The 72,089-nt window shown below is 44.0% G+C and overlaps 1 protein-coding gene across 1 annotated transcript; it reads right to left on the bottom strand.

Moving 5' to 3' along the window:
* Positions 1-33,454: 33,454 nt before the first annotated feature.
* Positions 33,455-48,226, bottom strand: LOC140113041 (protein S100-P-like). The gene is made up of 2 exons (XM_072132623.1): positions 48,023-48,226; positions 33,455-33,653 (listed from the first exon to the last, which is right to left on the bottom strand). The coding sequence occupies exons 1-2, from the start codon at positions 48,158-48,160 to the stop codon at positions 33,504-33,506; spliced, it is 288 nt and encodes a 95-aa protein (XP_071988724.1). The 5' UTR covers positions 48,161-48,226; the 3' UTR covers positions 33,455-33,503.
* Positions 48,227-72,089: the final 23,863 nt, after the last annotated feature.

Below are 72,089 nucleotides of genomic sequence, written 5' to 3'. Positions count from 1 at the left end.
TTTTAGTCTGCTTTGTGTATGTGAGTCATTTGTATCTCCGCCTGCAGGTATTGCTGTTTCCTCATCTATGTTTTTGGTTTATATGTTTGTACATTTTTAACCCATTATCACGGACGCTTGTTTTCAATTTAATGACCAAACCTTATATCTAGAATCTGACATGTCACGATAATTGGTTATAACTTCGAAACACCTTAACATATCCTGGTGATTTTGAGATTTAGATTTTCTCTTGACACATTGGGGGGGGGGGGGGGGGGGGGAAGTATCAATGTGTCCCAGGTTCCGTCAGTGTACTGGAGGAAAACCCTAGTCATTTTCTGTGCCAGATTTATCACTGTGTTAATGAATCTGGTGCAGGATAAGACTGTCGGTTTCCAGTTTAGACCTACTGTAAAGTGGTCTAAACTCTGCGCCACAATTTTTGGCGCACGGAACATGCAAATAGGCCACACCCCTTTTCCTAAGGCCACTCCCCCTCAATCGGACAAGTCGGAAAATGGCTAAAAACAGGTCTAAAATCCTTGATAAATGTGGCGCAAGGCATTTTAGACAGTGTTTTAGGCGCAAAACCACCAGAATTGTGGCGCAAGTGCGTTAATACATTCCCCCCATTGCACTTCATGTTAGTTGAGAAATTTTTTGATACATTTTTTTTTTCAAAGTTTGACATGTTCTGTTTTTCAGGCAGATAGTCAGACCCAAATAGCTAATAACTAATATTTCTGGAATGTCTGCTTTATGATGACACAGTTTTTTATGTGTCCTCTTATTTTCTGAGGATGTTATGAGGCTTAGAACTTTAGGTGCAATTTTTCTAATTTTCATGAAAATTGCTAAAACTCACGTGTGTGGAGAGACAACTTAGTTTTCAAGTGACTATGAGAGACCTAACTAAACGACTTTACGAAGACTGATAAACCTTTAAATGTTTCACAAGGGACAATAGAAGTGTGATTTAAAAAACATAATGGGGGTCATTTACTAAGGGCCCAATTCGCGTTTTCCCGAATATTTCCGATTTGCGCCGATTTTCCCTGAATTGGCCCAGGATTTTGGCGCACGCAATCGGATTGTGGCGCATTGGCGTCGGCATGCACGCAACGGAAATCGGGGGGCGTGGCCGAATGAAAACCCGACGGATTCGGAAAAAACGCTGCATTTAAAAAAAAAAGTGTTGCGGGTCTTGGTGAAGATCAGAGCATTCCGGGGAACTTCAGCACAGCAGCGCCACCTGGTGGACGTCAGAGGAACTACTTTAGTGAATCCCGGCCGGACCCGAATCCACCACAGAGAACGCACCGCTGGATCGCGAATGGACCGGGTAAGTAAATCTGCCCCAATGTTTTGGGTGGGGGTGAGTATAGGGTAGGTAAGAGGGAAGGGGCCGTGGACCCTGGAGTGTCAGAACCCCATCAGTGGATGGATGTTTCTTGCATATTTGCCCCCACAAGTGTCACGGGTGGTCCCATATCGTGGGTCGCAACTTACCTGTCCCGGCTCTAGTCTCCCCTGCATCCACCGTGCGTGCACGTTCCCGACTCCTGGGACACTCGAGCACCGGCTTCTCTGGATTTAAAGGGCCAGCGCACCGTTAATTGGCTCTGCCCAATTTCTGAAAACCATATAGCCTCTGCCTCTTCCTGAACACCATACCGGATCTTTGAGCCTATGCCATTGTGAAAGCTCCCCTGCGATATTCCTGTTATCCTATGTGTTCCTGCTCCTTAGTTCCCGTGTTCCTGTGTTCCCATCTGCCTGGACTTCCCGTTGATGACCCCAAATTGGACTTGACCTTGCATTTCTGATGTCTACCAGGACCCTGTGCCTGAACCTGACCACGAGACTGTCTCCTGCTATGGTACCTCGACCTTGGCTGCCACCGCGGGTTAGTCGCACCTGTGGAGCGACCTGGTGGCACCCTGCTGCAGCAAGACCATCCCGCTTTGCGGCGGGCTCTGGTGAAGACCAGATGCCACTTAGATTCCAGTCCCAGGTGTCGGCTAGTACCACCTCCCGCGGTGGTCCAGAAGATCCACTGATCCGTTATCCATGACAACGAGAGGTTTATGGGGGGGTCCTGGGATACTTGACGTTTTATAACATGATGTACTGTAAACATGTGAAGTTTTGTTTTGATTACTCGTGGGAGAATGTTGTTAAAGGGTTTCCAAAGAGTAAATAATGTTGGTACCTTTCTTTCTTTATCCCCTTCGTGTCTAAGCCATTTTAGACCTTTAGGACGAGGCCTGATTTTTAAAATTTGCCCCGTGTTATTATAGGAGGTTATAACTTTTTGACACTTTAACATATCCAGGGGATTTTGAGATTGTTTTACCGTCACACATTGTACTTCAAAGTAATATTAAAATTGTGATATCTTTTGTGTATTATGAAAAAAATTTAAATTTGCCAAAAATTTCAAAAAATTCTTCATTTTCATAGTTCAAAATGTTCTGCTTTTCAGGCAGATAGTCATAGCACCCAAGTAACTTTATAACTAACATTTCCAGAATGTCTGCTTTATATCGGCATAGGGTTTTATGCATCTTCTCTCTTTTCTAGGTTGTTAGGAGGTTCCGAATTTTGGGAGCAATTTTTCTCATTTTTATGAAAAACGCCAAAACCCTTATTTAGAGGCACCTGCTCAGCTTTAACTGACTTTGAGAGGCCTAAACAGCAGTAAACCCCCATAAATTATGCCATTTTAGAAACTAAACCCCTCAATGTGTAAAAAATCAACTTTAAGAAGTTTTTTAACCCTTTAGATGCTTCACAGTGGTTAAAACAAAAAGGAGGTATAATTTACAAGCTGTCCTTTTTTTTTTAGACAATATATTAATTTTGGCCAAAAATTAAACCGTCACAAAGTATTAAATGACAAAAAACTCCACAAAGTCTGATTTCTCCCGAGTCAGAGGATGCCCCATATATGGTGGTGACTGCTGTACGGGCGCACGGCCGGGCATAGAAGGGAAGCTGCGCCATTCAGAGCAGATCTGCAATGTCACATTTTACAGGCTATAAAATGTTTATTTTTTGTAATTTGGGCATATGGGAGATTATTTTTTTTGTGGATGAGATCCACTTTTCAGGTACATCTGTTACAGGGGGTCTCAATAGCTAATAATCAGATTTTATTAACTCTTTCTCGGACTTCACCATACCATAAAAATAATGTGTTATCGTTATTCTATGGGTCATCACGATTACGGTGATACCCCATTTATATGGCTTTTTTATGGTTAACTTGTTTTGCAGAATATAGAACTCATTTTGTGAGAAATTTGCTTGTTTTTGTATCGCCATGTAACAATGGGCAGAACATTTTTATTTTTTTGTTTACAGCGCTGGTTTAGAGCTTATTTTTTGCGGGACAAGCTGTACTTTTTCTTGGTATCATGTTGGGGTACATTTTACTTTTTGATCACTTTTTATGCGGTCAGATGTGAAAATGTAATAATTTTTGTGAGGTTTTTTGTGTTTTTTTTACGGCGTTCACCGTACGGGTTCAGTGACCATTTTATTTTATTTGACGGGTTGTTACGGACATTGTGATACCCAATATGTTGTGGTTTTTTTGGTGATTTTCACTATTTTTATGTTTTATATGATTACTGCATGGGACGGGACTTAAGGGGGCTTTTATTCTTTTTAAATAATTTTTTTTTAGTTGCACCTTTTTTTTTAACCTTTTTTTTACTGTTTTATTTTGTCCCAGGGTGGGACATGAACAAGTGATCATTTGATCACTTGTTCATTGTGATATGCTGCAATACTAATGTATTGCAGCATATTACATAGTCAGCCTGTGCATTCTGCATAGGCTGACAGCTGCACTGTTAGATCGTGCACAGTGCATGATCCTAACAGGCAGCTACTATAGGCAGCCCTGGGGTCCTGATCAGAACTCAGGGATGCCATGGTAACGATCGGCACCTCCGTGCCCTGCACGGAGGGTGCCAATCGTCGCGCCGATGCACCATAGACGCCGCGGTCACTATGACCGCGGCGTCTATAGGGTTAAACAATCTGTTACTGCGGGATCCCAGCTACCGCGTACCGGTGGGATCCCGCGGCAATCGCAAGGGCTCAGCTTCTGAGCCCGGGCGATCGCCATGACGTGATCCTAGGTCAAGGTGTGGGAACTAGCCGCGTCCTATGACGTAGAATCACGTCAAGGTGCGGAAAGGGGTTAAAGGACACCTGTCATCAGGTCTGTGTCACTAGTCCTGTCACCACTACCTGTTGGAGCAGCTCACAAGGATCCCATCCCAGCCTTTATCTAGTCAATTCATACATTAATCGTTATAAAATCATCTTTTCTTAATTATGTAAATGAGGCTGGTCACATGGTCAGAGGCAGTGATGTAACCCCTGTCCCCCCTCCCCTCTCCTCCCCCTGCTCATTTCTGTGTGTAATGTATAGTAAAGCATTGGTGGTATCTGTGCTTTATCTGCTGACATGCTGCATCTTCCTAATACACAGAGACACAGACATCAGCTACACAAGTACCTGACATGTTCTGCTATAACATGGCTGCCTGGAGCTGCTGTATCTCTCCTATACACACACAGGCTGCAGGGGGCGCCAGCACCAGGAAGCACATGGAGGAGCCATTACACCATTATATCTCACATCATTATACAGGTTGTCATCATGTGCCTCCCACTCATGAATAAGCTTGAATATGGTAATGACTCATCTCACAGGTCATATTACAGGTCATTTGCATACAGCTTTAGGACCTCATTGCTTAGGTTTACAGGCATGTAGAGGGACAATGAAGGGATAGAGGCAATGCTCTCTAATGGCAGTTTATGAAAATATATTTAGTTTACGGGATTAATTTGCCTGACGGGTTCTCTATAATAATAATAATAATAATAATAATACTGTATATACTCGAGTATAAGCCGACCCGAATATAATTTTACCACCAACTGGGAAAACCTATTGACTCATGTATAAGCCGAGGGTGGGAAATGCATTGGTCACAGACCCCCCCAGTATATAGCCAACCAGCCCCCTATAGTATACAGCCTGCCCCCAGTAGTATACAGCCAGCCCAGCCTGCCCCCTGTAGTATACAGCCACCCCAGTAGTATACAGCCTGCCCCCAGTAGTATATTGCCACCCCAGCCTGCCCCCTGTAGCACACAGCCACCCTAGTAGTATACAGCCTGCCCCCAGTAAAAAAAAAACAAAAAACATATACTCACCCTTTGGTGGGCCCAGTGCGCAGCGCTGCTCCCCTAATGTTCACGCAGCTCCTCTTCTGGCTTCCGCGCCCGTTTTCTTTCTTCTGCAGGGCGCCACCCATGGTTCTCCCACAGCCGGCAGGCGCATAGGGAGAACCGCGCCTCTGCTGACGTCATACTAGGCGCCGTCCGGGGGAAAAACATGGCAGTGCCCAGCACGATCTTACAGAAGAAAGAAGACAGGCGCGGAAGCCAGAAGAGGAGCCGCGCGGACATCGGGGGAGAAGCGCTGCGCATATTATTTTTTAAGTATTTTTTACTCGTGTATTGACTCGTGTATAAGCCGAGGGGAGGTTTTTCAGCACATTTTTTGTGCTGAAAAACTCGGCTTATACACGAGTATATACGGTAATAATTCTTAATTTATATAGCGCACACAGATTACGCAGCGCTGCCCAGAGTTTGCCAAATCAGTCCCTGTCCCCATGGGACTCACAATCTACTCAACCTACCAGGATAGCCTTCCCTGCAGCTGCAAGAGGTAACAAAGTAGTATGGTAAGGTGGTTAGGGAAACCTTTATATGGTGGGAGGATGCAGAAAATGGACAATATGAGAGTTATTTGTAGTTACATGTTTATGTTGTGATAAAAGTACCAATTTCTGTCCAGAAGCTTGGGATTTTGGAGCATATCCAAAGGCAGCAGAAGACCTGACTGAAGTTGGCATCCCCCTTGTTCAAATAAAACAAAATTGGTGTCAAACGTTTGTGCAGCAGAAATTTTAGTTTGTGCCACTATCGTTTTTAAGATATTAATAAAATATCCAGAGGTCATCAGAGGTCAACCAGCCCCCGCACATTGCCCAAATCAAATAAAACTGCTTTTTAAAAAGTGAAGAAACAAGGCGGCACTTACCGCTTAAAAGAATCTTCTTTTTTTCATCACAAAGTAAAATAGGTTCTGGAGAGAAACGGCTGTAGCCTTTTCCTTTTCCCCTGCTCCTGTCTCTATCCTGACTCGGCTTCTATGTCAGAACCTATTTTACTTTGTGATGAGAGTAGAGGGATGAAGCGGCACTGTGAATCCGGATTAAATCCAAGGGTAGGGTGCAGGCTTGTAGAGGTCCAACTCAGGGATCCCAAGTATCCAATAGGCAGTGGAGATTACAACGTTTCAGCTATCTCAATGTAGCCATTTTCAAGTAATAACATCAGTGTTACAAGGCGGGCTTATATCCCCCGCAGGATGTGACATCATCAGTGAACATGCATAGATAAGTAATTCCTAATGTGACGTCGTAGTCTGAATATAATATACAATAAATGTTAGTGAACATACAATTCATAATAGATCAATAATAAATAGATAAATCAATGTTGCCACTAGGCATTCATCCCTTCACGCCGTCTTGTCTATTGTTTGTAAACAATGAAACAGCGCATGTCCACGGCAACCACCGACGCAACTCGTTCCAGGCAGAAGAATAGAGATGGTAAGTATGTCCTGTTTACAACTTCACGGGACGGCAATGGGGGCCAATATGGCCCCAACATATGCCAATATTTTTATGACGGATCTTGAGGAGACATTGATATACACGTCACCACTCTTTGTTCATGTACTCAGGTGGTAGCGTTATATCGATGATATCTTCCTGATCTGGATGGATACATTGGATAATATTTTCAATTTTTTTGACTTCCTGAATAATATGGACCTGGATATTAAATTTACTAAATATCTTTTTCCATATCTACTATTCAGTTTCTTGACACCAGTGTATATATTGAAGGAGGAAGATTATTGACTGATTTGTTTACTAAGAGTACTGACCGTAACAACTTACTCAGATATGACCGCGCACACCCTAAAAGGACTGTGGATTCCCTTCCCTTTAGCCAGATGATCAGAGTCAGGCAGATTGTTGATGAGCCAGGCCAGGCAGAGATAAGAATCAATGAGATGTCTGATAAATTCCTGGCTAGGGGTTACCCTAAGAAACTGATCACTAGACATAGGGATAGGGTCAAAAAACTCAATAAAACCTCTTTACTTTACCCAAAAATTAGGGATGGGAGTAAAACAGAGAGGATACCGTTAGTTACGTCATTCGGACCACACAGTCAGTTTGTAGCCAGGTCAATCCGTAAACACTGGCCCGCACTGTCAGGATACCATAGCAGTATTAGAGAATTGCAAACACCTCCATTATTCTCTTACAACAGACCAAGAAATCTGAGAGATAGTCTGATCAAGAGTGATTTTGGTGCCATCAAGAAGGGACCAAATCTTGCATCTAAATTAAAACCACGCTCCTATCCATGCATGAGCTGCGAAAATTGCAGCTACATGCTCAAAGGTGACATTTTTACCAATCCATCTACGGGTAAAAAATACAATCTTAAACATCACATGACCTGTAGGTCCCACCATGTAATCTATGTCCTGATGTGCCCCTGTCCTAAAATCTACGTTGGGGAGACACAACCATCGGTCATCGATCAATGCATCTAAACTTGATCTACCAGTCCCTCGCCATTTTTCTGAATATGGTCCCAAAATACAAGATTTAAAATTTTCTATTATTGATCATGTACCTCCATGAAGGAGAGGTGGGGACAGACAGAAGGTCCTTTTGAGACGTGAAACCGAATGGATTCATAGGTTGAATTCTCTGCACCCGTATGGGTCGAATATGGACCTGAATTTGAACACCCTGAATTAGTGTTAGATCGATGCCCCTATCAGATATGCTGGATGCATAAGAGACGGTGTTAGGAAGTTCCTCATTTTATGATTTCATCTTTAAGTAATTTTTTCTCTCTTTTTCTTCACAGAGCACATTATTTGTAATGCCACATATATGCCAATGACCAGTGAGTACTCCGCACTCTTACCTCTAATTCTTACCCGTTTACTGGCCTGATGTCCGCTCTCCCATATCCAAGATGGCCGCTGACCGACGTGTGTGGATCTCGCAAGAGCAGCAATGATTCCTGGGAGAGTGTTGACGCGATGTGACTGGGAGGTCTTGGCTGTGCTGGGAACAGTGCAGCAACGAGATCGCGACGTCACAGCGACACAAACCGGAGTCCTGCCTCTGCCACCCGTAGGTAAGGCCATGGATTACTTCGGGAGATTGACGTACTTTAGCCGCGATCGGGTGATGTATACTTACCATCTCTATTCTTCTGCCTGGAACGAGTTGCGTCGGTGGTTGCCACGCAACCACCGTGGACGTGCGCTGTTTCATTGTTTACAAACAATAGACAAGACGGCGTGAAGGGATGAATGCCTAGTGGCAGCATTGATTTATCTATTTATTATTGATCTATTATGAATTGTATGTTCACTAACATTTATTGTATATTATATTCAGACTACGACGTCACATTATGAATTACTTATCTATGCATGTTCACTGATGATGTCACATCCTGCGGGGGATATAAGCCCGCCTTGTAACACTGATGTTATTACTTGAAAATGGCTATATTGAGATAGCTGAAACGTTGTAATCTCCACTGGTGAAATAAACACCCATTTGACACGGAGTGCTGCTTTTCTATTTTTTACTTTGTGATGAAATGAAGAAGATTCTTTTAAGTGGTGAGTGCCGTGTTGTTTATTCACTTTTTACATGCCAATAGTACTTTTGCTACAAGCACTGAGCACCACCTGAAGGTTCCTATATACTATTTTTGTGCCGTCTCGGGACCTATATACCTGCACTTTAGACATATAGGAGTTTAAATAGTGCCCCTTTTTCCTATGCCTCTTTTGCCGTATCAAATAAAACTAGTGCCATTCAATTGTGCTACGTTTGTGTTGCTTTTGTTTTGGAGATATTAAAAATTTTTTAAAGGTCAACTAGCTGTCCCCCCCACCTCCATTAACCGAATCAAACAAAACTGGTGTCAAACGTTAGTGCTACATTTGTGCTGGTTTGTGCAGCAAAAATTTTCGTTTGTGCCGCTATCATTTTTAAGGTATGATTAGGTGTTTACATAGGTTCAGGTGTTTAGGATGAACTGGTAAAAAAACAAACCTTGTGAGACTTCCCTGGTTTGATCACCAGGGGGAGCAAGCAAACACATTGTACTTTGGAAGGAATGAACTCTGATGACCACTGGAAAAAAATAATTAATTAATATAATAAAAATGATGTCGGAAAGGTGAGTTCACTGTTTATTATTTTTCTGTGGCAGTATTATAGTAGTTATATTCCTGTACATAGGGGGGCAGTATTATAGTAGTTATATTCCTGTACATAGGGGGCAGTATTATAGTAGTTATATTCTTGTACATAGGGGGCAGTATTATAGTAGTTATATTCCTGTACATAGGGGGGCAGTATTATAGTAGTTATATTCCTGTACATAGGGGGCAGTATTATAGTAGTTATATTCTTGTACATAGGGGGCAGTATTATAGTAGTTATATTCTTGTACATAGGGGGCAGTATTATAGTAGTTATATTCCTGTACATAGGGGGGCAGTATTATAGTAGTTATATTCCTGTACATAGGGGGCAGTATTATAGTAGTTATATTCTTGTACATAGGGGCAGTATTATAGTAGTTATATTCCTGTACATAGGGGCGCGGTATTATCGTAGTTATATACCTGTACATAGGGGGCAGTATTATAGTAGTTATATTCCTGTACATAGGGGGGCGGTATTATAGTAGTTATATTCCTGTACATAGGGGGCAGTATTATAGTAGCTATATTCTTGTACATAGGGGGCAGCATTATAGTAGTTATATTCTTGTACATAGGGGGCAGTATTATAGTAGTTATATTCCTGTACATAGGGGGCAGTATTATAGTAGTTATATTCTTGTACATAGGGGGCAGTATTATAGTAGTTATATTCTTGTACATAGGTGGCAGTATTATAGTAGTTATATTCTTGTACATAGAGGGCAGTATTATAGTAGTTATAATCTTGTACATAGGGGGCAGTATTATAGTAGTTTTATTCTTGTACATAGGGGGCAATATTATAGTAGTTATATTCTTGTACATACGGAGCAGTATTATAGTAGTTATATTCTTGTACATAGGGGGCAGTATTATAGTAGTTATATTCTTGTACATAGGGGGCAGTATTATAGTAGTTATAGTCTTGTACATAGGGAGCAGTACTATAGTAGTTATATTCTTGTACATAGGGGGCAGTATTATAGTAGTTTTATTCTTGTACATAGGGGGCAATATTATAGTAGTTATATTCTTGTACATAGGGAGCAGTATTATAGTAGTTATATTCTTGTACATAGGGGGCAGTATTATAGTAGTTATATTCTTGTACATAGGGGGCAGTATTATAGTAGTTATAGTCTTGTACATAGGGGGCAGTATTATAGTAGTTATAGTCTTGTATATAGGGGGCAGTATTATAGTAGTTATATTCTTGTACATAGGGGGCAGTAGTATAGCAGTTATATTCTTGTACACAGCGGCAGTATTATAGTAGTTATATTCTTGTACATAGCGGCAGTATTATAGTAGTTATATTCTTGTACATAGGGGGTAGTATTATAGTAGTTATATTCTTGTACATAGGGGGCAGTATAACCACATCACATGGTCACACCTATGTGTTTTGACCCTGTCCACAGAATGGGGGCAGTATTATAGTAGTTATATTCTTGTACATAGGGGGCAGTATTATAGTAGTTATATTCCTGTACATAGGGGGGCGGTATTATAGTAGTTATATTCCTGTACATAGGGGGCAGTATTATAGTAGCTATATTCTTGTACGTAGGGGGCAGTATTATAGTAGTTATATTCCTGTACATAGGGGGGCAGTATTATAGTAGAAAGGTAGATTTGGATCCAGCACTCTTATGCCAAACACGGAGACGGTCCAATGCAGAAAAAAATGATCCTTTATTGAAGATAAAATCATGCGGACACACAAAAGCTGATTGTAAGGGATCAACGCGTTTCGGCAGGAGCTGCCTTAGTCATGATCTGATATATACAATAGAACATGGTGCTTTTAAAATACCCGCTTCATGACCTCACGAGTCAGGTGACCAATGTGGGAGGGGTTACACACGTGAGGATGATGGACAATATGTCAATCATGAAATCATGTGATGCGGTGTCAACCCTCATGAACCTGAAATCGTGGGGCAGAAGAAATCCGGCAATAAAACAATGTAAACTTTACAAAAATAACAAATGGAACTCCAATCATGGCACGACACACAACGCACTGAAAGAATGCAAATGGCATCCACGAAAAGATGAGGTACTGCAATACATAAACTTCTACATTAATCGCTGAAGTAGGAAATGCACAAATAAGTAAACACAGGTCATTATTCACATTGTTGGATTATAAATGACACAACATGTGGAAAAACGCAATGGCATAAAGTGCGTCGAATAACATCTATGGGGAAACGGAACCACAGGTACGTCTCTATGTTAACCATTAAATAAGATATATGTAAAGTGCTCTGGTAACATGTCATGTACAAAGAGACTACGTAAACATAACACTCGTAAACATAACACTCGTATAGTGCCTGGGTGTAAACCTAAGATGAGTTACCGTGGTAATTGGAGGGTGGAACCACATATGAAAGCAAATATAGAGGCACATAAATGATGTTGGAGTGACATAAGTTGTTCTAGAGAGACATGCAATATGTAAACAATGCGTAAACAATATGTAAACAATATGTAAACAATGTGTAAACAATGTGTAAACAATATGTAAACAATGGCATAAACAAAACAAGGAAAGGGAGATGTAAGTAAACCAATGCAGGAGGGAAAGACACATATCTAGGAGGAGAGAGGATGATGTTAATATGTTAATATGATATCAGATCTTTTATTTAAACCCTCTGGTTGCCGACTGGCTAGGGTAAGCATCCAAAAAGTCTCTCGATTGAGAAGCTTACGTTTAATGTCTCCCCCTCTAATGGGTTACGATAGGTAGAGAAAAAGGGAAAACAACACCGGACGGCGCCTCGGGTAATAACGTCAGGAATCAGCGGGTAGATGCAAAGATTAAAGATGCTCACCTTCGTTCTTCTTGGTGTCAAGGCATATAGTGAAAGTCCACGTCCACGTTGGGTAGGTGCAAGGCTCCTGGATTAATGTGGGTTGAGTGGAAGGGCAGGCAACTGATCAGCAGCTCACACAAACTCCAAAATAACCCGGATTCCCACAGGGGCCGGTAACAATATAGAAGAGGAAAAAGGAGACCGGAGTGCACGCGGAGCGCTTGTAGTGCCAGTGCCCAAAGAAATCCACAAACCCAATGTAGTATGAGTTTTTAGAAATAGCAATCTTTTAATGCTTGAAGAAGAATTAAAATAATTAAAAAATGTCCAATATGACGCGTTTCGGGTTCAACACCCTTTCTCAAATAGCGGACAGAATGGTAAAATAACAATACAGTACAGTACATTTGTCATATAAATAGGAAAATGATAAGGACTTACATGTGAGCAGGTGTGTTGCCTCTCTGTTGGGCGCGCGCCTTCTCAGCGTTTCGGAAGAGTCGCAAGTGCCGGAGAGGTCATGCGCATGCGCAATGGCTTCAGTGGTATTACGCGCATGCGCAGAAGGCACATAGTTCGTCCGAGATTTTTCGCGCATGCGCTGTAGTCCCGACGGGCCGTACGGAACTGGCGCATGCGTGATGGACACTAGACAGTGAACAGATACGATCCTAGAGATGGTATACCTGTGTATCGTTATGAAATACCTGGATCGCAACTATGCGCGCTTTGTTACGGGGAACATTAGTCTGGGACTGGCACAGTACGCCCTGATCATATCATAGATTTTAAAATACAGGCTACTGGATAAGAATTCATTAGGAAAATAATAAAATATAAATATAAATATAAATATAAATATAAATGGATGTAAATATGACAATAAATAGATATAATACTGGAGGCACATAAGAACAATAACACTTGGTTAAAACGTTAAATAATAAATGATAGATAATAGTGCAATAGAATAAAACAGAATAAATGGGGGCTTATAAAACGGGAGAGGGGGAAGGGGGGGGGGGGGGGGGGAAAGAGACATCAGAACACATTTTCTAAACTTTCATTCAAACCTAGAGGAGTCAGGCATTGCAGTTTAAAAATCCAAAACATTTCTCTTCTTTTTAAATGAGCAAATCTTTGCGGTGTTGATGGAGGGATACATTCTATCGGTATGATATTAAAATCTTTCATGTTGCAGTTGTGATGAGTCGCCGCATGACGAGAGACACTATGCAGGGCATAACCATTTTCTATATTGTGCCTATGTTTGTTTAATCTCTCTCGGAGTGGTAAAATTGTGCGACCAATGTACTGTAACATACACTTACACTCCATCAGATAGATAATATACTTAGAGCTACAATTCATAAAACTTTTTATTTGGAAGGTCTCTCTAGTTGTATGAGACATGAATGTGCTCTGTCTATGCCTGATGGAGTCACAACATTTGCAACGATGGTGCCCACATTTAAAGCTTCCTATCATTTTAGGGAAAAATGAAGAAGAGGGTTGGTTGTTTTTCATTTTGATTGAACGTAATCTGCTAGGCGCTAAGATGTTTTTAAGTGTTTGGGACCTTCGGAATGTAAGTCTTGGATTTTTGGGAATGATCTCCCTTAGGTAAGGATCATGTAATAATACCTCCCAATGTTTTTTCAGGATGCTCCGTATTTGTGGATTATCCGAGGAGAAGGTAGTTATGAAGTTGACATCAAACTCCTCTTTATTAGTTTCTCTTATACTGGGTTGGAGACATGCTTCTTGTGACAGAGCCCCTGCTCTTTTAGCTGCCTCCTGAATAAGATTAGAGGGGTATTTTTTAGCTTTGAATCTTTTGGTTAGGATGTCACTTTGTTGTAAGTATTCTGAGTCATCGGTGCAATTTCTCCGAATCCTTTTGTATTGCCCGTATGGCACATTTGTTAGCCATTTCTTATAGTGGCTACTACCAAAATCTAGATAGCTATTGCTATCGACCGGTTTGAAGTATGTTTTTGTCTTGATGGTGCCGTCTAAGGTATGGTAGATTATTACATCCAAGAATTCAGCATGATTTTTAGTGATATTACACGTGAATGTAAGGCCCCATTCGTTTTCGTTAATGTCTTTCACAAATCTATTGGCTTCAAGTTCGCTACCTTCCCAAATTATGAAAATATCATCTATAAACCTCTTGTAAAAGTGACATTGCTTGAATCCCTCATGTTTATAGATAATCTGTTCCTCAAAGAGGCCCACAAATAAGTTCGCAAAGCTGGGTGCAAATTTGCTACCCATAGCGGTACCTCTTTTTTGCAAGAAAATGTTATTTAGAAATGAGAAATAATTGTGTTGTAGGATGAATTTTATTGCTCTTAGGAGGAAATTGGTTTGGTGATCACCAATATTGGGGTCTTTATTGAGGAAATGTGACACAGCATGTATTCCAAGGTCATGTGGGATGTTAGTGTATAATGCGGTGATGTCCATAGTAATGAACATAAAAGATTCCTCCCACTTATGTGTAATGACCTGTCTAATTAAATCCGCAGTATCTAGAAGGAAGGCGTCTAAAGATCTCACGTATTTCTGGAGGAATACGTCCACATAATGGGATAAATTAGATGTCAGGGAGTTTATCCCGGAAATAATGGGTCTACCCGGTGGGTTGGTTGAGCTTTTATGGATTTTCGGTAGGTGGTAGTATAATGCTGTTGCTGGTTCCTCGATTTTTAAATACAAGTACTCTTTTTTGTTAAGTACTCCCAACCTGAGTCCCTCTTCCAACAGCGTATATAGTTCCGTCTTAAACTTGTTGGTTGGGTCAGAGTCTAATTTTAAATAGAATTCTGTGTCTGATAATAGGCGGTTCGCTTCTAGGATATAGTCAGCCCTATTTTGAATGACTATACCCCCCCCCTTGTCGGCTGATTTGATAATTATATCTTCTTTAGTAGTCAAGTTTTTTAGTGCTATTCTCTCCTTCATATTGAGGTTATTTTTCTTAGCCGTATTAAGCTTAGTATGATTTTGTGAGAACATATTATGAAATTCAGTTGACACTAAGGTGTAGAACGTTTCTACAAAATTTCCTTTGTGGTGTGATGGATAAAATGTTGATTTTGGCTTTAAATGGGTATGCGTCTGAACCAGCTCTGGCTTGTCTTGGCCCAGGTCTAGAGTAACATCATTAGGAGTAACATCATTATGAGCCCCTAAGTTTTTAGATCCAGTCGTGTCTAAAAGGTTGAAATGTCTTTTAAGAGTTATTTTCCTGATGAATTTATTTAAATCTATAAATAAATCAAACTCATTGGAACGTTTCGTCGGACAATAAGATAGTCCTTTTTCAAGGAGCTTGATTTCATAAGGGGAAAGGGTATGGGATGATAAATTAAAAATTTTCACCAGGTTATTGTTATTAGATTCTGTTTCTACTCTAGATGCCTTGGTGGATATTCTCGCTGGATTATCTTGGGTGCTCTTTATTTGGTTCTCTTGTTCCTCGGTGTTTCTATTAGAGAGTCCTCCTGTGAGGATGGTGTGTCTGAATCTTTTTCTACCACTTCTTTTTCCTCTCTTGTGATGTTTTTTCTTTTTAAGCTTAAGGGGGGAGCTGAAAACACTGTCTCTTTCAGAACTGGGTTGAAGGTGTATTGTTGTATAGGATGATTTGATATCTCCCCGGGTAACCCTAAAAAAGACACAGAGTCGTTGAAGGATGGTGCCTCTGGATTGCGTGTATATTCAATGGGGGCTTCCTTTGGTATGTTATTATGCGTGTTTAATGGTGTAAAGAATTGGAGGATTGTTTCTTCATAAGGACTTGAGGATGTGTGACTGGTATTGTGTACTGTAAAGATAGATGTATTTGGGTCTGAATCAACAAATTTGCCTGAGGGGAGTGGTGGTGGGGGTCCAACCGCCCCTCGCAGCTCCAGTTCCACCTCCAAAGGTGGGGGTGATTTTGGAGGAGCAGAGCGAAATGAGCTAGAAGCATTCGCCCCAGTTTTCCCAGTGGCTGCTGGGTTGTTATTTATAGAGGGTTTAAAGGTTCTAGCTTGTGTGTAGTAATTCCCCTTTTGGTGTTTTGGGGGGTTGTAAGTGTTAGTAGATGACTTCTTATTAATAGGATAATTTTCATTTTTCTCTATATTATTATTGTTTTTATTTTTGTTATTGGTGCGCCCTTTATGCCATTTGTTGGTTCTTATAGTGTCAGTACTTGGTGTATCTGTACTGTGTGTATCTTTATGGACGTTTTTGTCCTCTCTCTTTTTTGTCCAATATTTAATGGATCCTGTTCTATAGTCATTTCTATCTCTGTCTAGTTTGCCCACCTTTCTTTCCAAGATATCTTTCTCAAATAATTCTATGGCGAGTTTGAGTTTCTTATTGTATCTATTGTAGCTATTATTATTACTCTGTTCATAGGGAGCAAGTTTAGTGAGAATGCTGTCTATATTTTCGGTGGAATTCTTGGAAAGAGACAAGCGTTTGTTACATAGACATTTTAGTAAAGACAACGAACACTCATGCAAAATCTTATCCCAATCTTCAACAAACAAAGAATCATTTTTAAACGCAGGTTCTGGACGCAAACGTAGACCTCTAGGGACAATGTTCTCTCTTACATAAGTGTCCAAGAACAATTTGTCCAGATGGTGTTGGGATTCTAATTTCATCCATTTTTCCAGTTCAAAAAATAAATGTTCAATGTGGTTTTCATTAGATTGATTCGTGGTATCAGATATAGTTGACCTTGTTACCTTCTCAGGAATGGTCTTTGTATACAGCGAAAAAGTATGTTCCCTTTCTTGGAATCTCTTTTCAAAACCAGGCATCTTACCGAATTCTCTGTTATACCCTGTCTGCCTCGGTTGTTGTCCTGTGCCGGAATATGACTATAGACCGGAGGTACTAGATACGATAGGTAGAGAAAAAGGGAAAACAACACCGGACGGCGCCTCGGGTAATAACGTCAGGAATCAGCGGGTAGATGCAAAGATTAAAGATGCTCACCTTCGTTCTTCTTGGTGTCAAGGCATATAGTGAAAGTCCACGTCCACGTTGGGTAGGTGCAAGGCTCCTGGATTAATGTGGGTTGAGTGGAAGGGCAGGCAACTGGTCAGCAGCTCACACAAACTCCAAAATAACCCGGATTCCCACAGGGGCCGGTAACAATATAGAAGAGGAAAAAGGAGACCGGAGTGCACGCGGAGCGCTTGTAGTGCCAGTGCCCAAAGAAATCCACAAACCCAATGTAGTATGAGTTTTTAGAAATAGCAATCTTTTAATGCTTGAAGAAGAATTAAAATAATTAAAAAATGTCCAATATGACGCGTTTCGGGTTCAACACCCTTTCTCAAATAGCGGACAGAATGGTAAAATAACAATACAGTACAGTACATTTGTCATATAAATAGGAAAATGATAAGGACTTACATGTGAGCAGGTGTGTTGCCTCTCTGTTGGGCGCGCGCCTTCTCAGCGTTTCGGAAGAGTCGCAAGTGCCGGAGAGGTCATGCGCATGCGCAATGGCTTCAGTGGTATTACGCGCATGCGCAGAAGGCACATAGTTCGTCCGAGATTTTTCGCGCATGCGCTGTAGTCCCGACGGGCCGTACGGAACTGGCGCATGCGTGATGGACACTAGACAGTGAACAGATACGATCCTAGAGATGGTATACCTGTGTATCGTTATGAAATACCTGGATCGCAACTATGCGCGCTTTGTTACGGGGAACATTAGTCTGGGACTGGCACAGTACGCCCTGATCATATCATAGATTTTAAAATACAGGCTACTGGATAAGAATTCATTAGGAAAATAATAAAATATAAATATAAATATAAATATAAATGGATGTAAATATGACAATAAATAGATATAATACTGGAGGCACATAAGAACAATAACACTTGGTTAAAACGTTAAATAATAAATGATAGATAATAGTGCAATAGAATAAAACAGAATAAATGGGGGCTTATAAAACGGGAGAGGGGGAAGGGGGGGGGGGGGGGAAAGAGACATCAGAACACATTTTCTAAACTTTCATTCAAACCTAGAGGAGTCAGGCATTGCAGTTTAAAAATCCAAAACATTTCTCTTCTTTTTAAATGAGCAAATCTTTGCGGTGTTGATGGAGGGATACATTCTATCGGTATGATATTAAAATCTTTCATGTTGCAGTTGTGATGAGTCGCCGCATGACGAGAGACACTATGCAGGGCATAACCATTTTCTATATTGTGCCTATGTTTGTTTAATCTCTCTCGGAGTGGTAAAATTGTGCGACCAATGTACTGTAACATACACTTACACTCCATCAGATAGATAATATACTTAGAGCTACAATTCATAAAACTTTTTATTTGGAAGGTCTCTCTAGTTGTATGAGACATGAATGTGCTCTGTCTATGCCTGATGGAGTCACAACATTTGCAACGATGGTGCCCACATTTAAAGCTTCCTATCATTTTAGGGAAAAATGAAGAAGAGGGTTGGTTGTTTTTCATTTTGATTGAACGTAATCTGCTAGGCGCTAAGATGTTTTTAAGTGTTTGGGACCTTCGGAATGTAAGTCTTGGATTTTTGGGAATGATCTCCCTTAGGTAAGGATCATGTAATAATACCTCCCAATGTTTTTTCAGGATGCTCCGTATTTGTGGATTATCCGAGGAGAAGGTAGTTATGAAGTTGACATCAAACTCCTCTTTATTAGTTTCTCTTATACTGGGTTGGAGACATGCTTCTTGTGACAGAGCCCCTGCTCTTTTAGCTGCCTCCTGAATAAGATTAGAGGGGTATTTTTTAGCTTTGAATCTTTTGGTTAGGATGTCACTTTGTTGTAAGTATTCTGAGTCATCGGTGCAATTTCTCCGAATCCTTTTGTATTGCCCGTATGGCACATTTGTTAGCCATTTCTTATAGTGGCTACTACCAAAATCTAGATAGCTATTGCTATCGACCGGTTTGAAGTATGTTTTTGTCTTGATGGTGCCGTCTAAGGTATGGTAGATTATTACATCCAAGAATTCAGCATGATTTTTAGTGATATTACACGTGAATGTAAGGCCCCATTCGTTTTCGTTAATGTCTTTCACAAATCTATTGGCTTCAAGTTCGCTACCTTCCCAAATTATGAAAATATCATCTATAAACCTCTTGTAAAAGTGACATTGCTTGAATCCCTCATGTTTATAGATAATCTGTTCCTCAAAGAGGCCCACAAATAAGTTCGCAAAGCTGGGTGCAAATTTGCTACCCATAGCGGTACCTCTTTTTTGCAAGAAAATGTTATTTAGAAATGAGAAATAATTGTGTTGTAGGATGAATTTTATTGCTCTTAGGAGGAAATTGGTTTGGTGATCACCAATATTGGGGTCTTTATTGAGGAAATGTGACACAGCATGTATTCCAAGGTCATGTGGGATGTTAGTGTATAATGCGGTGATGTCCATAGTAATGAACATAAAAGATTCCTCCCACTTATGTGTAATGACCTGTCTAATTAAATCCGCAGTATCTAGAAGGAAGGCGTCTAAAGATCTCACGTATTTCTGGAGGAATACGTCCACATAATGGGATAAATTAGATGTCAGGGAGTTTATCCCGGAAATAATGGGTCTACCCGGTGGGTTGGTTGAGCTTTTATGGATTTTCGGTAGGTGGTAGTATAATGCTGTTGCTGGTTCCTCGATTTTTAAATACAAGTACTCTTTTTTGTTAAGTACTCCCAACCTGAGTCCCTCTTCCAACAGCGTATATAGTTCCGTCTTAAACTTGTTGGTTGGGTCAGAGTCTAATTTTAAATAGAATTCTGTGTCTGATAATAGGCGGTTCGCTTCTAGGATATAGTCAGCCCTATTTTGAATGACTATACCCCCCCCCTTGTCGGCTGATTTGATAATTATATCTTCTTTAGTAGTCAAGTTTTTTAGTGCTATTCTCTCCTTCATATTGAGGTTATTTTTCTTAGCCGTATTAAGCTTAGTATGATTTTGTGAGAACATATTATGAAATTCAGTTGACACTAAGGTGTAGAACGTTTCTACAAAATTTCCTTTGTGGTGTGATGGATAAAATGTTGATTTTGGCTTTAAATGGGTATGCGTCTGAACCAGCTCTGGCTTGTCTTGGCCCAGGTCTAGAGTAACATCATTAGGAGTAACATCATTATGAGCCCCTAAGTTTTTAGATCCAGTCGTGTCTAAAAGGTTGAAATGTCTTTTAAGAGTTATTTTCCTGATGAATTTATTTAAATCTATAAATAAATCAAACTCATTGGAACGTTTCGTCGGACAATAAGATAGTCCTTTTTCAAGGAGCTTGATTTCATAAGGGGAAAGGGTATGGGATGATAAATTAAAAATTTTCACCAGGTTATTGTTATTAGATTCTGTTTCTACTCTAGATGCCTTGGTGGATATTCTCGCTGGATTATCTTGGGTGCTCTTTATTTGGTTCTCTTGTTCCTCGGTGTTTCTATTAGAGAGTCCTCCTGTGAGGACTTGATTATGAAATCAAGCTCCTTGAAAAAGGACTATCTTATTGTCCGACGAAACGTTCCAATGAGTTTGATTTATTTATAGATTTAAATAAATTCATCAGGAAAATAACTCTTAAAAGACATTTCAACCTTTTAGACACGACTGGATCTAAAAACTTAGGGGCTCATAATGATGTTACTCCTAATGATGTTACTCTAGACCTGGGCCAAGACAAGCCAGAGCTGGTTCAGACGCATACCCATTTAAAGCCAAAATCAACATTTTATCCATCACACCACAAAGGAAATTTTGTAGAAACGTTCTACACCTTAGTGTCAACTGAATTTCATAATATGTTCTCACAAAATCATACTAAGCTTAATACGGCTAAGAAAAATAACCTCAATATGAAGGAGAGAATAGCACTAAAAAACTTGACTACTAAAGAAGATATAATTATCAAATCAGCCGACAAGGGGGGGGGTATAGTCATTCAAAATAGGGCTGACTATATCCTAGAAGCGAACCGCCTATTATCAGACACAGAATTCTATTTAAAATTAGACTCTGACCCAACCAACAAGTTTAAGACGGAACTATATACGCTGTTGGAAGAGGGACTCAGGTTGGGAGTACTTAACAAAAAAGAGTACTTGTATTTAAAAATCGAGGAACCAGCAACAGCATTATACTACCACCTACCGAAAATCCATAAAAGCTCAACCAACCCACCGGGTAGACCCATTATTTCCGGGATAAACTCCCTGACATCTAATTTATCCCATTATGTGGACGTATTCCTCCAGAAATACGTGAGATCTTTAGACGCCTTCCTTCTAGATACTGCGGATTTAATTAGACAGGTCATTACACATAAGTGGGAGGAATCTTTTATGTTCATTACTATGGACATCACCGCATTATACACTAACATCCCACATGACCTTGGAATACATGCTGTGTCACATTTCCTCAATAAAGACCCCAATATTGGTGATCACCAAACCAATTTCCTCCTAAGAGCAATAAAATTCATCCTACAACACAATTATTTCTCATTTCTAAATAACATTTTCTTGCAAAAAAGAGGTACCGCTATGGGTAGCAAATTTGCACCCAGCTTTGCGAACTTATTTGTGGGCCTCTTTGAGGAACAGATTATCTATAAACATGAGGGATTCAAGCAATGTCACTTTTACAAGAGGTTTATAGATGATATTTTCATAATTTGGGAAGGTAGCGAACTTGAAGCCAATAGATTTGTGAAAGACATTAACGAAAACGAATGGGGCCTTACATTCACGTGTAATATCACTAAAAATCATGCTGAATTCTTGGATGTAATAATCTACCATACCTTAGACGGCACCATCAAGACAAAAACATACTTCAAACCGGTCGATAGCAATAGCTATCTAGATTTTGGTAGTAGCCACTATAAGAAATGGCTAACAAATGTGCCATACGGGCAATACAAAAGGATTCGGAGAAATTGCACCGATGACTCAGAATACTTACAACAAAGTGACATCCTAACCAAAAGATTCAAAGCTAAAAAATACCCCTCTAATCTTATTCAGGAGGCAGCTAAAAGAGCAGGGGCTCTGTCACAAGAAGCATGTCTCCAACCCAGTATAAGAGAAACTAATAAAGAGGAGTTTGATGTCAACTTCATAACTACCTTCTCCTCGGATAATCCACAAATACGGAGCATCCTGAAAAAACATTGGGAGGTATTATTACATGATCCTTACCTAAGGGAGATCATTCCCAAAAATCCAAGACTTACATTCCGAAGGTCCCAAACACTTAAAAACATCTTAGCGCCTAGCAGATTACGTTCAATCAAAATGAAAAACAACCAACCCTCTTCTTCATTTTTCCCTAAAATGATAGGAAGCTTTAAATGTGGGCACCATCGTTGCAAATGTTGTGACTCCATCAGGCATAGACAGAGCACATTCATGTCTCATACAACTAGAGAGACCTTCCAAATAAAAAGTTTTATGAATTGTAGCTCTAAGTATATTATCTATCTGATGGAGTGTAAGTGTATGTTACAGTACATTGGTCGCACAATTTTACCACTCCGAGAGAGATTAAACAAACATAGGCACAATATAGAAAATGGTTATGCCCTGCATAGTGTCTCTCGTCATGCGGCGACTCATCACAACTGCAACATGAAAGATTTTAATATCATACCGATAGAATGTATCCCTCCATCAACACCGCAAAGATTTGCTCATTTAAAAAGAAGAGAAATGTTTTGGATTTTTAAACTGCAATGCCTGACTCCTCTAGGTTTGAATGAAAGTTTAGAAAATGTGTTCTGATGTCTCTTTCCCCCCCCCCCCCCCCTTCCCCCTCTCCCGTTTTATAAGCCCCCATTTATTCTGTTTTATTCTATTGCACTATTATCTATCATTTATTATTTAACGTTTTAACCAAGTGTTATTGTTCTTATGTGCCTCCAGTATTATATCTATTTATTGTCATATTTACATCCATTTATATTTATATTTATATTTATATTTTATTATTTTCCTAATGAATTCTTATCCAGTAGCCTGTATTTTAAAATCTATGATATGATCAGGGCGTACTGTGCCAGTCCCAGACTAATGTTCCCCGTAACAAAGCGCGCATAGTTGCGATCCAGGTATTTCATAACGATACACAGGTATACCATCTCTAGGATCGTATCTGTTCACTGTCTAGTGTCCATCACGCATGCGCCAGTTCCGTACGGCCCGTCGGGACTACAGCGCATGCGCGAAAAATCTCGGACGAACTATGTGCCTTCTGCGCATGCGCGTAATACCACTGAAGCCATTGCGCATGCGCATGACCTCTCCGGCACTTGCGACTCTTCCGAAACGCTGAGAAGGCGCGCGCCCAACAGAGAGGCAACACACCTGCTCACATGTAAGCCCTTATCATTTTCCTATTTATATGACAAATGTACTGTACTGTATTGTTATTTTACCATTCTGTCCGCTATTTGAGAAAGGGTGTTGAACCCGAAACGCGTCATATTGGACATTTTTTAATTATTTTAATTCTTCTTCAAGCATTAAAAGATTGCTATTTCTAAAAACTCATACTACATTGGGTTTGTGGATTTCTTTGGGCACTGGCACTACAAGCGCTCCGCGTGCACTCCGGTCTCCTTTTTCCTCCTCTAATGGGTTGGTATACTCTCTCTATACCAGTCCAAGAAAAGCCATCAGTGCGTTTATTATGGCAATCTCTAAAATGTTTGGAAATAGAAGAGATGTTGACAGAGTTATTGCTTATGTCAGATAGATGCCTGCGTATCCTTATCTTTAGGGGGCCAGCTGTGTGTCCTACATATTGTTTATTGCATTTCAAACAGGAAGCTACATAGATGGCATTGGAGGTGTTACAATTGATATAGGATTTAATGTTATGACGTGTGCCTGTATGCATGGATGTAACAGTATCCCCTATTTTAATGTAGTCACAAGCTATACACTGTTTATGTCCACACTTAAAGTTGCCTCTATATTTAAGCCAAGTGGGTTTTTTCTTCTCTTCACTGAGAAAGAGGCTCGGGGAAAGACTATTGCCTAGGGTGGGAGCTCGTCTGGCAATATATTTTATTCCTGGAGATATGATTTCTCGTAAAATGGGGTCTTGGATAAGCATTGGAATAAATTTTTTGATAATATTCGTTATTTGGGAATATTGGTTACTGTATGACGTAATAAATGGTACCCTTTGTTTCCCTACTTCCTTAGTGTGTTTCTTTTCGTTCATATTCAATAGTGCTTTTTGTGAAACATTATAAATTTTTTTGGCCGCTATAGCTATGTCCTTGTTTTTATATCGACGAGTTCTTAATCGTTGACCCAAGTATTGTCTCTCCAATTTGAAATCCTGATCTGATGTACAGTTTCGTCGTAGCCTAATCATTTCCCCATAAGGGATATTCCTAATAACGTGTTGGGGATGACATGAGGTGGCTAAAAGGGTAGTATTTCCCGAGACTTTCTTTCTAAAAGGTTTAACTGATACCCTATCATCTATACCAGTAAGAGTGATGTCCAAAAAGCTAATCGACTCCCCTCCAAACTCTCAAGTAAATCTTAAATTCATTTCGTTAATGTTTAAGTAATGTACAAACTCAATGAATCTATCCTTCGAGTCTCCCCAGACCCATATCAAATCATCAATAAATCTACCGAACCATACAATGGATTGAGAATATGGGTTGGTGTCCGAAAAAATATATAACTCCTCCCACTGAGACATATAGATGTTTGCAAGGGAGGGGGAAAATTTGGCCCCCATGGGGGCCCCCTCCACTTGCAAATAAAACACACGATCAAAAATAAAAAAATTATTTTTCAACAAAAATTCTGTGGCCATCAGGAGAAATGTTTTGAGATGTTCATCATATGTACTGTATGTATCCAGATGTCTCTTTAGAAAGAATAATCCCATTGAATGAGGGATAGAGGAATATAATGAAGCCACATCGCATGTGGCCCAACTATAATTGTGTCCCCACTTGAAGTTATCCATGGTATGTATAATGTGCTTTGTATCTTGGATAAAGCTGGGAGTGACGTGCGTTAAGGGCTGGAGGTACATGTCAAGCCATTCTCCTAATTTCTCTCCTAGGCTTCCAATACCAGCTACAATAGGCCTCATAGGAGGAGGGAATATGTCCTTATGGACTTTTGGTAAAGAGTGGAATACCGCTGTGACCGGATGTTCTACAAATAGATGTTCCTCCAGCTTTTGTGTAAGAATACCCATGTGTACCCCTTCTTTTAGGAGTCGTTTAAGCTCTAATTGGCTGCCCTGTGTTGGATCCCCATTTAGTTGTTTATAAGTGGTTTGGTCTTGAAGCATTGCTACATTCAGTTTTTCATACAGAGAAGAGTTGAGAACAACCACCGCCCCACCTTTATCCGCATTCCTAATTGTAATGTCAGGATTATCTTTTAAACTCCTGAGAGCTGAAAATTCACCTTTAGATAAATTATGATGAGAGTGTGTTTGCTGAGTTCCTATTTTGTTGTGTAGTTTAATTAACTCGCCGTCCACAGTCTCCTGAAATCTATCTAGTATAGGTGGGCGTGAACCCACTGGATAAAAATCAGGATTTTTAACAGAGAAATTTTTGTTTACGACGTTGTTAGCTTCAGAACCACCACACATTAATGCCCGCATACATAAAATATCACGTTGCTCTGAAAAATTCGTATGTAAACTGGGTATAGACAATTCTGTAATATAATCATTAAGCACAGATTCCTTCATACAAGTATTAACCTCCTCTATGCTGGTATCAAAAAAATGCTTCTTAACCGTGATGTTTCTAGCAAGTTTGTTAACATCAAGTATCGTTCTAAATAAATCAAAATTACATGTTGGAGAAAAATTGAGTCCTTTGCTTAACAAAGAGATTTGGCTCTCGTCCAAGATATAACTGGACAGATTTATGACTGAATGTGTCACTTCTGTAGTTTCTTCTGGAACCGGGTTGTTATGCCCGTTTTTTCTATGCTTCCTCCCTGCCCGTCTGCCCCGTTTTTTGACGGTTGTAAGATATTTTGCTGTTGTGAAGAGGTGGAAGTACTTGTTTTTCCTGTGTTTCTGGTTGCATTCCTATCATTGGAGTTAGACGGTGTTGACGATAGACTACCATCCGAGTCGTCAGTTTCTGAAAAGTTCACTTTTCTGTAAGATCTCCTATATCTTCTCTTGGATCTGCCTTTTTTGAGGATGGATTTTGGTGTATCATTTAATATTCCTTGCTTTTGGTCATTATCAAACTCACGTCTTCTCCACGTATAGACTTCATTCCTCTTGTAGTCAATAAAATCTCTCTGGAATTTTTTCTTTTTAACCTCTGCTATTTCTTTTTCAATATTTTTGACTTTGATGGTAATCTCATTCATGTGTTCCTCAAACACAGGCGCTGGAGAAGTGTTGTGCAGAGTAGTTTTTAACTCATTAATCTCCACATTCAACTTATTCAGTGCTTCTTGCTCATGTGAAATAATCAGTTTCATGAGTTTGAATGAACATTCGCTCAAGATGGCATGCCATGTTTCTAAAAACTTGTCAGAATATATCGTGGTAGGTAACTTTTTGATCCTTAGACCTCTAGGAATCATTTCTTTATTGATGTATGAGGTCAAGGTTTCAGAGTCCCACCAAATCTTTGTTTCTTTTTCTGTTAATTTAGATAAAGAGTCCCATTCTAAAAAATGTTCTGAGAGTGGGCTGTCAACGGAGGAATCACAATCAAAAATTTGTGCGATTAGATTTTTCCTCTCCGTATATAATTGTGTTGTCGGAATTGCATCGTCGACTAGTCCCACTCTTTCAACTGTGGTGTCCTGCATGTTATATACAGTTTTATTTCACCTATATGGTGGGGAGCTCGAGCGTATGTGGACTGAAGGCATATAGCATAAAACAAGAAAAAAGAAATGCCGGCTCACCCGTACCACTGGTGTAGATAACAAGTCCGCACTCCAATTCACGGCAGGTGCTCCGGAAACAGGCCTCCGTCCACAGGCCCAACAAACGTGTAGAAAAGGTAGATTTGGATCCAGCACTCTTATGCCAAACACGGAGACGGTCCAATGCAGAAAAAATATAATCCTTTATTGAAGATAAAATCATGCGGACACACAAAAGCTGATTGTAAGGGATCAACGCGTTTCGGCAGGAGCTGCCTTAGTCATGATCTGATATATACAATAGAACATGGTGCTTTTAAAATACCCGCTTCATGACCTCACGAGTCAGGTGACCAATGTGGGAGGGGTTACACACGTGAAGTTGATGGACAACATGTCAATCATGAAATCATGTGATGCGGTGTCAACCCTCATGAACCTGAAATCGTGGGGCAGAAGAAATCCGGCAATAAAACATTGTAAACTTTACAAAAAAGACAAATGGGACTCCAATCATGGCACGACACACAACGCACTGAAAGAATGTAACTGGCATCCACAAAAAGATGAGGTACTGCAATACATGAAATTCTACATCAATTGCTGAGGCAGGAAATGCACAAATAAGTAAACACAGGTCATTATTCACATTGTTGGATTATAAATGACACAACATGTGGAAAGACGCAATGGCATAAAGTGCGTCAAATAACATCTATAGGGAAACGGGACCACAGGTACGTCTCTATGTTAACCATTAAATAAGGTATATGTAAAGTGCTCTGGTAACATGTCATGTACAAAGAGACTACGTAAACATAACATTCGTAAACATCACACTCGTACAGTGCCTGGGTGTAAACCTAAGATGAGTTACCGTGGTAATTGGAGGGTGGAACCATATATGAAAGCAAATATAGAGGCACATAAATGATGTTAGAGTGACATAAGTTGTTCTAAAGAGACATGCAATATGTAAACAATATGTAAACAATATGTAAACGTCAAGTAACATCTATGGGGAAACGGGACCACAGGTACGTCTCTATGTTAACCATTAAATAAGGTATATATAAAGTGCTCTGGTAACATGTCATGTACAAAGAGACTACGTAAACATAACACTCGTAAACATCACACTCGTACAGTGCCTGGGTGTAAACCTAAGATGAGTTACCGTGGTAATTGGAGGGTGGAACCATATATGAAAGCAAATATAGAGGCACATAAATGATGTTAGAGTGACATAAGTTGTTCTAAAGAGACATGCAATATGTAAACAATATGTAAACAATATGTAAACAATGACATAAACAAAACAAGGAAAGGGAGATGTAAGTAAACCAATGCAGAAGGGAAAAACACACATATCTAGGAGGAGAGAGGGTGATGTTAATATGTTAATATGATATCAGATCTTTTATTCAAACCCTCTGGTTGCCGACTGGCTAGGGTAAACATCCAAAAAGTCTCTCGATTGAGAAGCTTACGTTTAATATCTCCCCCTCTAATGGGTTGGTATACTCTCTCTATACCAGTCCAAGAAAAGCCATCAGAGACGTACCTGTGGTCCCGTTTCCCCATAGATGTTATTTGACGCACTTTATGCCATTGCGTTTTTCCACATGTTGTGTCATTTATAATCCAACAATGTGAATAATGACCTGTGTTTACTTATTTGTGCATTTCCTGCCTCAGCAATTGATGTAGAATTTCATGTATTGCAGTACCTCATCTTTTTGTGGATGCCAGTTACATTCTTTCAGTGCGTTGTGTGTCGTGCCATGATTGGAGTCCCATTTGTCTTTTTTGTAAAGTTTACAATGTTTTATTGCCGGATTTCTTCTGCCCCACGATTTCAGGTTCATGAGGGTTGACACCGCATCACATGATTTCATGATTGACATGTTGTCCATCAACTTCACGTGTGTAACCCCTCCCACATTGGTCACCTGACTCGTGAGGTCATGAAGCGGGTATTTTAAAAGCACCATGTTCTATTGTATATATCAGATCATGACTAAGGCAGCTCCTGCCGAAACGCGTTGATCCCTTACAATCAGCTTTTGTGTGTCCGCATGATTTTATCTTCAATAAAGGATTATATTTTTTCTGCATTGGACCGTCTCCGTGTTTGGCATAAGAGTGCTGGATCCAAATCTACCTTTTCTACAGTATTATAGTAGTTATATTCTTGTACATAGGGGGCAGTATTATAGTAGTTATATTCTTGTACATAGGGGGCAGTATTATAGTAGTTATATTCTTGTACATAGGGGGCAGTATTATAGTAGTTATAGTCCTGTACATAGGGGGCAGTATTATAGTAGTTATAGTCCTGTACATAGGGGGCAGTATTATAGTAGTTATATTCTTGTACATAGGGGGCAGTATTATAGTAGTTATATTCTTGTACATAGGGGGCAGTATTATAATAGTTATATTCTTGTACATAGGGGGCAGTATAACCACATCACATGGTCACACCTATGTGTTTTGACCCTGTCCACAGAATGGGGGCACTTTTACAGTTTTTTTCAGGGCCACTTTAAGTTTCCAGTCCGCTCCTGGCTCTGCTGTAGACATTTCTATAAAGGGGGACCAGTATGGACTTCGTTGGTGTCATTGGGTGGAGGAGATTAGGCCTCGGGGCACAAGATTAGTTTGGACGCTGTGGGGGCCCTAGTCATGTGCCAGGGCCCTTTGGGACACTGGGTATATGGGTATATGGGTAGCTTATAGAAAACCTGCCGTGCTATATTATGTGGTGGTGGATGGGATTGTTTGTTATTGTTTGTTGAATGAAGCAATTCTGCCATTGATGTGTGTAGGATTTATATGACATAATTGTTGTGTTTATTTTGCCACTGGCTGATAAGGGTTAAGCTCCTGATTTGTGACCTATGGACCAGTCATTTGTGATTACATTGTAAATTGTGCTGCATTAAGGAGTCGCCCGACTTTTACACATGCTTACTTATGTATATACAGTGTAACATGCATTCCAGATTCATCCTTACTCCATTGTTTTTCACTCTGACATTGCTAGTGTGGTTTATACTTGCTACCGTGATTGATTCTGTGCCACACCTGGCAGTCTCCTCCAGCTATGATCTGGTTCTTTAGTAGTTAACGTGCAGTGATCAACAGGTTTCCTATTCAATCATCTTCTGCACCTGAACCGTGATCCTGCTATAAGCTCCTCCTGGTCAGAGCTCTGGGCTTGCTATATTCTCTGTTTGCAACAAAGTTTCTGGTATTAAGGTGGCACACGTGGCGTTTTGAACCCAATTTTGGCTGTTTTTAAGCAGTGCATCAAAAAACGCATGCGTGTTTTTGAAAACGTATCCGTTCTTGACAGGTTTGACCAATTATTTTAATTGCGTTTTTCAAAAATACATGCGTTTTTTAACACATGCGTTTTTTGACGGGCTGCTTAAAAAAGGGAAAAAAACGGGCCATTTAAGCAATCCGTTAAAAAACGCATGCGTTAAAAAAGCATGCGTTTTTTTGAAAACGCATTGGTTTTTGACCGGTTTTACCAATTATCTTAATTAAAACGAATCAAAAGCGAATGCATTTTCAAAAAACACATGCATTTTTTAACAGACTGCTTAAAAACGGGCCAAAAACAGGTTCAAAACACCACGTGTGCCGCCGGCCTAAAGATGATAACACACGTGCCGTTTTGACCATGTTTTTAGCCCGTTTTTAAGCAGTCCGTCAAATAACGCATGCGTTAACGCATGTGTTTTTGAAAGACGCATCCATTTTTGACAGGTCTGACCAATTATCTCAATTCAAACTGGTCAAAAACTCATGCGTTTTTTAACACATGCGTTTTTTTGGCGGACTGCTTAAAAACGGACCAAAAATGCGCTCAAAACACCACGTGTGGTATCACCCTAAGGGTGAAGACACACATGGCGTTTTTGGGCCGTTTTTGGGCCGTTTTTACTAAGTGCGTTTTCAGATCGTTAAAAACGCATGCGTTAAAAACGCATCCGTTTTTAAAAACCGCATGCGTTTTTTGAAAACGCATGCGTTTTTGTCCGTTTTTCCGAAATTGCGCAATGAAAAACGGCCAAAAACGCATGCGTTTTCAAAAAACGCATGCGTTTTTAAAAAACGGATGCGTTTTTAACGCATGCGTTTTTAACGATCTGAAAACGCACTTAGTAAAAACGGCCCCAAAACGGTCCAAAAACGCCATGTGTGTCTTCACCCTAAGGCTATTGTCTGATGATTCCTCTTGAACAAAAAAGCATAACTATAAAGCAACCTACACAATGATATGGGCCAGTGCCACCCAGTGATGGGGGGGGAAGTACCAGGTGATCATGGGAAGCAGCCAGTTCTATTGCAACAGTTGTTTAAATATATAGCAGATTTAGGGACTCCATCCCCACCCATCTATACTTTAGGGTGATGGTACACGTGGCATTTTGAACGCATTTTTGGTCCGTTTTTAAGCTGTCCATTAAAAATGCTTGCGTTTTTTGAAGACACATCCGTTTTTGACAGGTTTGACCAATTATCTTAATTGAAACTGGTCAAAAACGCATGGGTTTTCAAAAAACAGCCCAAAAACGCGTTCAAAACGCCAAGTTTGCCATCACCCTTATGCTCCCTGCTGTTTTAGGGGGCCTCATAACATATCCTTGCCCTAGCCCCACAAGTGGAAAATCTAAATTAATGGACTTGCCGACCCTATTCTTCTAATTGCTGGGGATCCCAGTTTTTGAACCCCGAGTGATCACCCGTTATCCCCTATCCTTATATTGTGTAATACCTACGGTGACCTCTAGAGGCACATTGATATGGTCATCATTCTGACTTGTGTCCCGAAATTATGTAATATTTAACCATATCATATTTACTGTAAGATTTAATACATTTTAATTAGATGAGCAAACAATAAGTTTCCCTAAGTGTTCTTTAAGGAGATTTGATAAACATATACTTTGCCCAGGTCACAAGTTATTGCTCATTTGATATTCCAGGATCTAAATCTATCCTTGCAGTAAAGCTGAAGTTGTACACTAGCTTGTAAAACAACAAAAAACACACATGTAGATGGAGCTCCACTCAAAATTAGATTTTTATAATTCTGTTGTCTTATGTAGAATTGGGAGAAGTCACTATGGTGGTCAGAGCTGGATGGAGAAGAAGAGGAAATAATATAAGATCTTATGTGCTCATTTCTGTCCTTGATCCACTGTAACAGTAGAATAATATACTAATACTTATAGTATACAATATAATTATACAGTGAAAACCAGTATTAAACAGTATAAAACCGATATTCAGGATTAACTCCTCTTGGACCGTCCTCTGACTTTAGACGCTGGCCGTGGGAGCAGGACCCATAAAGACCCTAGGAGAAGGGAGATGCGATCTCCTTCTCCCCTCCTCACAGCATTGTGCTAAAGTAACGAGATATAAAGTGGAGCAGAGCTGGCGCTGCCTTCTGCTCTCTCTCTCTCTCTCTATATATATATACAGGCGGTCCCCTACTTAAGGAGACCCGACTTACAGACAACCCATAGTTACAGACAGACCCCTCTGACCTCTGGTGAATCTTTCTGAATGCTTTACTATAGTCCCAGCCTGCAATGATCAGCTGTAAGGAGTCTGTAATGAAGCTTTATTGATAATCCTTGGTCCCATTACAGCAAAAAATGTTTAAACTCCAATTGTCACTGGGGCCAAAATCTTTTTTGTCTGGATCTACAATTATAAAATATACAGTTTCGACTTACATACAAATTCAACTTAAGAACAAACCTCCGGACCCTATCTTGTACGTAACCCGGGGACTGCCTGTATATATGTGGTATATATAGTAAAAACACAAACGCACAAAAATATTAATAAATATTCATAAAAAATGCTTTGGCCCCATTGGCCCGAGACTATACATGTTACATATCAAAACAAAATAGGGAATTCATTAATAATGTTTATTTTGAGTTAATTTGAAAATTAAAAAGAATATGTACTATAAATGACAAAAAAGCCTTTTTTTGCAATTTTAACCCCAAAGAAAACTAAAAATTAATAAAAATAGACCATTAAACTTTTTTTTACGTTTTAACTAGCTCTATGTGTCCCGAAAAAAGCACAGCAAAAAATGTTAAGGTTAATGTATGACTAAATTTGCTAAAATGCCCCGGTCACCATAGTCTTTTCAGGCCACGTTACTAAAGGGTTAACCACCCATGACCAACATATATGATGTATACCAAAATGAACCCATTGATAAACCTCCAAAAATAATCACAAAAAAAATGTATATGAAATACAGAATTTTATTAGTTGTCAACAGATTGAAAGACATAATTATTTTTTGGGCTTTTTTTCAAATCTTTCATGTCCCAGAATGAGGACAGAAGAAAGAAGGATGATAAACTCTTTAAAATCCACTTCAGCGTCACCATTTATATCCAGATCCTTCATGAGTTTGTCACCTTCACTTTTGTCTTTCGCATTCTAGAGAAAAAAAATTAGACAATATATTAGGCCTGAAGAAGCTTGTCATTTTTTATAACATGCACAGTTCAAAAACAAGAAGGAACGGAATAAACCTGAAAATTTGAGTTTGCAAATTCTCAAAATTGACGATACAGAATCTTTGTATTCCTCATGCTTTCTACTGTACTAGCACTAAACTGTATAACACTAAATGGGGAATCAATATAAGATCCTTGCAGAGAAACCACACATCACTGAGGCAGTCAAAGTCATCCTTAAAGGTAGGGCCGGCGCCAGCACTGGGCATACTGGGGCAAGTGTAGGGGCCCAGAGCTGCTGGGGGCCCACATAAGGCTGTACATAAGGAATCCATGGGGGTGAGGAAGGCTGTATCTAATTAATCCATAGGAGGTGGGTATAAAATAACCATGTGGGGGCTGTTTGGGATGGTAAACTAAAGAATAATTAAGGGAACACGAGACTGTTTGAGTTTCTGAATTTTTAATGCCGTCATGTGAGTTCACTGCAAAGGGGCCTACTGAGGCTCTGTCACCCAGGGACCTACTGAAACCTGGAGCTGAAGGGTATGTCCACTTATTGCAACACTTGGGTATTCCTCATACATTTACTTTATGTCGGCAGCAAATTACATGGGCTGATGTGCTGCCAACAAACACTCATTTTGATGCCAAAGTAATGGCTGCTGTTAGTTCGGAATGTCCTTTGATTAGAAATTGTATTTAGTGCGCATGAAGAATTAATTTGTGTTCTCCACATAAATGATTGGCTACAATTAGAGATGAGCGAACATACTCGTCCGAGCTTGATGCTCGTTCGAGCATTAGCGTACACGAAACTGCTCGTTGCTCGGACGAATACTTCGCCCGCTCGAGAAAATGGCATCTCCCGCCGTTGTGATTTTTGGCGGCCAGAAACAGAGCCAATCACAAGCCAGGAGACTCTGCACTCCACCCAGCATGACGTGGTACCCTTACACGTCGATAGCAGTGGTTGGCTGGCCAGATCAGGTGACCCTGGGATAGACTAGCCGCTGCCCGCGCTGCTCGGATCATTCTCTGTCTGGATGCCGCTAGGGAGAGAGATGCTGCTGGTCAGGGAAAGCGTTAGGGTGTTCTATTAGCTTACTGTTAGGCAGGAGTGATTCTACAAGAACCCAACAGCCCTTCTTAGGGCTACAATAACGTTTTATTTTACTTTTTTTTGGTTTGCTTGTGGCTGGGCTTGCTGGCACTAGTAGTGCAGCTAGTACCATATTGTGAGGAATTAGCAGGGGGACTTGCTACCGTTGTGTTTAGCTCTTAGTGACACACATATCCACCTCAAACACCAAAGTGGGGCAATTTATTAGGGATTAGATTTGAATTAGGCACAGTCTGCTGATTTATTTATTTTTTACGTTTATTTCTTTTTATAACTCAAAGTCATCTGGCAAAGCAGTGTGCTTTCAGTGTAGGCTAGAAAATAGCCATAGGAGAACCCCAACGGCTTATTTAGGCCTACAATAGCGTTATATTTTCCTTTTTTTTTGGTTTGCTTGTGGCTGGGCTTGCTGCCATTAGTAGTGCAGCTAGTACCATATTGTGAGGAATTTGCAGGGAGACTTGTGACCGTTGTGTTTAGCTCTTAGTGACACACATATCCACCTCAAACACCGAGGTGGGACGATTTATTAGGGGTTTGATTAGAATTAGGCACAGTCTGCTGATTTTTTTTTTTTTTTTTACGTTTATTTCTTTTTATAACTCATCAGGCACAGCACAAAATCCAGTTGTGTGCTGTCAGTGTAGGTTAGAAACTAGCCATAGCAATAGGATAGCATCGTTTTGTTTAAAAAAAAATAAAAATTTTTTTTTTAAAGTTTACACTTTAATTTGGAAAATGTTTAACCCGAGGGCTAGGGGTAGAGGACGAGGGCGTGGGCGTCCAACTACTGCAGGGGTTAGAGGCCGTGGTCCTGGGCGGGGTGAGACACCACCTGCTGATGAGGGAGCAGGGGAATTCCGCAGAGCTACACTCCCTAGGTTCATGTCTGAAGTTACTGGGACTCGTGGTAGAGTACTGTTGAGGCCAGAACAGTGCGAAGAGGTGATGTCGTGCATTGCGGACAATGCTTCTAGCCATTTGTCCACCAGTCAGTCTTCCACGCAGTCCACCCATGTCACTGAAATCAGCACTCCTCCAGCTCCTCCACCTCAGCCTCCTTCCCCCCAGTCTGCCCCCTCCCAGCAAAATTTGGCATTTGAACCGGCATACTCTGAGGAACTGTTTTCTGTACCCTTCCCACAGTCACAAACCACTTGTCCGGTTGCTGCTGAGCTATTTTCCGATGCCCAGGTTTTCCACCGGTCGCAGTCTGTGGGTGATGATGACATTATTGACGTAGTGGAAGAAGTGTGTAAAGAGGTGTCGGACGATGAGGAGACACGGTTGTCAGACAGTGGTGAAGTTGTTGTCAGGGCAGGAAGTCCGAGGGGGGAGCAGACTGAGGGATCGGAGGATGATGAGGTGACCCAAACTGGGTTGATAGGCCGGGTGAACACAGTGCTTCTGAGACGGAGGCGAGTCCTATAGCAGAACAGGTTGGAAGAGGCAGTGGTGGGGCCAGACGGAGAGGCAGGGCCAGAGCTGGTGCATCAGCGCCAAATGTTTCACGTAGTCAAGCTCTCGTGCCGAGGGCTAGATTTTCAGAAGTCTGGAGGTTCTTTAAAGAAACACCGGATGACCGACGGACTGTGATGTGCAACCTGTGCCAAACCAGGATCAGCAGGGGTTCCACCACTACCAGCTTAACTACCACCAGTATGCGCAGGCATATGAATGCTAAACACCCCACTCAATGGCACCAAGCCCGTTCACCTCCGGCCGGGCACACCACTGCTCCTTCCCCTGTGTCATCTGCTAGTCAGCCCCCTGCCCAGGACCCCGGCCCAAACACCTCCCGTGCGAAAACCCCATCTTCGCCTCCACGATCCTCCACGATCCTCCACAGCATCCACCAGCGTTCAGCTCTCCATACCCCAGATGCTGGAGCACAAAAGGAAGTATAGTGCAACGCACCCACACGCCCAAGCCCTCAACGTCCACATCTCCAAACTGCTTAGCCTGGAGATGCTGCCCTATAGGCTGGTAGAGACCGAGGCCTTTCGAAACCTCATGGCGGTGGCTGCCCCTCAGTATTTGGTCCCCAGCCGCCACTACTTTTCCCGATGTGCCGTTCCAGCCCTGCACAAGCACGTGTCAGACAACATCATCCGTGCCCTGACCAACGCCGTTTCTGTCAAGGTCCACCTGACCACGGACACGTGGACGAGTGCTGCCGGGCAGGGCCACTATATATTGCTGACGGCACATTGGGTTAACTTGGTGGAGGCTGGGACCGACTCTGACCCTGGGGCTGGTCATATACTGCCGACGCCGAGGATTGCAGGGCCTACCTTGGTCCAAGTCTCAAAGCCTACTATGCCTCCACCTCCTCCTCCGAATTACCATCCATGGGTATGGCGCCATCAGTCAGTAGCTCTAGGCACAGCAGCAGTGCCATCGCTAAGCGACAGCAGGCGGTGCTGAAACTGCTGAGCCTAGGCGATAAAAGGCACACCGCCCAAGAGCTATTACAGGGCATCACGGCGCAGACTGATCTGTGGCTGGCACCGCTGAACCTGAAGCCAGGCATGGTTGTGTGTGACAACGGCCGTAACCTGGTGGAGGCTCTGCAACTCGGCAGACTGACACATGTGCCATGCCTGGCCCATGTGTTAAATCTCATAGTTCAGCGTTTCCTCAAGACATACCCCAATCTGTCTGATTTGCTCACGAAGGTCCGCCGCATCTGTGCGCATTTCAGGAAGTCCAGCACAGATGCTGCCACTCTCAGGGCAGCGCAGCGCCGCCTCCAACTGCCCGCTCACCGACTGTTGTGCGACGTGCCCACAAGGTGGAATTCAACAATAACCATGTTATCCAGAGTTTACCAGCAGCGCAGAGCGATTGTAGACTGCCAGATGTCAACTTCCACCAGAACTGGTAGTCAGGTCAGTCAGCTTCCTCAAGTCTACAATGAGGAGTGGACGTGGATGTCTGATATCTGTCAGGTGCTGAGTAACTTTGAGGAGTCAACACAGATGGTCAGTGGCGATGCCGCCACATCAGCCTCACCATCCCGCTGCTTGGCCTGTTGAAAAACTCTATGGTCAGCATGAAGTCGGAAGCTTTGCGCTCGTCACAAGAGACGGGGGAAGAAGATTCCCTTGTTGAAAGCCAAAGCACCCTTAGGTCTGTTTCTCAGCGCATATCGGAGGAGGTGGAGGTGGAGGAGGAAGAGGAGGAAGAGGAGGAGAATGTTGGCGAGACAGAAGAGGGGACCATTGTTCAGTCCTTCACTGTTCAGCGTGTATGGGCAGAAGAAGAGGAGTTGGAGGAGTTGGAGGAGGAGGAAATGGTCAGTCAGGCCAGTGAGGGGAGTGAATTCTTGCCCGTTGGGACTCTGGCGCATATGGCAGATTTCATGCTAAGCTGCCTATCCCGTGACCCACGCGTTCAAAGAATTTATTCCAGCACCGATTACTGGGTATTCACTCTCCTGGACCCACGGTACAAGCAAAATCTTTCCACTCTCATCCCTGGAGAGGAAAGGAGTGTGAGAATGCATGAATACCAACAGGCCCTGGTGCACAAGCTGAAACAGTATTTCCCTTCTGACAGCGCTAGCGGCAGAGGGCGTACTTCTGCGGGACAAGTAGCGAGGGAGAGTAGGCGAGCAGGCAGCTTGTCCAGCACTGGCAGGGGTACGCTTTACAAGGCCGTTGCCAGTTTTATGTCACCCCAGCAAGACACTGTCACCTGTCCCCAGTCTCAGCAGAGTAGGGCTGATCTTTACAGAAAGATGGTGAGGGAGTACGTAGCTGACCATACCATCGTCCTAAATGATCACACAGCTCCCTACAACAACTGGGTTTCGCAGCCACAAAGGACATGTGGCACGAACTGGCGCTGTACGCCTTGGAGGTTCTTGCCTGCCCTGCCGCTAGCGTGTTGTCCGAGCGGGTTTTCAGTGCAGCTGGTGGCATCATCACCGATAAGCGTACACGCCTGTCGACTGACAGCGCTGACAGGCTGACGCTTATCAAGATGAATAAAGCCTGGATTTCTCCGGATTTTCATTCTCCACCAGGTGAAAGAAGATCAACCTGAATAATGTATGCACTCCTCCTCCTCATTGTCCTCCTTCTCCTCCTCTTTGTACACTAAAGCATAGGAAACTGGCTATTTTTTTCCAGGGCCAACTGGCTATAGCTATAGTTCTCTATGTATTTAATTTTTCTGGAGGGCCACCTACCCGGTCCTCTGTTTTAAACAATTTTTGGGAGTGCCATATACAGGCACTCAATCTATTTAATTTTTCTGGAGGACAACCTACCTGCTCCTCTGGTTTGAAAACTTTTTTGGACTGCCACATACAGGCACTCAATCTATTTAATTTTTCTGGAGGACCACCTACCTGCTCCTCTGGTTTGAAAACTTTTTTGGACTGCCACATACAGGCACTATCCAAATTAAATTGTCTCCATTGCTACCTTCACACGTCATCGCCATAGCTGCCTCCAAAAGTCGTCCATATAGCTGCCTCCATACATGGTCCCCTTATCAAACGAGCTGTGTCAGGCAGAATTTTGGGTTGTTTTCATGGCTTCCACATCAAACTTGTTAACTTTGTCGCCACCCTGCTGTGTAATCCACAAAATATACTGGCAAACTTTTATCATTTACCAATATTATTTCAGCGCTTCTTGCGCATCTGTTTACATTCCCCTCACCCGCCATAACCAAAACTTATAAGAACACTACAACACTTGATCTTAGACAAAAGGTTATTAGAAGTGCTGTTTGGGGAGTAGCCGAGAGACAGGGGCTTGGATTGGCGAAAGCTCGCCTGGCAGCGGAGCGCCAGCTCCATCCCAAGATCTAACTAACATAGTTTTAACTGCAGCACCTTTAATCTACTACTAGTTCACTGCCTCCATACATCGTCCCCTTATCAAACGAGCTGTGTCAGGCAGAATTTTCAGGTGTTTTACCAGATACATAGTGGAACTCGGCCCATCTGTCGCCGCCATGCTGGAGACCTGAAGTTGCAATCATAGCAGCGCAATATGGATGCCCCATACTGTCGCTCTTAATCATGGAACCATTTCCGAAAAAAAAACAATTAAAAATAGAACCACTATGCTATTCCATTATTCCTAGGTGAAATATTGAAACGACCCGGCCTGATTTGAAAATTATAATTTTTTCAAAGTAAACGCTTCTGGCCCCCAGGCCCATTTTGGGTGGGGAGGAGCCGAGAGACAGGGGCTTGGACAGGCGAAAGCTCGCCTGGCAGCGGACCGCCAGCTCCATCCCAAGATTAGGCAGCCTCAGAGGCATCCATGCATGCTGCCCCTGCTGTTTCCTGTCCATTTTGCCTCCACGATCCTCCACAGTGTCCACCATGCGCAACTTTCAACTCTCTATACCCCAGACGCTGGAGCACGAGAGGATATGCAGCACATCATCCCCTTATCAAACGAGCTGTGTCAGGCAGAATTTTCAGGTGTTTCATCAGATACATAGTGGAACTCGGCCCATCTGTCGCCGCCATGCTGGAGACCTGAAGTTGCAATCATAGCAGCACAATATGAATGCCCCATACTGTCGCTCTTAATCATGGAAGTCGTCTCCATGGCTGCCTCCACATGTCTTTCCCTTATCAAAAGAGCTGTGTCAGGCTCATTTTTCGGGTGTTTCACCAGATACGTTATGGAACTTGGTCACTACGTCGCCACCATGCTGTGTTATCGACTAAATATACCGTCAACCTTTTGTTCACATAGGAAATCATTTCAGCGCTTCTTGCTCACCTCCTTTGGTGAAGCCTGAGTCCATTTAGGGTATGTCGTCATGACATTTTCTAGCCTGCCACTGCTGCCGCTGCCTCTGCATGCCGTCCCCTATAGTGTCAGGGTAAATTATTGGATGTTTTAGATGCTATCTAGCCTCATTCGGTCACTCTGTCATGGCCATGCTGTTGCCCATAATTTTGGCATAATGGTGTGATTAAGCAGCCTCAGAGGCATCCATGCATGCTGCCCCTGCTGTTTCCTGTCCATTTCCGTGGTGTTTCCATCCTTTTCTGAGGTTCCCAGGTGTTTGGCCAAGCTTCCCTGTGCAGAGCCTTGGTCCCCTTGAAAAATGCTTGAGTCTCCCATTGACTTCAATGGAGCTCGTTATTCGAGACGAGCACTCGAGCATCTGGAAAAGTTCGAATAACGAGTACCCGAGCATTTTAGTGCTCGCTCTTTTCTAGCTACAATCTATATACTCCACTAAGGTATATAAAAATGTATACAACCTGTAAAGAATTCATAACATTATAGCTATTCTTCTTGACCCCTCCACCCACATGCACCCTTGACTTAGCCAAGTCTGCATGTGGTTTATATAGGTTGGAAAGGGAGCACAAAATGATCACATAATAAAATTCCATCCTTCTTTCTTTGAAATCATATGTCAGGAGAGGTGTGAGCCCCCTCTCCCACACACAAAAGAGAGTCATCACGTACTGCTAAAATTGGAAACCACTTGGAAACCTATTAGGCCCCATATTTATATAACATATTATAATGTGATAGTTAATAGGCATATGAAGGAATTATATGTGCCCCTAGAATGTTATGGGTCCGTATTATATAACTTTATACACTGCTGAATCATAATAAAACCAAGTAAAGGAAACTATAAAAGGAAACTTATGGCAAATAATAAACCACTACCAGTCACGTATCATGGACCGTAACACCATTTATTTCGTGGCCCTGCGTGGTGGCATTATTCAGGAAAGTAACTTTGAAGTGATATGCCAATTAGTTGTATGGTAGAGACCTCAGTGCAGAAGTCAAGCTCTCTCCACCGCAGAGTTCCTCCTTCTCTGTGAGTGACCAGTGATGTCACTTGCCATCTCTTCTCATCTCTCTTTAGCGTAGATCTCTCTGCCTCTAACACTGCATACTACTAATTTGCATATCACCTTATAGAACAGCTATCTATATTCTGTTCCTTAGTGAATTATTATGCAGTCTATTGTTATAAATACAGTTACATAATATTACATAGTGGGAAAAGTGCTTGATCGCTTGGGTCTCCACAGTCAGATCCCTAGTAGAGATGAGCGAGCACTAAAATGCTCGGGTACTCATTATTCGAGACAAACTTTTCCCGATGCTAGAGTGCTCGTCTCGAATAACGAGCCCCATTGAAGTCAATGGGAGACTCGAGCATTTTTCAAGGGGACCAAGGCTCTGCACAGGGAAGCTTGGCCAAACACCTGGGAACCTCAGAAAAGAATGGAAACACCACGGAAATGGACAGGAAACAGCAGGGGCAGCATGCATGGATGCCTCTGAGGTTGCTTAATCACACCATTATGCCAAAATTATGGGCAACAGCATGGCCATGACAGAGTGACCGAATGAGGCTAGATAGCATCTAAAACATCCAATAATTGACCCTGACACTATAGGGGACGGCATGCAGAGGCAGCGGCAGCAGTGGCAGACTAGAGAGCGTCATGACGACATACCCTAAATGGACTCAGGTTTCACCAAAGGAGGTGAAATGATTTCCTATGTGAACAAAAGGTTGACGGTATATTTAGTCGATAACACAGCATGGTGGCGACATAGTGACCAAGTTCCATAACGTATCTGGTGAAACACCCGAAAAATGAGCCTGACACAGCTCTTTAGATAAGGGGACGACATGTGGAGGCAGCCATGGAGACGACTTCCATGATTAAGAGCGACAGTATGGGGCATTCATATTGCGCTGCTATGATTGCAACTTTAGGTCTCCAGCATGGCGGCGACAGATGGGCCGAGTTCCACTATGTATCTGGTGAAACACCTGAAAATTCTGCCTGACACAGCTCGTTTGATAAGGGGATGATGTGCTGCATATCCTCTCGTGCTCCAGCGTCTGGGGTATAGAGAGTTGAAATGAGACATTGGTGGACGCTGTGGAGGATCGTGGAGGCAAAATGGACAGGAAACAGCAGGGGCAGCATGCATGGATGCCTCTGAGGCTGCCTAATCTTGGGATGGAGCTGGCGGTCCACTGCCAGGCGAGCTTTCGCCTGTCCAAGCCCCTGTCTCTCGGCTCCTCCCCACCCAAAATGGGCCTGGGGGCCAAAAGCGTTTACTTTGAAAAAATTATAATTTTCAAATCGGGCCGGGTCGTTTGAATATTTCACCTAGGAATAATGGAATAGCACAGTGGTTCTATTTTTAATTGTTTTTATGGAAATGGTTCCATGATTAAGAGCGACAGTATGGGGCATCCATATTGCGCTGCTATGATTGCAACTTCAGGTCTCCAGCATGGCGGCGACAGATGGGCCGAGTTCCACTATGTATCTGGTGAAACACCTGAAAATTCTGCCTGACACAGCTCGTTTGATAAGGGGACGATGTATGGAGGCAGTGAACTAGTAGTAGATTAAAGGTGCTGCAGTTAAAACTATGTTAGTTGGATCTTGAGATGGAGCTGGCGCTCCGCTGCCAGGCGAGCTTTCGCCAATCCAAGCCCCTGTCTCTAGGCTACTCCCCAAACAGCACTTATAAGAACCTTTTGTATAAGATCAAGTGTAGTAGCGTTCTTATAAGTTTAGGATATGGCGGGTGAGGGGAATGTAAACAGATGCGCAAGAAGCGCTGAAATAATATTGGTAAATGATAAAAGTTTGCCAGTATATTTTGTGGATTACACAGCAGGGTGGCGACAAAGTTAATAAGTTTCATGTGGAATCCATGAAAACAACCCAAAATTCTGCCTGACACAGTTCGTTTGATAAGGAGACAATGTATGGAGGCAGCTATATGGACGACTTTTGGAGGCAGCTATGGCGATGACGTGTGGAGGTAGCAATGGAGACAACGTGTGGAGGCAGCTAGAAAGACGACATGTGGAGGCTGCTATGGAGACAATTTAATTTGGATAGTGCCTGTATGTGGCAGTCGAAAAAAGTTTTCAAACCAGAGGAGCAGGTAGGTGGTCCTCCAGAAAAATTAAATAAATTGAGTGTCTGTATGTGGCAGTCCAAAAAAGTTTTCAAACCAGAGGAGCAGGTAGGTGGTCCTCCAGAAAAATTAAATAGATTGAGTGCCTGTATGTGGCACTCCCAAAAATTGCTTAAAACAGAGGACCGGGTAGGTGGCCCTCCAGAAAAATTAAATACATAGAGTACTATAGCTAGAGCCAGTTGGCCCTGGCAAAAAATAGCCAGTTTCCTATGCTTTAGTGTACAAAGAGGAGGAGAAGGAGGACAATGAGGAGGAGGAGTGCATACATTATTCAGGTTGAGCTTCTTTCACCTGGTGGAGAATGAAAATCCGGAGAAATCCAGGCTTTATTCATCTTGATAAGCGTCAGCCTGTCAGCGCTGTCAGTCGACAGGCGTGTACGCTTATCGGTGATGATGCCACCAGCTGCACTGAAAACCCGCTCGGACAACACGCTAGCGGCAGGGCAGGCAAGAACCTCCAAGGCGTACAGCGCCAGTTCGTGCCACATGTCCAGCTTTGAAACCCAGTAGTTGTAGGGAGCTGTGTGATCATTTAGGACGATGGTATGGTCAGCTACGTACTCCCTCACCATCTTTCTGTAAAGATCAGCCCTACTCTGCCGAGACTGGGGACAGGTGACAGTGTCTTGCTGGGGTGACATAAAACTGGCAAAGGCCTTGTAAAGCTTACCCCTGCCAGTGCTGGAAAAGCTGCCTGCTCGCCTACTCTCCCTCGCTACTTGTCCCGCAGAAGTACGCCCTCTGCCGCTAGCGCTGTCAGAAGGGAAATACTGTTTCAGCTTGTGCACCAGGGCCTGCTGGTATTCATGCATTCTCACACTCCTTTCCTCTCCAGGGATGAGAGTGGAAAGATTTTGCTTGTACCGTGGGTCCAGGAGAGTGAATACCCAGTAATCGGTGCTGGAATAAATTCTTTGAACGCGAGGGTCACGGGATAGGCAGCCTAGCATGAAATCTGCCATATGCGCCAGAGTCCCAATGCGCAAGAATTCACTCCCACTCACTGGCCTGACTCTCCATTTCCTCCTCCTCCAACTCCTCTTCTTCTGCCCATACACACTGAACAGTGAAGGACTGAACAATGGTCCCCTCTTCTGTCTCGCCAACATTCTCCTCCTCTTCCTCCTCATCCTCCTCCACCTCCTCCGATATGCGCTGAGAAACAGACCTAAGGGTGCTTTGGCTATCAACAAGGGAATCTTCTTCCCCCATCTCTTGTGACGAGCGCAAAGCTTCCGACTTCATGCTGACCAGAGAGTTTTTCAACAGGCCAAGCAGCGGGATGGTGAGGCTGATGATGGCGACATCGCCACTGACCATCTGTGTTGACTCCTCAAAGTTACTCAGCACCTGACAGATATCAGACATCCACGTCCACTCCTCATTGTAGACTTGAGGAAGCTGACTGACCTGACTACCAGTTCTGGTGGAAGTTGACATCTGGCAGTCTACAATCGCTCTGCGCTGCTGGTAAACTCTGGATAACATGGTTAATGTTGAATTCCACCTCGTGGGCACATCGCACAACAGTCGGTGAGCGGGCAGTTGGAGGCGGCGCTGCGCTGCCCTGAGAGTGGCAGCATCTGTGCTGGACTTCCTGAAATGCGCACAGATGCGGCGCACCTTCGTGAGCAAATCAGACAGATTGGGGTATGTCTTGAGGAAACGCTGAACTATGAGATTTAACACATGGGCCAGGCATGGCACATGTGTCAGTCTGCCGAGTTGCAGAGCCGCCACCAGGTTACGGCCGTTGTCACACACAACCATGCCTGGCTTCAGGTTCAGCGGTGCCAGCCACAGATCAGTCTGCGCCGTGATGCCCTGTAATAGCTCTTGGGCGGTGTGCCTTTTATCGCCTAGGCTCAGCAGTTTGAGCACCGCCTGCTGTCGCTTAGCGATGGCATTGCTGCTGTGCCTAGAGCTACCGACTGATGGCGCCATGCCCACGGATGGTAATTCAGAAAAGGAGGTGGAGGAGGGGTGGGAGGAGGAGGAGGCATAGTAGGCCTTTGAGACCTGGACCGAGGTAGGCCCCGCAATCCTCGGCGTCGGCAGTATATGACCAGCCCCAGGGTCAGACTCTGTCCCAGCCTCCACCAAGTTAACCCAATGTGCCGTCAGCGATATACATAGTGGCCCTGCCCGGCAGCACTCGTCCACGTGTCCGTGGTCAGGTGGACCTTGTCAGAAACGGTGTTGGTCAGGGCACGGAGGATGTTCTCTGACACGTGCTTGTGCAGGGCTGGGACGGCACATCGGGAAAAGTAGTGGCGGCTGGGGACCGAATACCGAGGGGCGGCCGCCGCCATGAGGTTTCGAAAGGCCTTGGTCTCTACCAGCCTATAGGGCAGCATCTCCAGGCTAAGCAACTTGGAGATGTGGACGTTGAGGGCTTGGGCGTGTGGGTGGGTTGCGCTATACTTCCTTTTGCGCTCCAGCGTCTGGGGTATGGAGAGCTGAACGCTGGTGGATGCTGTGGAGGATCGTGGAGGCGAAGATGGGGTTTTCGCACGGGAGGTGTTTGGAAGACTGACTGGTGGACAAATGGCTAGAAGCATTGTCCGCAATCCACGACATCACCTCTTCGCACTGTTCTGGCCTCAACAGTGCTCTACCACGAGTCCCAGTAACTTGAGACATGATGAACCTAGGGAGTGTAGCTCTGCGGCGTTCCCCTGCTCCCTCATCAGCAGGTGGTGTCTCACCCCGCCCAGGACCACGGCCTCTGACCCCTGCAGTAGTTGGACGCCCACGTACACGCCCTCGTCCTCTACCCCTAGCCCTCGGGTTAAACATTTTCCAAATTAAAGTGTAAACTTTTAATTTTTTTTTTTTGTGTTTATTTTTTTTTATTTTTATTTTTTTTTAACAAAACGATGCTATCCTATTGCTATGGCTAGTTTCTAACCTACACTGACAGCACACAACTGGATTTTGTGCTGTGCCTGATGACTTTGAGCTATAAAATGAAATAAAGGTAAAAAAAAAATAAATCAGCAGACTCTGCCTAATTCTAATCAAACCCCTAATAAATTGTCCCACTTCGGAGTTGGAGGTAGATATGTGTGTCACTAAGAGCTAAACACAACGGTCGCAGGTCTCCCAGCAAATTCCTCACAATATGGTACTAGCTGCACTACTAATGCCAGCAAGCCCAGCCACAAGCAAACAAAAAAAAGGAAAATATAACGCTATTGTAGGCCTAAGTATGCCGTTGGGGTTCTCCTATGGCTATTTTGTAGCCTACAATGAAAGCACACTGCTTTGCAAGATGAGTTTGAGCTATAAAATGAAATAAAGGTAAAAAAAAAAAAAAAAATCAGCATACTCTGCCTAATTCTAATCAAACCCCTAATAAATTGCCCCACTTTGGTGTTTGAGGTGGATATGTGCGTCACTAAGAGCTAAACACAACGGTAGCAAGTCCCCCTGCAAATTCCTCACAATATGGTACTAGCTGCACTACTAGTGCCAGCAAGCCCAGCCACAAGCAAACAAAAAAAAAATTATAACGTTATTGTAGCCCTAAGAAGGGCTGTTGGGTTCTTGTAGAATCACTCCTGCCTAACAGTAAGCTAATAGAACACCCTAACGCTTTCCCTGACCAGCAGCAGCTCTCTCCCTAGGGGCATCCAGACAGAGAATGATCCGAGAAGCGCGGGCAGCGGCTAGTCTATCCCAGGGTCACCTGATCTGGCCAGCCAACCACTGCTATCGACGTGTAAGGGTACCACGTCATGCTGGGTGGAGTGCAGAGTCTCCTGGCTTGTGATTGGCTCTGTTTCTGGCCGCCAAAAATCACAACGGCGGGAGATGCCATTTTCTCGAGCGGGCGAAGTATTCGTCCGAGCAACGAGCAGTTTCGAGTACGCTAATGCTCGAACGAGCATCAAGCTCGGACGAGTATGTTCGCTCATCTCTAATCCCTAGTAATCAGATCCTTCTACCACTACAAAATTTTATGTAAAACAAAGTGATTAGGTGCCCTTAAGTGCCCCATGTGAATGTAAAGTAAATTAATGTATTATATATAATGCTGGGAAGTAGGAAGCCCCCATAGACCCCTATGGTCAAGATTGCTGAAGGTCCCAGTGGTCAAACCCCAAACATTTTCTATGTAGTGTCTTTGTAGTGAACCCCTTTAAACACTTTTAATGTCTCTTGTTTGGGAGATGTTGCACTCTATTAAAAAGTACAATACATTAATTCAAGTTATGTCTGTATCTATTGTATGTAGATAATATCTCACCCTCAGGATCCCAGGCAGTTCCTTCTCCATCAAAGTCTTCAGTTCCCCTTTGGATAAAGTGTCCCCTTTGCCGTCTTTTACGGAATATTTGTCAAAGACATTGATGATCTTAGTGATTGCAGTTTCCAGTTGGGTCATGTTTGGATGGGATGTTGGCTCCTCTGCTCGTTCAGGTAGATAGCTATAGGCAGAATGAAATATTCGGGACGTGGCTGCTACTTATATCGGTCTGTTTTGTCACATGTTTACGGTGAAAAGCAAATATTGAGCAATAGGTAAATATACTGGGTGTAACATACTAAAACTTGCAATAAATACTCACTTGAGAATTTGAGTATTATGTTTGGTAATGGTTGGCTCAGTTGAATCATGTTGACTTTCTTCATAGGAATAAATGACACACCTTCATTTTATTTCACCCCTCGCAGGCAAAATTGTGAAACTCAACTTATGCTCATTCACTAGTGAACAGCAGGGTATAGAGGTGAAGATGTCCATTAGACAAAGTACAGCAAAACCCACTAAATTTCTACAAAAATGTTTATGTGTATAGTTTTAGGATTGTTCCAACTCTTCATACAGTGGCAGATGTTTGAGCAAAAGAATACAGGCGGTCCCCTACTTAAGGACACCCGACTTACAGACAACCCATAGTTACAGACTGACCCCTCTGACCTCTGGTGAAGCTCTCTGGATGCTTTACTAAAGTCCCAGGCTGCAATAATCAGCTGTAAAGTGTCTGTAATGAAGCTTTATTGATAATCCTTGGTCCCATTACAGCAAAAAATGTTTAAACTCCAATTGTCACTGGGGCCAAAATTTTTTTTGTCTGGATCTACAATTATAAAATATACAGTTTCGACTTACATACAAATTCAACTTAAGAACAAACCTCTGGACCCGATCTTGTACGTAACCCGGGGACTGCTTGTAATGTCTGATACTTATGTTGCTTATGTAGATAAGGGACAAAACACATGTACACTCAGCCAAACCAAACATGCATGTGTATAGATCTCTGATCATTTGGATTGAGCCTTTGTAAATCTGGCCATACATATACAGTCGTCCAAACCCGGCATGTTTTAGGGACTGCTCAAGTATGTCAGTGTTAGGGAATGTACAGATACACTTGGGGGGGCATTTACTTACCTGTCCGGGGGAGTTTACATCAAGTGCATTGATAATGCCCTGTGCCACTATTCACCAAGATCGTGCGCCCGATATCCTGCATATGTTGCTTCCCCGCTCAGGTCCACCGGAGTTCACCTTCTTCTTCCTGGTGCATGTAAGTGCTTGATCTTGCCACACCATTTGATAGTTAAATCCCGCGCTGAGTCTGAATCAGTCGGATCGTCCGACGTGCCGCCCCCTGATTTCTGTTGCATGAAAGTCGGCGCAGCTGAGCCAAAATCAGATCGCGTGCAACACAATCACCTGCTAAATACCTGCCCCAGATGTGCAATTCCTGAAAATGTCGGAAAATCCGACTAAAGTGCGGCCCCATGGAGTATCAGGCAAGCTGACCTTAAATAGAGGTGTCTTACTATGGCTTCATTGTCTCTTCCAGTGCATGCTCAGCAAATCTGGGAGTCTATACAGGGGCAGATTAAGCCATGGGCCCTGGGCTGTATGAATATTATAGCCCCCTAGTCTGGAATTCACTTCCTACATCTGGTTCTCAAATCCATCTTTTTAGAGAATGGAGGATACATCTCTTTTGTCTGCTGTCAATCTGCAGTTTCAGGACCTTTAGAGGGCATTTTGCACAGTCGCTCTCTGTGACTCAGGGAACGTCGTAGACTAGGTTTTGACCCAAAATTTTCACCCCGCGCTTTCCAAAATCCATTTATTAACCACCATCTACAGAAGCTGCTGCCTACTGGCAATGAGCATAAGACACTTATGTGTGAGGTAAGATGGATAGAGACAGGGATAGGGAGAGATTTATCAGAAATGTCTGAGGTAGAACTGTTCCAGTTGCCCATGGAAGCCAATCAGAGCTCAGCTGTGCAAAAATGAAACTTGAGCTCTGCTTGGTTGCCATGAGCAACTAGAACACTTCTGATAAATATTTCCATAGACAAAGTGACAGTCGGAGACAGAGACAGTGACTGGTATGAGAGTGCCCAAGACAGACAGTCACTGGTATGAGAGTGCACGAGACCGACAGTCACTGGTATGAGAGTGCACGAGACCGACAGTCACTGGAATGAAAGTGCCTGGCAGTCAGTGGAATGAGAGTGCCCAGAGAGAGAGGGTCACTGGAATGAGAGTGCCCAAGACAGTCACAACATATACCCTTCACCAGTGTATGAGTTTGTATGAAATTCAAATATAGCAGATAAAAAAAGTTTCGACGTTTCAGTCGTCTCAACGGGAAAGTATATATCACAGTATTACAGATTATAAAGATTGCATAGAGTCATCATGACTACAGCGGTCACAGGGTAGTGACACTGTTATTATATCTCTCATAAGAGAAAAACAACATATAATTTTCTACAATCAATTTTCTCAGATTATAAATAAATAAATATATATATATCATAAGATAAAGAGTTACAATAGCCCATAATTTAGGCCCAGAGAGAGCGAGTGTACTAGGAGGAGGGGGAGCGATCCCAGCTGGCAGGCGTAGCAGACAAAGGCAAATCTTGTATAAAAACATGAGAGGCATGTAGGTAGATCATAATCAGCACGATAGTATCGGTAACTTACTGCAATAGGGAGCCATAATATTTTATGTGAAGCAAGACACAAGACAAGCCGCATTCCTGCTGTCATCCCAGGCTCGGACTGTGTCCTACATCCCTATCATCCCTGGCTGCCACCGCGGGCCGAATTGCACCCGTGGAATGACCTGGTGGCACCCCGCCGCAGCAGGACCATCCCGCTTTGCGGCGGACTCTGGTGAAGACCAGGTGCCACTTGGGCTCCGGTCTTGGGTGTCGGCTAGCACCCTCGACATCTTTCGTGGTGGTCCAGAGGGTCCACTGGTCCACAGACTCCTCTTCCCATAGAGCAGTGATGGCAAACATTTTAGAGGCCGAGTGCCCAAACTACAACAAAGACCCGCTTATTTATCGCAAAGTGCCAACACAGAAATTTAATTTGTGATTTATACTCCCTTCTCTGTCACAGATTTCATTGATACCAGCACCTGAGGACAATAAAGCAGAAAATAGTCCCAGGTAGAGCTGTCACTTTAAAATAGCTCTGTGCACAGCAAGTCCTGGGCTGTCTGGGACTGCAGGAAGATACCTGGAGTCATCTTTGGTGATGGCCTGAGTGCCCACAGAAAGGGCTCTGAGTGCCACCTCTGGCACCCGTGCCATAGGTTAGCCATCACTGCCATAGAGACTTTTAGTTCTGTTGTCTGTGGACCGTTATACATTCGTACTACCTTACAGTCACATCTTTGTGCCAAAATAAATAGATATAGATGAAGAATTATTAATAACAATTGTAAGCATGCATGTTAATATTCCATATAATATATAATATAATATTCCCTAATTCAATATTTCTAAGGAAGAAAATTAGAAAATACATCTTAGACGTGACAATAAGGCTACATTCACACTGCCATTGCCCGCTGTACCGTAGCACGGTGGGCACACGGCAGTCCCGCTGCTCACCCCCATCCCTCTCCATAGGAATATATGGCGCACGGCGCTGTATTCCGTCGAAGGATAGGACATGTCCTATCTTTCTACGGGGTACGACCATTGCCGTCTATGGGGGACGTGTATCGGCCGTATATACGTCCCCCATACTGCAGTGTGAATGTAGCCTTAGGCAAATGTACATGATAGAATTCAAAGGCAAATTTATGAAAAAGTCCTGTCATAAGTTCGATTCGGTCCCAGTGGTTCAATAGTTTGTAAGATATGAATCCAATATGATTCTCTGTTACGTAGAAGATTTATTCTGTTGCCACCTCTTCTTGGTATATCCACCGTCTCAATGACCTGGTATCATAGTCGTGAAGGGTGGTGAGGATGAGAGTTTAAATGTGCTGGGACTGGTAGCAAGTTTTGATTAGTCCGTATTATAGATATGTGTCTTTTATAGGAGTTGTAGTCTCTCCTATATATAGTAAGCCGCATGGACATGTCAACAGATAAATGACAAAACGAGAATTACATGTGAAGTCATCTTGGATGGGATAGTGTTTACCCGTCCTGGGATGACAAAAATATTAACCACGAATCACAGAGGAGCATTGGCTACGGTCAAAGCACGGAAAGGTCCCTTTTCTTGAAGTAGAAAAAAAATTTGTTTTGATTTTTTCTGAAAACTGCCAAGTCAGCATGTACCAACTTATTCTTTGTTCGTTTTGTAACAGTTCATGGGAGGTCATTGAAATTCTTGAATATCCGGATAGGCTTGTTTAGAAATAAACAAAAAAGTTACACAAGAAGAATTATTATGCGTGCCAAATTTTTCAGAATTGATGAAATTGGCCTGAGAATCCTCTTTTGGAGCACCAGGAAGAGTGCGGTTCCTGTGTTAAACAAGTGTCAGTGACAAAGACGGACAGTGACAGAGACAGCCTGAGACAGTCTATAGATATATGGTTAGCATTTCAGCCATGCAGCACTGGGGACCTGGGTTCAAGTCCTAGGGTCAACATCTGCATAGAGTTTGCAAACAGTCCAATTGTGGAGCAGCACAGCGAGTATAATAGATCAAGTCCAATGGTGGGTGCACGCCTCCAACAAACCCGATCCACCGGATTGTAAGGTCAGATATCCAAAAAAAATGCAATAAGGCACCACTCCGGTACGTATAAAGGTGATCTTTATTCACCCAAGGCAAAATAAGGTGCAACGTTTCAGCTCACCCATAGAGCCATTATCAGGCATAGAGTTTGTATGTTCTCTCCGAGTTTGCATTGGTTTCCTCCGGGTCCTCCGTTTTCCATACTAGTAGGTTGATTAGATTGTGAGCCCTATTGGCGACAGGGACTTATTCGGCAAGCTCTGTACAGCGCTGCATAATCTGTGTGCTATATAAATAAAGGAATTATTATTATAATTATTAATTATTTTTGTTAACCCATTCTATTGTGTTACAGCTAAGAGCAGTTATTTACTATCCTGGGCAAAGCCGGGAGCTGCAGCTAGTTATATATATTATTATTCACTAATGTGTAAATGTGTATGCAGTTGGATGTAATGTCTGTGCAGCTGACGGCTTGTGAGAGTGGAGAGCACCAACATCTTATTTTTAATTTACTAGTTTATTCTAGTGAATTGAAATAAAGTCTCTGGACTGAGGCTTCTGCCTTGTGGAGGTGTCTGTTGTTCATAGATCTTAAAGTGAATGTCTAGCCACTAGCTCCTGTACATTACCTCCAGTACAATGACCACTATTAGATATGGAAGTATAATACTATGAGAACTAAACAGACTGATAAACCGGTTCTACATTGTGGTTTCACATGATGGCATGTTTATTTATTATCAGATGTAGGAACTGTGTATAATCAGGAGGAGGTTATCAGGGTTTACACAAGGATGTGACCAGGGTGTAATCACAGTGGAGTGTACAGTATACAAGAAGGGAAGTTCAGATCAAGATTATACATCCACATCTCTTGTTCTTGCTATGCATCTTCACTTTATAACAATGTCCAACAAAAGTCTTTTATTTCTTTCATATGTCCTTTATCCCTTTTTCCACCCTTATCTTTCTTGCTATTCCCTCCTTTCCTTACATCGTACATTGCTCTCTACATGCTTTCCTTTTTTCCTTCCCTCACATATTCCTTCTTTTCTTTGTCTCCATATCTTCCTGGCTTGCTCATTCCTCTCCTTCCTTTCCTTGATTTGTTTCTTTCCCCTACTTTCCTCTTTCTCATTCCCTAGTTTCCTCTCTCCCCTTCTGTCACCTTGGTTTCTACCTCCCTATCCTTTCCCCTGTCACGGGTGTGCCCGCAATGCATATCACGGGCCCACCCGTTCCCCTCCCTGCCCGTGGGCGCAGCATCACTCACCTGTCCCCACTCCTGATTCCCGTCCTCGCTCCGTCCTGAGTTCCCGTGTCCTGAGTTCCCTTGTCCCCTGTTCCGGTTTTCTCGTTCCCATCTGCCCGGACCTCCCATTGCTTACCTCGGATTGGACTTGACCTTGCATTTCTGCCGCCTGCCCTGACCTGAATCTGACCACAAGCCTGTCTCCTGCTAAGGTACCTCAACCCCGGCTGCCACCACGGGTTAGTCACACCTGTGAAACGACCTGGTGGTAACCTACAGCAGCAAGTCCATCCCTCTTTGCAGCGGTCTCTGGTGAAGACCAGATGCCACTTAGATTCCGGACCCAGGTGTCGGTTAGAACCACCTCCCGTGGTGGTCCAGTGGATCCACTCATCCCGAATCCTGACATCCCTTATTAGTTTCTCCTTCTCTTCCATCCCATCTCATCTTGTTAACCCCTTCACGCTCTGTGATGGATCTTCAGGGCCCGATCATGGTCGCACCCCCTCCCACTGCGATTTTTACTCCCCTGGGAACATATACGTCTCTTGATTCTTGTGTTACATTTACTTTGATACAGCTGTATATTGTACTTACCGTATATACTCGTGTACAAGCCGAGATTTTCAGCACAAAAAATGTGCTGAAAAACCTCACCTCGGCTTATACACGAGTCAACTAAGAAAAAAAAAAATAATACTCACCCTCCGGTGTCTGGATCCTCGGCGGCAGCTCCCGATTCTCGGCAGCGGCTCCGCTCCCCTCTTCTTTCTTCACTGGCGGCTCCCGGTCTCTTTGCTTACTTCGCTAGCCGTCAGTCGCGTCCATGCGATCTGCCGACGGGCGCCCACTATGATGCGGCGCTGTCGCCGCTGATGACGTCATCGGCGGCGACACTGCCGCATCATAGTGTGCGCCCGCCCGCAGATCACATGGACGCGACTGCCGGCTAGCGAAGTAAGCAAAGAGACCGGGAGCCGCCAGTGAAGAAAGAAGAGAGGAGCTGCCACCGAGGTTCGGAAACCGCCACCAGGACCGGGAGCCACCGCCGAGGACCGGGAGCCGTGCCGAGCATCAAAGGGGAGTATTAAGTTTGTTTTTTTTATTCACTTGGCATACTGGGGGCAGGTTGTATACTACTATTGGGGCAGGCTGTATACCACATGGGGGCAGGCTGTATACTACATGGGGGCAGGCTGTATGCTACATGGGGGCAGGCTGGCTATATGCTACAGGGGGCAGGCTGGCTATATGCTACAGGGGGCAGGCTGGCTGTATGCTACAGGGGGCAGGCTGGCTGTATGCTACAGGGGGCAGGCTGGCTGTATGCTACAGGGGGCAGGCTGGCTGTATGCTACAGGGGGCAGGCTGGCTGTATGCTACAGGGGGCAGGCTGGCTGTATGCTACAGGGGGCAGGCTGGCTGTATGCTACAGGGGGCAGGCTGGCTGTATACTACAGGGGGCAGGCTGGCTGTATACTACAGGGGGCAGGCTGGCTGTATACTACAGGGGGCAGGCTGGCTGTATACTACATGGGGCCAGGCTGTATACTACTTGGGGCAGGCTGTATGCTACAGGGGGCAGGCTGGCTGTATGCTACAGGGGGCAGGCTGGCTGTATACTACAGGGGGAAGGCTGGCTGTATACTACAGGGGGCAGGCTGGCTGTATACTACAGGGGGCAGGCTGGTTGTATACTACACCCTCGGCTTATACTCGAGTGAATATGTTTTTCCAGTTTTTGGTGGTAAAATTAGGGGTCTCGCCTTATACCTGGGTCGGCTTATACTCGAGTATATACGGTATATATGTCATTCACTACTTGCTCCTTCTTTACCTTAAATAACCTGTCTTTAGGAATACTTCACTGGAGTTAATATGGACTCTAATACATTTGATGCACTATAATCTCTTCTATATACATTCCCAGGAGGTATATATGTATTTGCTTGAGGGATTTGCAGTTGAATACAGTGGGGGTCATTTACTAAGGGCCCGATTCGGGTATTCCCGACGTGTTACCCGAATATTTCCGATTTGCGCCGATTTTCCCTGAATTGCCCCGGGATTTTGGCGCACACGCCAGCTTGCGCGCGACGGATATCTGGGGGCGTGGCCGAACGAAAACTCGCCGTATTCGGAAAAACCGCCGCATTTAACAACGGAAAATGTGTCGCGGAGCTTGCACTGACCTTCACTCGGCCTGAGCTGGTGAACTCCAGCGTGTTCCGATGCTTTTCAGCGCAGCAGCGCCACCTGGTGGACGGCAGAGGAACTACCTTAACAAATCAGCGCAGCGCAGAGAACGCGCCGCTGGATCGCAAATGGACTAGGTAAGTAAATCTGCCCCAGTGTGATGATTGCAGTGTCACTCTTCTGTGACTTTGTGATCTTGAACAAATATTGTATCCTGCAGAGACTATTCACTGGCATTGACCGTAGCAGAGCCTGTGCGGCTGTACATGGAGGCTACATGGTTCCTTAGTATGGGGCATCTATGCACTAAACACTAAAAGTTATGATAACATACTTGGCATGGTGATAGATTGGGTCAGTACATCTGCATGGAGTCTGTATGATGTCACCCTGGTTCTGGGGTGTCCTAAGTATTTAGGTTTATGGACAGACTCAAAAACAGCACTGATGGGTTGATTGACTTCCTATGAAATTGGGTCTAGTGAGTGAGATATGGAGATAAGATTGTGAGCCGCATTGACAGTAGGGACTGATGGGAGTGATGATAATCTAATCAGTTTTGAAGAATATAAAGGCACTTTATACCATGTTTCCCCGAAAATAAGACAGTGGGGCACATTTACTTACAGGGTCACCGCAGTTCACAGAAAGTGCACTGTCCGACTCCAATGTACTATGCCGCGACTCACTAAGATCCTGCGCCCGATATCCTGCATGTGTCGCTTCCCCGCTCAGGTCCGCAGGAGTTCACTTTCTTTTTAGAGGTGCATCTAAGTGCTTGGGCTTGTGAAACTATTTGAAAGTTAAATCTCACGCTGAGTCCGAATCAGTCGGAACACCCGTCGGGCACCCCCCGATTTTTGTTGCATGGAAGCCAGCGCAACTGTGCCACAAAAAGGGTCACGTGTGGCAAAATCCCAGCGCTGACACTTCTTAAATACCTGTGCAAGCAGTTTTAACATTGAAGTAGAGGCACAGTCCGAAAAAAGTGTGTCACAAAGCGACGCAAAGCCCTTAGTAATTTTGAATGCTTGAATGCAGTTCACTGCAAAGGGGCCCACTGAGGCTCTGTCGCCCAGTGGCCTACTGAAACCTGGAGCCGAACCTGCTCCTGATGAACAACTCCCAGGGTGCAGAACCTATACACTCATGGTCATGTAATCATGATGTCATTGTAGGTCCTTTACTATGTATGGATTAGTCACAAAAGCTGTATAAATTTTGTATGACTGATACCTAAATTCTCTTGGTGTTCGTAGTCTCCTTAATGACAGGTCCCATAGCAAATATTTAAGCTATTGCTGATCTGATGCACTCCCTTAAATAGTGAATGGGAGTCCCAGAGATCAGGGGCAGATTAGGTTCCATGAGCCCTGGTCTGAATTAGACTCTTGGGACCCCTTGGGCCGCGTTCACATGCTGTGTTTGAATTACGCTTTTAAACACATTTCATAGGCAGCAGGGAGGCGCTTTGCCTGATCACATATTCATTTACACACAAACCCTTGTGATAGAGAACATGCGCCACATGTTTGGCATGTAAACAATGCAAAACCCCGTGATGCTCGTTCCCCATCACAAGCATTGTAATGTAAATAAATGTGTGTACTGGATCATACACCACTATATACACACACACATATATATATATATCCTCCATTGAGTCAATGGGATTCAGTTGTATTAGACAAGTGGCTGAGGTGTCAAGGAACTGTATCTATATACACATAAATATACCATATATACTATATACTGTACACTTTACTATATATATACCTCACACATACATCGCACATAACTCACTATATAAGTATACATGTGCCACTCTATACACACAGACATGTACTAACACATACATACACTACATACATATACATACAGTGTCGGACTGGAGTACGTTGGGCCCACCGGAGAAAATTTTTGGGGGGCCCACCCTTCATGTAATACCTGACTACTCCTAATTGAAGTGCAAAATCGTAAATTACCTTCAACAGTATTAAACCCAATTGGGCAGACTTATTAAAAGGATCTAACATCAGACAGTGCAGTGTACTATATAAATACAGTGCCAGAACTAATCTCCGTGCATAACTGCAGCACCAAGCATTTATGCATTTATGTTGTAAGAGTAGACTGACCGTATTAATGTTTTACCCACCAAAATGTACCCCGTTCCCCCTTCCAAGAAACCAACACAAAATACAATTTTTGGGATAAAAAACTGGGGGGTCGGCCACAGCTTTATTATTTTACAATAACAAAATAAGCGACCTGTGGGGGGAACCCCGACCCTTTCCCTAACTTCACCTTGCATGCCTGGCCCCGCCTCCGCGGGGGCATGTCCTAGTTGTTCCGTCAGGTGATTTAACTACCAGCCGAGAGGGTCAAGATTCCACCACAGGCCAAGCTGTGACTACCAACAACAACATGAACAACGCAATAACAAACAGCAAAGAATAAAATTTTAACAAACCAATAATATACAATAATAACATAGGGAGGGTGGGTGTTATCTCTTGAGCGCGGAGCAGTCAAAAGAGGCTGGGCTAGCTCCGCGCTCAAGAATAAATATCCTGGCCCGCGGCCCCCCAGTGGCCAGCGGAACTCGCTGGCCACCAATGGGAGATTAAAACAGAGAAGGAAGGGGGGGGGGGGAGAGCAGGAGGGATCGTGCCCCTTAAAGGTAAAGAGCACGGACAGTCCTGCAGCCCCCCCGCTTATACAGCCCGCGGGCTGAGCAGTATGGAGCATAATTTGGTGCTGTATTTATGTAATGAGGCCCCCTTCCCCTTAAAAAATACATGCAATTTACACACACATTTACACAATCACAATTATTTTTACATGTATACACATTCCTACATTTATACACACATAAGTATATACACATCACATTGAGAACATATACAACAACAATTTACAACACAGATAAACAGCATTATATATATTATACACACATCCAGAAAATACAACACATGGGCACAGATATACAGCATGCACACACACAACCAGAATATACAACATACACACAAATATATACACAGATATACACGCAAATATACACAGATATACACGCACATATACATACACAGCATATATACACATATATAAACAGATATATAAAGCACATATATAAACAGATATATACAGCATATATACACACAGATAAACACCATACATACACAACAGATATACACAGCAGATACACAGCACATATACGTGAATTTACATAAGTAGTCATAATACTTACCCACGTTCAGCTGGATGTTACCTCGGTCGGGAAGTGGTGAGGAGGTCAGCACGGAGGCAGTGTAGGAGAGGACGAATAGGCCTGTGAGGAGCGCGGTCCGGGGCAGAAGTGAGGAGCGCAGCCCGTGAGTGAGGCGCCAGGGCCGGATGAATAATGCGCGGGCCGTGAGCTGAGGTGGGCGGAGCGGGACGCAGCGGGGCGGGCTGGCCATGCTCATTTAGCAGCAGTCAGTAGACTCTGCTACTGAGTAGAGGGACGGGCCGGGAGTGGATGGACAGCAGAATTATACTTTGTTAATGATGTGCCCCACGGGCCCGCCCCACTACCTCTCCGCCCTACTCATATGTGGCCTGCAGTCAGGGGAGGTAGTTGGATGGCCCCAGGGACGACACATTATCAAAGTATAATTCGTCTGTCCAGCCCACTGAGTCAGTGTAACTTAATGTCGGGACTCGGGGCCCACGGGAGGTTCCCCCAGTACCCCGGTGGGCCAGTCCAACACTGGTTAAAACACAATAGAAGTGTGATTTAAAAAAACATAATTTTTTGGGTGGGGGTGAGTATGGGATAGGTAAGTGGGAAGGGGCCGTGGACCCTGGAGTGTCAGAACCTAGAGAGTCAGAACACCATCAGTGGATGGATGTTTCTTGCATATTTGCCCTCACAAGTGTCACGGGTGGTCCGATATCGCGGGTTGCAGGATCACCCTTGCCCCTGGCTGGCTGGCGGTGTTATAAGGCATAGTAGTAATATTTGTTATATTCTTGTGCATAGGGGGCAATTTTTATTAGTAAAAAACAAACATAAATACAGAAATACTTTTTCCATCAAAATAAATCATAGATCATTCAGTATAAATCATACATGTTCATAAAATAAAATGTATACTAAATGTAACTTAAGAGTCCATATTAGCTGAAAGGGAAACAAAGAAGAAAAAAAAAAAAAAAAAACTGAAAAAAAACAAACAAATGCTTCCACATTATATAATCAGACAGATTTCAGCCTAGATGGATGTTCCTCCAGAGTCTTACATTCTCCCCCTTTTTCCTGACCTCTAGTGACCGGATCCACCTGAGCTCGGACATGATGAGACTTATGGCCTTATGATGGTGGAATGGCTCGCTATGTATGGACACTCTGGTTCTCATGTGCCAGTGATAATATTTGATGACCTGGATCACTATGTACATGGTCTCCTGGTTAATGTTATGTACATTAGGTGTCACACCATAGAGGATCTCTGGGTACCTGAGGGACTGCAGTGATGGGATTCTTATCTTGGTGGATATTTCACGCCAGATGTTCCGTCCACCCCAGCACTCAGATATAAAGTGGACCATTGTCTCCTCCTGCTGACACCCGAGGGGACACATACGATCTGCCACACTTAGGAATTTTAGATTTCCCCTGACAAAGAGCTTTCCCTGTAATGAGAGCCAGGCGATGTCACAGAACTTGGGGGGCAGCCTCCGACCATTCAAGAACCTCAGACTGTCCTTTAGGATGGTGGTTGGACAATCCGGAAGTGCCAGCTGCAGAAAGTAGAAAGTCCTACAGACTCTGGAGTACAGATCTTTCCTGGTCTTAGTTTCTATGAAAGACTTTTCTATCCCCCATTTCCTTAAACACCGTATCCCATACTCCAGATACTGGGGGAGGAAGCCAGGAGTCCATCGGCCCCTCTTGAGACTGCCGCCTCGCATCCAGGATTCTGCAAAAGGCAATATCCAGTCCCTGACACTACTTACCCACAGGAGACCATTATTTGAGTCCAAGCTTCCAAAATTAACTTTCAGAAACATGGAGTCAAAAAATACCCTTGGATTTAACATATCCAGCCCACCCTCTCTCCTCTGCAGGTAGGTGATCCCTCTTTTTACTGGGTTCAGCCTGTTCCCCCATAAAAGCTGGAAGAACAGGCTAAAGAGCCTAGCGGAGAAAGATTCTGGCAAAGGAAAGACGACAGAGACGTAGAGGAAGACAGGGACCAGGTAAGTCTTCAGCAGAGTAACCCTTTCTCTATAGGTCAGCCTCCAGTTCTTCCATCGCTGAACCTTTACATTTCCGGCTTCCAACTTCTCTTCCCAATTTAGTGTAGAATTATCTTCCCTCCCGAATTTAACCCCAAGGATTTTAATATGGGCGGAGGCCTTGGCGAACTGTGGCAGATCAAAGCCAGGAGCAGTATCCAATGTCCAGAAAGCTTGACTCTTCTCAAGGTTGACCAGAGACCCGGAGGCCTCTGAGTAACTTCTGATGGCTGCAGACAACATCTCCACCTCACAAGGTTCAGATATCACCACAGTCACATCATCCGCGTAGGCAACAACATCCAGGGGCAAGCAACGGGGGACCGGCACCCCCTGAAAATCACACCGCTGCAGTGATCTCAGGAACGGGTCGATAGCAAACACATACAGCAATGGACTCAGAGGACAACCTTGTCGCACCCCTGCCTCTACCCTAAAAGTGTCCCCCTGCCAACCATTGATCAGAGGAAAGCTCTTCGCCTCTCTATACAAAGTTCTCAGCCAATCTATAAATTGTCCCGGAATACCGTACTTTGATAAAGTGGCCCACAGATAATCATGATCAACCCTGTCAAAGGCTTTAGCCTGGTCCAGACCTACAACATATCTCCCACACCTCAGAGCTTTACATCTCTCAAACATCTCCCTTATCGAGATGACTGCTCCAGAGATGTTCCGCCCTCTTACTGTGCCGTACTGAGAGCCTGCCAACAGTGCCGGGGACAAACAGACTAATCTAGAGAAGAGGATTTTTGCCAAAATCTTCCTGTCGACATTCAAGAGGGCGATCGGCCTCCAGTTCTTGATGTCACTAGGCTCTTTCCCTTTGGACAGCAGAATCAGCGATGAGACCCTCATGGATGGAGGCATCAGGTGATTTTCTAGACAATTTCTATAAACATCCATGAGGATTGGAGCCAAGAGGTCTCTGAACTTCTTATAAAATTCTGCTGTAATACCATCAGGACCTGGTGCCTTCTTTAGATTTAACTTATCAATCGACTCTTTTATCTCCTCCACCGTTATTTCTGCTGTTAAAGGAGAAAAGTCCAATTCTCTAGTGTCAGGGCCTGGAGTTGCCTCCAAGAATTGGGCCACTTTTTCCTTATCCAAAGCCTTCTTCTGAAACAAGTCAGTATAGTACGATCTCACCACCCCCAGGATTCCCTCCCGAGACTCTTGTAAAACACCCTGGGAGTCAGTGAGACCTGCGATCAGTTTTTTCTCCACACGCTCCCGGCAATTCTCAAATGGATCAGGTGCCCCTCGGGTGCCATAGTCCCTCTCCACTACCAGGGAGGTGTACCTACTGTACTGATACTGCCTTATCTCAGATTTCAGCCGGTCAATCCTTTGTCGGTCATCCCCACCCGCCGAATAGAGTGACTCCAATTCTTTCCGCAGTCTCAGATACTGGCTGTACTTACTTCTCCCCTTCTTAATTGACAGTCTTTGCAAGAGGGACCGGATCTCCTCCTTGACGTCCTCCCACCAGTCGGCCATGTTGTCATAAAAATCCACTCTTTCCAGTTGATGCTGCAAAAAAGATGAAATGTATTCCTGGACCGAGTTATCATCTAGTAGACTACAATTAAGTCTCCATAGCCCTCTACCAGCCTCAGGATACTTTGTAGCACCCAAACAAAAATATAAGGCCAAGTGATCCGAATATGGGACTGTTCTTTCTGTTCTTTCATTGATGGCTTCAGTAGGACTCACCAGAGCAAGATCTATCCTACTGCTTCGTCCTGCACAGGTGTAAGTAAACTTAGGACTCCTACCACCCTGTACAAAAACATCGGACAGGCCAGACTGCTGAATTATGCTATTAAGGACCTTACAGTCCCTGGTAAGGGGCCTACTGTTCCTGTCCCTGGTGGTAGTGGTGGCATTAAAGTCCCCGGCCATGATGACTGGAATAGACGTGAATAGATAAGGCTTCACATCATTAAAAAGCTGAGTCCTTTCGGTCACTGTCTGTGGGCCATAGATGTTAATGAGCCGGAGTCTTCTGCCTCTGATGGTGACCTCTAGCAGCAGGCACCGCCCCATCGATACCTCGGTGAGTCTGTGGACGGTGACATCATGGGTGTTAAACAAGATGGAGACTCCGGCATAAGGCTCCACAGCCAGCGACCAAAAGGAAGGACCAGACTGCCAATCTCTCTCCGCCTCTCGCATGAGACCCAAGGTGTTTAAACGGGTCTCCTGTAAGAAAAACACATCGGCATTGAGATATCTTAGATGATCATACACAACATGCCTGGTCCTTCTAGCTCTAATGCTATTCACATTGCTGGTGACCACAGTAAGATGGAAGTCTGCCATTAGAAAAAGAAGAAGAAAGAACATCCCCATCATCATAGATCAGAGTCAGAGTTATCTTCCTGACTACCGGCTTCCATATCCCATACAGACTGAGACTCGGCATTAAGGGGTTTCCTTTTTGTGGGAGGATCCCCCCCTGGGTCGTCATCATACTCCTCCATCATGCGCTTCAATTCTCTCTCTATCTCCTCCTCTCCATCTGACTCGGACAGTACACTGTACCTATTAGTGGTCACAGTAACGTCCGCCTGACTGTACACTTTCATTTTAGAGGGTTTTTGGACAGTGGTCCATGCAGTCTCAGGTTTTCTGGTGCTCCTGTCCTTTTTCCTCTTTTTAACAGCACTATTATTATCCCCAGTGGTAGGTGCTGGTGCTGGGTCAGGAGAAGGGACAGGCACTGGCTGCTCTGCAGGCTGCTCCAATACCTCCATGTCTCCCTCAGTGTTACCTGTCCCTGGATGGTCCGGGGCAGCACCACTAATATCTGGGGTCTCTGGCACTGTGCACACTGACCCTGATAATAACGCCTCCTCCTCCTGCTCCTCCTCTGGTACATCTTCCCCTTCCATCAGGTCTTCATCGGGGAGGTCCCTACAGATATTATGCCAGGCATCAGGACAGTCCCTATGGGGGTGACCGATCTGACCACAAAGGTTGCATCTGATGGTCTTGCAGTTGGCGCTCACATGGCCGAGGTCCCCGCACAGGGTGCACTTCACTGTGGTGCAGTTACTCGCCACGTGACCTGATCTCCCACACCTAAAGCATAACCTGGGCTGACCAAAATAAAAGCATACACCCTTCTCTCTACCGATAAAGAAGGAGTTGGGGAGGTGATGGGTGATGTTCTGGTTCTGATGTAATCTGACCAGGACCCTCCACCCCCCGGTCCAGATTCCATCCTCATCCCTGGTCTTAGTCATGTCTGACATGAGGGTGCAATGTCTCTTGAGCCAGGTAATGATATCCTGAGGGGGGACAGACTCGTTCCAGAACAGGATGGTGACAATCGCTGTATCTAGTTTGGAGATGGGAATAAAACTAAACTTGTTCCACCCCTCAGTATCTCTATAACGGGGTTGTTGAGCCCAGAAACGGTCCAGATTAGACATCAGCTTGAAGCTAATGTCATACCCCTGTCTGTCAGGAAGATTTATTACTGCCAAGATGTCGGCTGGCTGGAAACCCATCTGGGTGCACAACATGTCCCTGACCACGTACCTCCTGTCAGGTAGATCCTCCTTAGCCCCTCTATGCCTAAATCGGACAACATTTCTCCTCTTGAAAGCCTGACCAGTATAGCTGGTATTAGAGGAAAAAAATGGGGAACCCCGACTCCACGCATTACCTGATGACTGACCCTTGTCCTGCTGTGGGGGATGTGTTGGCTGCGGACCATCTGTAGTAGGGGGCTGCTGACCACCCGGAATATGGGGCTCTGCTGCCTGTGGTGTGACTAGTGGGGGGAACTCCTCAGCTGTTGACTGTCCCGCACCCTCCACAACATTGGGGCTCTCTGTGTCACCAGCTGCCCTAGACTGTACCTGGGATGACTCCTCAGCTGGGACATTATCAACCACAGAAACATCAGAAATAGCAACAACAGAGACATCAGCAATATCAGGCATATCAGCAACATTATCATCATTACTGCAGGACTGCCGATCACAGCCCTGAATGTCCTGCTCACATGTATCCTGCACCTCACAGTCCTGCTCACATGTATCCTGCACCTCACAGTCCTGCTCAGATACACCTTGGGGTACAGATACAGTGTTACCTGCATGCGAGAGTCCAGAGTCCTCCTGCAGTGCGCCGCCTCCTGGGACTTGTGGTGTCTCCTCCACTTCACTGCTGATATCAGGTCTGACTGCTGGGATTTGTAGTACCTCATTAGGGACTGCTGGGACTTGTAGTACCTCATTAGGGACTGCTGGGACTTGTAGTACCTTCCTTGTAGCTGCTGCAGGACTTGGCTGTTGTTGCCTCTTTTTGTAAATTTCTCCCTCCTCAAAAGGCAGTGTAGCTGGCTGCAGAATGGGTCTCACATGGGGCTGTGGGGTCTCACACCTGGATGATGAGGCCTTGTCTCCCTCAAACCTCTGCTGGTTCTTGAAGGTCTCTCCAACTGGTCCCATCTGCTCAATAGTGGCCTCCATCTCCCGCACAGTATCAGAAAGCTGTTTGGCCAGGGAGTCCAGCTTGTTGTTCAGCAGGTTCTGCTTCCCTGGGTTCGCTGCCTTTAGCATATATGTGCAATCTATCTGTTTTTGCAGGTACAGCTTTTGTTTTTTCAAGGCTTGCATCTTTCTCACCAGTGCTGGGATCTGCCCGGCCAGCTGGAGCTCCGGTGATGGCTCTGGGGGCTGCAGTTTGCTGCTGGGGTGTTGTTCCGGCTTGCTCACTGTGATGCTTCCTCTAGGTGCACTACCACCGCTCTTCCCTTGCACCAAACTCTGTGATTTTTGCACAAAGTCCTGAGATTCCTGGAGTTTCACGGTGGATGTCACTGCTCTTGGGGCACAATCTCCTGATGGGTGACTGGGTCCCAGATGTCTTGCAGGTATCACACTGGTCGCACCTTTGGGTCTTTCCTCATGGCCGCCTTGCATCTCCTTCCCAGCCTGCATTCCCCCAGACCTGGTGCGCTCCGCTGGTAACACAACTCGCTGCTTCAGGTTCTCCTGGATTGTTTGCCTCTCAAGAGATGTCCTCCTCTGCCTGCCCGGGGTGGAGGTTGATTGTCCACCTGAGACCTGGGATGGAGGCTGCTGCACACTCTGCATAGGACTTGCTTTTGGACTTTCCAACATTCTGCTTTTGCTCACAGGTGATCCCACACTGGCAGCTTGTTTCACCAGGGTCTTGCTTTTTGCTGCATCTTTTTCCACACAGACTTTCTTTACATGACTGCTGACACTTCTTACATTCTCAGAAACTTTGGGATTTTCTTCCCTTTCTTTAGCATGCTGGTTTGCTGGATTAGGCCTTGGAGCCTGGGCCTTGCATGGGGAGCTTCCCCACCCAGGGTGGCCCCGCCCTGGGCTAGCACCAGACATTGAGAGAGTTCAGGAGCTCAAACCACGCACAACCTCACCTCTAGGAGGCAGGATTATAGTAGTTATATTCTTGTACATAGGGGGCAGTATTATAGTAGTTATATTCCTGTACATAGGGGGCAGTATTATAGTAGTTATATTCTTGTACATAGGGGGCAGTATTACAGTAGTTATATTCCTGTACATAGGGGGCAGTATTATAGTAGTTATATTCTTGTACGTAGGGGGCAGTATTATAGTAGTTATATTCTTGTACATAGGGGGCAGTATTATAGTAGTTACATTCTTGTACATAGGGGGCAGTATTATAGTATTTATAATCATAAATACATTCTTCTGTATACACAATTAGGAATCAAACAAATATAAACTCAGAGTAAATGTAACTTAGAGTCCATAGCTGCTGCTGCTGGAAAGGAAAAAGAAAAAAGCTAAATCAATGTATATAGAAATTAAACACCAGATATATTCCTCCATAATTTCCTATTTCTCTGGTCTTTCCTGATTTCCAGTGATTTTAGCCACCTTAGCTCAGACAATATTTGGGATACCACAGCCATGTAGTTATAGGCCTCGCTGTGTAGGGACACCCGGGTTCTGGCATGCCAGTGGTAATATTTTATCACAGTTATTATAAGATACATGGTTCCCGGATCAATATCGCCATCTGGAGATGGGACGCCATAGATTATGTCCGGGTACTGGAGGAATTGCAGCCTCGGGATGTTCAGCAGGTCAGATACTCCTTTCCAGATTTTCCTCCCTCCCCAGCACTCAGAGATGAAATGCTCCATCGTCTCCTCCTGCTGACACCCCAGGGGACACTTCCTATCTGCCACACTCACAAACTTTAGGTTCCCTCTCACATATAACCTCCCATGTAGTGACAACCAAGAGATATCAAATAACTTGGAGGGAAGTCGCTTCGCATTGAGGAACCTGAGACTCTTCTGTAAGGTGGTGGTCACACAGTCTCTGAGAGCGAGTGGTGAGTGGTAGAAAGCCCGACATATCCTGAGGTAAATGTCTCTCCTGGTGTTACTGACAATATAGGACTTCTCCAGCTTCCACATCCTGACACACTTCAGACCATACTCCAGATACTGGGGGAGGAAGCCAGGAGTCCATCGGCCCCACTTGAGACTTCCGCCTCGCACCCAACACTCTGCAAAAGGCAATATCCAGTCCCTGACACTACTTACCCACAGGAGATCATCATTTGAGTCCAGGTAACCGAAATTGACTTTCAGAAACATGGAGTCAAAGAAAACCCTTGGATTTAACATATCCAGTCCACCCTCTCTCCTCTGCAGGTAGGTGATCCCTCTTTTTTCTGGGTTCAACCTCTTCCCCCATAAAAGCTGGAAGAACAGGCTAAAGAGCCTGGCGGAGAAAGATTCTGGCAAAGTAAATACGACAGAGACGTCGAGGAAGACAAGGACCAGGTAAGTCTTCAGCAGAGTAACCCTTTCTCTATAGGTCAGCCTCCAGTTCTTCCATCGCTGAACCTTTGCATTCCGGTTTCCAACTTCTCTTCCCTCCCAAATTTAACCCCAAGGATCTTAATATGGGTGGAGGCCTTGGCGAATTGTGGCAAATTAAAGTCAGGAGCAGTATCCAATGTCCAGAAAGCTTGACTCTTCTCAAGGTTGACCAGAGACCTGGAGGCCTCTGAGTAACTTCTGATGGCTGCAGATAACATCTCCACCTCACGAGGTTCAGATATCACCACAGTCACATCATCCGCATAGGCGACTACCTTCAAAGGCAAGCAATGGGGGACCGGCACCCCCCGAAAACCACACCGCTGCAGTGATCGCAGAAACAAGTCTATGGCAAACACATACAGCAGTGGACTCAGGGGGCAGCCCTGTCTCACCCCGGCTTCTACTTCAAAAGTGTCCCCCTGCCAACCATTGATCAGAGGAAAGCTCTTCGCCTCTCTATACAAAGTTCTCAGCCAATCTATAAATTGTCCCGGAATACCGTACTTTGACAAAGTGGCCCATAGATAATCATGATCAACCCTGTCAAAGGCTTTAGCCTGGTCCAGACCTACAACATATCTCCCACACCTCAGGGCTTTACATCTCTCAAACATCTCCCTTATCGAGATGACTGCTCCAGAGATGTTCCGCCCTTTTACTGTGCCGTACTGAGAGCCTGCCAACAGTGCCGGGGACAAACAGACTAATCTAGAGAATAGAATTTTTGCCAGTATTTTCCTGTCGACATTCAAGAGGGCGATCGGCCTCCAGTTCTTGATGTCACTAGGCTCCTTACCTTTAGATAGCAGAATAAGGGAGGACACTCTCATGGATGGAGGCATCAGGTGATTTTCTAGACAGTTGGTAAACACATCCACAAGGATCGGGGCTAAGAGGTCTCTAAATTTCTTATAAAATTCTGCTGTTATCCCATCAGGACCTGGTGCCTTCTTGAGGTGTAACTTATCAATGGCCTCTTTAACCTCCTCCTCAGTTATTCCTGCTGTCAAAGGAGGAAAGTCCAAATTCCTAGTGTCAGGGCCTGGAGTTGCCTCCAAGAATTGAGTCATTTTCTCTTTATCCAAAACCTTCTTCTGAAATAACTCAGCATAGTACGATCTCACCACCCCCAGGATACCCTCCCGAGATTCCTGTAAAACTCCCTGGGAGTCAGTGAGACCTGTGATTGATTTCTTGGCCACACGTTCCCGGCAATTTTCATATGGATCCGGAACCCCTAGAGTTCCGTAATCCCATTCTACCACTAGAGACGTGTAGCGGCTGTACTGATACTGCTTTATCTCAGATTTCAGTCAGTCAATCTTTTGTTTGTCATCCCCACCCGCCGAATACAGTGACTCCAATTCTTTCCGCAGCTTGAGATACTGGCTGTATTTACTCTTACCCTTCTTCACTGACAGTCTCTTTAAGAGGGACCTGATCTCCTCCTTGATGTTCTCCCACCAGTCACATATGTTGTCATAGAAGTCCTGTCTCTGGAGCTGGTCCTGAAAAAGGGAGTGGACACAGTTCTGGACATAGACATCATCCAGGATGCTGGAATTGAGTCTCCATAACCCCCGACCAATATCAGAGCGGTTAGAGACTCCCATGCTAAACAATAAAGCCAGATGGTCAGAATATGGGACAACTCTCTCGCTCATCCCACCAACAGTCTCTGAGGGACTCACAAATGCCATGTCAATCCTACTGCTCCTGTCGGCACATGTGTGGGTGTACTTGGGTTTCCTGCCACCCAGGGTAAATACATCACATAGATCGGCATGTGATATGATGTTACGTAGGACTTTTGAGTCTCTGACCACTGCTCTGCCCGAGGACCTGTCACCTGATGTCAAAGTAACATTAAAGTCGCCCGCCATTACTACAGGGATTGAGGTAAATAGATATTGTTTTACCTCATTGAGTAGCTGGATTCTCTCGGTCACTGTCTGTGAGCCATAGATGTTGATCAGCCGGAGCCGCCTACCATGGATGGTCACTTCCAGCACCAGGCACCTCCCCATCACGACCTCCGTCAGCCTGTGCACCGTCACATTTGTGGTGTTAAACAGTATGACAACCCCGTCGTACGGCTCCACAGCCAGTGACCAGTAAGAAGGACCAGACCGCCACTCACGCTCAGCCTCACGGAGATGCCCTAAGGTGGTCAGACGGGTCTCCTGCAGGAAGATGACATCAGCGTCCAGATATCTCAGGTGGTCATACACGGCGTGTCTAGTCCTTCTTACTTTAACGCTATTGACATTGCTAGAAGCAACTCTTAGAGAGAATCCAGCCATTACAAAAAGAAAAAGCAGAGCAGCGACCCCCATCATTATGTATCTGAGTCAGATTCCTTCTGCCTACCACCAGTCTCCATGTCTCCAGCTTCAGAGGGTCTTCTGTGTCCCCGTCACGCTCATTATCAATGCGTTCTAACTCACGCTCAAAATCTCCATCTGACTCTGATAAGACATCATATCTATTTGAAAGGACCATGACCCCGGCATCACCACTGGCTTTTTTCATGGTCTTAGACCCTGCACCTTACTCTGTCTCAGGCTTACGGGAGGATTTGTCTTTTTTCTTTCTTTTGTTCTTTTTGGCCTCCTCATATTCGGTAGTAGATGTTATAGAGGTGACTGCCTGAGGCTGGTCCTGAGTGACAACCTCCATATTCTCCTGAGTGCGGGCTGCTCTCTGAGGTTCTGGCGCAGTATCACCTGACTCCTGCCGTACCTCCTGCCTAGTTAGTATTTGACCTGACATCAAGGCCTCCTCCTCTAAGGCGTCTGCCTCCTGCACCATCTCATCATCAGAGAAGTCCCTGGCGATGTTATGCCAGGCCTCCGGGCAATCCTTGTGTGGGTGGCCCATCTCACCACACAGATTACACTTGACTGTCTCGCAGTTGGCGCTGAGATGACCGACCTCCCCACACAGGTTATACTTTATCACTGTGCATACTTTGGCCACGTGACCGATCTTACCGCATCTAAAACACTTTCTTGGTTGCCCAGTGATAGGGATTTTTTTATGCAGGGCCCCAACAGCCCTTTTGACTTTTATAAGGTGAGGCCTAATTAACCATTTCATGATTGTCCTGGTACCAGGAACTTCAACACAAACTAAGACACGTCAATCTCTCTCTTAGTGTAGATCTTCTCCCGTTTAATAATCAAAATGCATAATATATAACAGACAGAAGAGTCATCAAAGGGGCGTGAATAGTATACTCCAAAACTATTGGTCATCAGCACATTCTGGGAAAAAAGTTAATTAATTGTGCTCAGTTCTCAGAGACCTTGTACACAGATATTGTTTATACTAATTTCCTCTGCCAGAAGGTGATAAGTGGGCTCTAGAATCCTAATATCATACAGCATCGAGGACAGACTGGCTTCTCATTAAATGTCAAAGGGTATTAGCTGACAGGCGAGCAAACAGGTTACATAAAATGAAGTTGAATGATGACATTAACTTGACAATGGTCAGGGAGCATGGCCGCTGTATCTAAGATGGCGGACAGTAGTCAAGATGGCGTCCGAAACCAGTGCGACCTCCTTAACACCCGGGATAGAAACAGACGCCTTTCTCTCTGCCTATGAAGAAGCTGTTGGGGAGGTGCAGGGTGATATTATACTGGCGCAACTTTACCAGCACCTTCCACCCTCCAGTCCAGATACCGTCGGCGTCTCTATTCTTGGTGAGGTCAGACACAAGAT

Source organism: Engystomops pustulosus, chromosome 1, assembly GCF_040894005.1.
Source record: "Engystomops pustulosus chromosome 1, aEngPut4.maternal, whole genome shotgun sequence".
In the NCBI taxonomy this organism is placed as follows: Eukaryota; Metazoa; Chordata; class Amphibia; order Anura; family Leptodactylidae; genus Engystomops; species Engystomops pustulosus.
Note: the sequence above shows the minus strand (reverse complement) of the source record. Positions and strands in the feature narration are given on the sequence as shown.

Bases quoted from the DNA above. Each gene is read 5' to 3' on its own strand.
- LOC140113041 (XM_072132623.1), bottom strand. From the start codon at position 48,160: ATGACCCAACTGGAAACTGCAATCACTAAGATCATCAATGTCTTTGAC. The intron at 33,654-48,022 runs GTGAGATATTAT...TTTTTTCTCTAG, and splicing joins AACTGCCTGGGATCCTGAGG to AATGCGAAAGACAAAAGTGA.